The sequence below is a fragment of the Gymnodraco acuticeps genome, unplaced genomic scaffold, assembly GCF_902827175.1.
Source record: "Gymnodraco acuticeps unplaced genomic scaffold, fGymAcu1.1, whole genome shotgun sequence".
Lineage (NCBI taxonomy): Eukaryota > Metazoa > Chordata > Actinopteri > Perciformes > Bathydraconidae > Gymnodraco > Gymnodraco acuticeps.
This window is the reverse complement of record NW_022990315.1, coordinates 248,883-310,101: the sequence shown is the minus strand read 5'-3', so window position 1 is coordinate 310,101 and position 61,219 is coordinate 248,883. Positions and strand designations below refer to the sequence as shown.

The 61,219-nt window shown below is 40.5% G+C and overlaps 6 protein-coding genes and 1 pseudogene across 9 annotated transcripts; 5 read left to right on the top strand and 2 right to left on the bottom strand.

The window, feature by feature from the left end:
• The first annotated feature begins 28,433 nt into the window (after positions 1-28,433).
• Positions 28,434-41,928, top strand: LOC117550568 (histone H2B 1.2). Of its 3 annotated transcripts, none has more exons than XM_034222981.1 (2): positions 28,434-28,486; positions 41,366-41,928. In XM_034222981.1, the coding sequence occupies exons 1-2, from the start codon at positions 28,451-28,453 to the stop codon at positions 41,705-41,707; spliced, it is 378 nt and encodes a 125-aa protein (XP_034078872.1). In that variant the 5' UTR covers positions 28,434-28,450; the 3' UTR covers positions 41,708-41,928. The 3 variants fall into 3 exon arrangements, with proteins under 3 accessions (XP_034078872.1, XP_034078871.1, XP_034078873.1); XM_034222980.1 differs by having other exon boundaries at positions 28,434-28,498; positions 41,378-41,928; XM_034222982.1 differs by having other exon boundaries at positions 28,434-28,536; positions 41,416-41,928.
• Positions 29,955-30,516, top strand: LOC117550583 (histone H4). The gene has a single exon (XM_034222996.1). It carries the CDS (start codon positions 29,971-29,973, stop codon positions 30,280-30,282), a length of 312 nt encoding a protein of 103 aa, XP_034078887.1. The 5' UTR covers positions 29,955-29,970; the 3' UTR covers positions 30,283-30,516.
• Positions 32,946-34,170, top strand: LOC117550550 (histone H1-like). Its single transcript, XM_034222964.1, has one exon. It carries the CDS (start codon positions 32,989-32,991, stop codon positions 33,664-33,666), a length of 678 nt encoding a protein of 225 aa, XP_034078855.1. The 5' UTR covers positions 32,946-32,988; the 3' UTR covers positions 33,667-34,170.
• Positions 41,929-42,818: 890 nt separating the features above from the next.
• Positions 42,819-46,465, top strand: LOC117550560 (late histone H2A.L3-like). 2 transcript variants are annotated; one of them, XM_034222972.1, is made up of 2 exons: positions 42,819-43,021; positions 46,214-46,465. In XM_034222972.1, exons 1-2 carry the CDS (start codon positions 42,836-42,838, stop codon positions 46,409-46,411), a joined length of 384 nt encoding a protein of 127 aa, XP_034078863.1. In that variant the 5' UTR covers positions 42,819-42,835; the 3' UTR covers positions 46,412-46,465. The 2 variants fall into 2 exon arrangements, with proteins under 2 accessions (XP_034078863.1, XP_034078864.1); XM_034222973.1 differs by having other exon boundaries at positions 42,819-43,029; positions 46,183-46,465.
• On the top strand, positions 44,871-45,376 carry LOC117550556 (histone H3). Its single transcript, XM_034222969.1, has one exon. It carries the CDS (start codon positions 44,913-44,915, stop codon positions 45,321-45,323), a length of 411 nt encoding a protein of 136 aa, XP_034078860.1. The 5' UTR covers positions 44,871-44,912; the 3' UTR covers positions 45,324-45,376.
• A 2,235-nt stretch (positions 46,466-48,700) lies between the features above and the next one.
• On the bottom strand, positions 48,701-54,759 carry LOC117550546. The gene is made up of 4 exons (XM_034222948.1): positions 54,170-54,759; positions 53,585-53,796; positions 49,111-49,196; positions 48,701-48,859 (listed from the first exon to the last, which is right to left on the bottom strand). The coding sequence occupies exons 1-4, from the start codon at positions 54,602-54,604 to the stop codon at positions 48,783-48,785; spliced, it is 810 nt and encodes a 269-aa protein (XP_034078839.1). The 5' UTR covers positions 54,605-54,759; the 3' UTR covers positions 48,701-48,782.
• An 833-nt stretch (positions 54,760-55,592) lies between these two features.
• Positions 55,593-56,352, bottom strand: LOC117550544 (annotated as a pseudogene).
• Positions 56,353-61,219: the final 4,867 nt, after the last annotated feature.

The window sequence follows — 61,219 nt, the reverse complement described above, 5'->3', positions numbered from 1 at the left end:
TAGAAGTACTCAGATCTTGTACTTGAGTAAAAGTAGAATCAATCAATCAATCAATCAATGTTTATTTATAGCCCAATATCACAAATGTTACATTTGTCTCAGTGGACTTTACAGTTTGTACAAAATATCAGTATGACAATACGACACCCTCTGTCCTTAGACCCTCTGTCCTTAGACCCTCTGTCCTTAGACCCTCTGTCCTTAGACCCTCTGTCCTCAGACCCTCTGTCCTCAGACCCTCTGTCCTTAGACCCTCTGTCCTTAGACCCTCTGTCCTTAGACCCTCTGTCCTTAGACCCTCTGTCCTTAGACCCTCTGTCCTTAGACCCTCTGTCCTTAGACCCTCTGTCCTTAGACCCTCTGTCCTGAGACCCTCTGTCCTTAGACCCTCTGTCCTCAGACCCTCTGTCCTTAGACCCTCTGTCCTTAGACCCTCTGTCCTTAGACCCTCTGTCCTCAGACCCTCACATCGTACAAGGAAAAACTTCCGAAGAAAACCCACAGTTTAAAGGGAAAAATGGGAGAAACCTCAGGGAGAGCAACAGAGGAGGGATCCCTCTCCCAGGACGGACAGACGTGCAATAGATGCCGTGTGTAAATTGAAAAGATAATACATTTGCAACATAGGTAGTCCAAATGTTTGGAAATGCATGTGTGTATAATAGGAAGGTGAATCCACGAGGATATCCATCCAGGACCTATGATCCAGGACCACAGCCACGACTCGCGATCCAGGGCTCGCGATGCAGGACAGAGGAGCGCAAAGTTCATCCATGACTCCGGATCCCGGCGTATATAGACACCAAAAAGAAAGACATTTGGGGAAGCTGGGTTAATCGGAACATGAGAGTACACAGGTACAGACAGAGAGAAGGAAGAAGGAAGATGTCCCCCGACAAACTAAGCCTATATCAGCAAAACTAGGGGCTGAATCTAATCAGCCCTAACTATAAGCTTTATCAAAAAGGAAGGTCTTAAGCGCACTCTTAAAAACGGATAGGGTGTCTGCCGCCCGAACACAAACTGGAAGCTGATTCCACAAATGTGGAGCTTGATAAGAAAAGGCTCTGGCTCCCATTGTACTTTTAGAGACTCTAGGAACAACCAACAACCCTGCATTCTTGGAACGCAATGCCCTAGTAGGACAGTAGGGTATAATGAGTTATTTAAGGTAAGATGGCTCCTGCCCATTAAGGGCTTTGTAGGCGAGAAGAAGAATTTTAAATGATATCCTGTGTTCTATAGGGAGCCAGTGTAAGGCAGCCAGAACAGGAGTAATGTGGTCCCTTTTCCTAACTCTGGTTAGTACACGAGCTGCAGCATTTTGAATCAGCTGAAGCCACTTGACTGACTTCTTGGTACACCCTGATAATAAAGAGTTACAATAATCCAGCCTTGAAGTAACAAATGCATGGACTAGTTTCTCTGCATCGTTTTGAGGCAAGATATGCCTGATTTTTGCAATGTTACGTAGATGGAAGTAGGCGGTCCTTGAAATTGATTTTATGTGGGCCTTAAAGGATAAATCCTGATCAAATATAACACCAAGATTCCTTACAGTCTCACTGGAGGCCAAATTAATGCCATCCATAGTTAGTATATCCTTAGATAATTTGTTTCGTAGATTCTTCGGGCCAAGTACAATAACTTCAGTTTTGGTCGTGTTTAACATCAAAAAGTTTAAGGTCATCCACGTTTTTAAGTCCTGAAGGCAGTCTTGAATTTTATTTAGATGATTAATTTCATCAGGCTTGATTGATAAATATAATTGAGTATCATCCGCATAACAATGAAAATGTACAGAATGATTCCTTATAATATTGCCTAACGGAAGCATATATAATGTGAACAAAATAGGTCCGAGCACTGAAGTACTCAGATCTTGTTCTTGAGTAAAAGTAGAAGTACCAGAGTGTAGGAATACTCTGTTAAAGTAAAAGTCCTGTATTCAAAATGTTCCTCAAGTGAAAGTAGAAAAGTATTCTCATCAAAATATAGTGAAAGTAGCGACAGTGAAAGTAGTCGTTGTGCAGATTGGTCCATTTCAGAATAATATATATGATATGTTTTATAATGATTGATCATGAAAGTGTTCTCAAAGCTGGTGAAGGTGCAGCTAGTTTGAAGTACTTTGTATTCTGCAGGGTAGCTGGTGGATTTACTCCAGGTGGAACTAAAGTCTGATTTATTAAATGTTTATTTTGATAGTAGGAGTGAGGCTACGGTTCACTACAGGGGGTAACATTGAAAAGTCAAACTAAAGATTGAGCTTTAAAGACTTTTTGTCTGTACTAATTCATCTTCTAAAATCCCAAACATAAATAGATAATGGAGGCAGTTTCCTCCTTATCTTTTTTTAACTATACTTTCCTTATGTTTAATGTTAAGCATATTTGGTTTTGTGTGTTTCTTGCCTGTCTTTGTGTCCATTAGATAGACTTTTATTCTCAACCTTCTTCATTGATGGTAAACCTGTCACTAATGATTACTGACTACAAACAGCTGTTTTAAGGTGGCTGAGCTTCAGCTATTAAACTCAGATTAAAGATCAGAGCGTTCACTAAAACACCACAATTATCTAAAATCGACAGCTGAAAGCAAAGTGAAGTCCCTCCCGTAGTTTATTTTGAATCTGGGCTGCACCGGGTCATTAACTGGAGCAAATAGAAAATGATTGCTTCATCGGCGAGAGATAATTAAAGGTTTTCATCCGCGATGCTCAGCTGGCTCGAGGTCTGTGACATGGAAATGCGAGACTTACGTAACCTAATAGTTTAGCCCTCGGAGAAGAGCAGTTATCTTTAAAATGGAAAGCATAGTGCGGAGCGTGAGTTAATCAAATGCATGTAAACTCTGCGGAGGACGCTAATGAACCCCTCTGCAGATGGACAGACTCTTCTGATCAAACGGAGCGCAGGTCGGCTCTAATAGCGCTTTCAACACGTTAAACCTCTCCTCCACTTTCACAACGCCAACGGAAATCTCTGTTATTAACCAACGCTGCACATATAGGATGCGTTAAATACTTTACAGTAACGCTTCAAACCCTGGTCGTAACATCATTTCAAAGCAAGGGTTGAAACGGGTTGTTTTTAAAATAATTCCCCCCAAAATGTCCCTGACTTTACTCGTGTTTCCCCGATGAATACCTCATCAGGGAAACTGTACATACAGAAAACTATCTTTTGTACATTGAACTGAAAACATGAAACCAAACCCCTTTAGAGAGCTGCAGTGATGAGTTTATGCTTCCTGTCCGCTGGTCTGGAGGTCAATGGTTTTCTGATTGTGTTTTTGGTTGTTAACGTGAAATAAGATCTGTGGTTAACACAAGCCGAAGAGACGTCATGTGACCGTGCTGTAGCTCCTTTATAGCCCAACATTAGCCACCTTTAACTTAGCGGTGGTGACGTGAAGTCATGTGACCGTGCTGTAGTTCCTTTATAGCCCAACATTAGCCTCCTTTAGCTTAGTGGTGTTGACATGAAGTCATGTGACCGTGCTGTAGTTCCTTTATAGCCCAACATTAGCCTCCTTTAGCTTAGCGGTGGTGACGTGAAGTCATGTGACCGTGCTGTAGTTCCTTTATAGCCCAACATTAGCCTCCTTTAGCTTAGAAGTGGTGACGTGAAGTCATGTGACCGTGCTGTAGTTCCTTTATAGCCCAACATTTGCCACCTTTAGCTTAGCGGTGGTGACGTGAAGTCATGTGACCGTGCTGTAGTTCCTTTATAGCCCAACAGTAGCCACCTTTAGCTTAGCGGTGGTGACGTGAAGTCATGTGACCGTGCTGTAGTTCCTTTATAGCCCAACATTAGCCACCTTTAGCTTAGCGGTGGTGACGTGAAGTCATGTGACCGTGCTGTAGTTCCTTTATAGCCCAACATTAGCCACCTTTAGCTTATCAGTGGTGACGTGAAGTCATGTGACCGTGCTGTAGTTCCTTTATAGCCCAAGATTAGCCACCTTTAGCTTAGCGGTGGTGACGTGAAGTCATGTGACCGTGCTGTAGTTCCTTTATTGCCCAACATTAGCCACCTTTAGCTTATCAGTGGTGACGTGAAGTCATGTGACCGTGCTGTAGTTCCTTTATAGCCCAACATTAGCCTCCTTTAGCTTAGCGGTGGTGACGTGAAGTCATGTGACCGTGCTGTAGTTCCTTTATAGCCCAACATTAGCCTCCTTTAGCTTAGCGGTGGTGACGTGAAGTCATGTGACCGTGCTGTAGTTCCTTTATAGCCCAACATTAGCCACCTTTAGCTTAGCGGTGGTGACGTGAAGTCATGTGACCGTGCTGTAGTTCCTTTATAGTCCAACAGTAGCCACCTTTAGCTTAGCGGTGGTGACGTGAAGTCATGTGACCGTGCTGTAGTTCCTTTATTGCCCAACATTAGCCACCTTTAGCTTATCAGTGGTGACGTGAAGTCATGTGACCGTGCTGTAGTTCCTTTATAGCCCAACATTAGCCTCCTTTAGCTTAGCGGTGGTGACGTGAAGTCATGTGACCGTGCTGTAGTTCCTTTATAGCCCAACATTAGCCTCCTTTAGCTTAGCGGTGGTGACGTGAAGTCATGTGACCGTGCTGTAGTTCCTTTATAGCCCAACATTAGCCACCTTTAGCTTAGCGGTGGTGACGTGAAGTCATGTGACCGTGCTGTAGTTCCTTTATAGTCCAACAGTAGCCACCTTTAGCTTAGCGGTGGTGACGTGAAGTCATGTGACCGTGCTGTAGTTCCTTTATAGCCCAACATTAGCCACCTTTAGCTTAGCAGTGGTGACGTGAAGTCATGTGACCGTGCTGTAGTTCTTTTATAGCCCAACATTAGCTTTTTGTCATTGGCTTGATTGCTGAAACATGTTTGGTGATTTATCTCAGTTCTCCTTTAGTTCTTTTGTATACATCGACAATATTCGACAGAGGTTAAAGGTCACATATTATGCAAAATCCACTTCCTCACGTCTCTTCTACATCAGCATGTGTCCCCTCTTCTTCATGTCTCCTCTACATCAACATGTGTCCCCTCTTCTTCATGTCTCTTCTACATCAACATGTGTCCCCTCTTCTTCATGTCTCTTCTACATCAACATGTGTCCCCTCTTCTTCATGTCTCCTCTACATCAACATGTGTCCCCTCTTCTTCATGTCTCTTCTACATCAACATGTGTCCCCTCTTCTTCATGTCTCTTCTACATCAACATGTGTCCGCTCTTCTTCATGTCTCTTCTACATCAACATGTGTCCCCTCTTCTTCGCGTCTCTTCTACATCAACATGTGTCCCCTCTTCTTCATGTCTCTTCTTCATCAACATGTGTCCCCTCTTCTTCATGTCTCTTCTACATCAACATGTGTCCCCTCTTCTTCATGTCTCTTCTACATCAACATGTGTCCCCTCTTCTTCATGTCTCTTCTACATCAACATGTGTCCGCTCTTCTTCATGTCTCTTCTACATCAACATGTGTCCCCTCTTCTTCATGTCTCTTCTACATCAACATGTGTCCGCTCTTCTTCATGTCTCTTCTACATCAACATGTGTCCCCTCTTCTTCACGTCTCTTCTACATCAACATGTGTCCCCTCTTCTTCATGTCTCTTCTTCATCAACATGTGTCCCCTCTTCTTCATGTCTCTTCTACATCAACATGTGTCCCCTCTTCTTCATGTCTCTTCTACATCAACATGTGTCCCCTCTTCTTCATGTCTCTTCTACATCAACATGTGTCCGCTCTTCTTCATGTCTCTTCTACATCAACATGTGTCCCCTCTTCTTCATGTCTCTTCTACATCACCATGTGTCCCCTCTTCTTCATGTCTCTTCTACATCAACATGTGTCCCCTCTGTGGAAAGAGACTCTGAAAGTTTCAGGAACAAAGATTCTCTCTCTTTTTGATCCATTTCTATAAAAACCTGTCTGAAAATGAGCTGATCAGATTTTGGCCACTTGATGATGTCATAACGATGTTTTGTCTCGTGTAACCATTAGCCAATCAGCAACCAAGGTAACCCCCCCCCCCTTATCACCTGAATCTCCTCCTAGAGCTCCATTGAGTTCTTTGTAACCAGATCTCTCTCAGAGGGGCGTGGGGAGGGGCTCCTTATTTTCATCTAAAGTAACAGACAGAGAATCAGCACTTTGGAAACAGGGCTGAAACAGAGGGGATTATGGGTAATGCTGCAATGATCTGTTTGGTGTTTCAGCCAATCAGAGACAGGCTCTGGATATATCTGAGACCTGTGATATACTGATGAAGAGGAGGATGATGATAGGGGACCTTTAAAATGGGAGTTTTTATTGTGTAACAGAGAGCATGATAATACATTGCAAGTTAATAATAGTGAGTAATTGTTTGCATCAGGAATCCTGAACAACCTTAAGTAAACAGACTGCAAATACTCTGTTGTAAAAATATACTTTGAATATGCAGAAGATAACTGTGATTTGTGATTCAAATACAACTATGAAATGCTCAGAAGTGACACACGTGATGTAAAAGGCCAGTAAATGATCCAGCAACAACATCTCATAGTTTTAAAATGCTCCCAGAGCAGATGCTGCTGTAGATCCAGAAGCATCCCAGAGCAGATGCTGCTGTAGATCCAGAAGCATCCCAGAAGAGATGCTGCTGTAGATCCAGAAGCATCCCAGAGCAGATGCTGCTGTAGATCCAGAAGCATCCCAGAGCAGATGCTGCTGTAGATCCAGAAGCATCCCAGAAGAGATGCTGCTGTAGATCCAGAAGCATCCCAGAGCAGATGCTGCTGTAGATCCAGAAGCATCTGAATCACTGACTGCTTCTGCTGGCAGAGAGTCAAGAAACAAGCACACAAAGATCAGAGGACGTTATCTAACCAGACCGACTGAATGCAGGTTTCCACATGAGCGCACATCATTCTGCATCATCTGCTCTGAGTGCAGCTACAGCACCTCCAATGAGGGGGGGGGGGGGGGGGCTCTGGGTGCTGCTGCTGACAGCCAATCAGAAACCTGCAGGAGAAAAGAAGCTTTACGATCCACCCACCTTTTTGTCCAGAAGCAATGAGGGATTATTATGTTCTTAAACTAGAGACTTGTTCTTAGACTAGAGACTTGTTCTTAAACTAGAGACTTGTTCTTAAACTAGAGACTTGTTCTTAAACTAGAGACTTGTTCTTAAACTAGAGACTTGTTCTTAGACTAGAGACTGGTTCTTAAACTAGAGACTTGTTCTTAAACTAGAGACTTGTTCTTAAACTAGAGACTTGTTCTTAGACTAGAGACTTGTTCTTAAACTAGAGACTTGTTCTTAAACTAGAGACTTGTTCTTAAACTAGAGACTTGTTCTTAGACTAGAGACTTGTTCTTAAACTAGAGACTTGTTCTTAGACTAGATACTTGTTCTTAAACTAGAGACTTGTTCTTAGACTAGAGACTTGTTCTTAGACTAGAGACTTGTTCTTAAACTAGAGACTTGTTCTTAAACTAGAGACTTGTTCTTAAACTAGAGACTTGTTCTTAGACTAGAGACTTGTTCTTAAACTAGAGACTTGTTCTTAGACTAGAGACTTGTTCTTAAACTAGAGACTTGTTCTTAGACTAGAGACTTGTTCTTAAACTAGAGACTTGTTCTTAGACTAGATACTTGTTCTTAAACTAGAGACTTGTTCTTAGACTAGAGACTTGTTCTTAGACTAGAGACTTGTTCTTAGACTAGAGACTTGTTCTTAAACTAGAGACTTGTTCTTAAACTAGAGACTTGTTCTTAAACTAGAGACTTGTTCTTAGACTAGAGACTTGTTCTTAAACTAGAGACTTGTTCTTAAACTAGAGACTTGTTTCTTAAACTAGAGACTTGTTCTTAGACTAGAGACTTTTTCTTATGCCGCATTTCCACTACAGCACGGTTTAAGCGTGCCGTGCCCGGCCCGTTTTTGGTTGCGTTTCCACTCGGCGTAGTTCCGGCTAGCGGGTACTTTTTCACAGTTTTTCTGGCTCTCCAAAATCGAGGTTCTTTCCGGGCCAACAACCGGGCTGAGTATGCTAAACTAGTGAGAGAATCGCTGGCAACTACAACAAGATGAACATATTTGCTAACGCAGTGTATGCTACGACCGTCCACACTCACAACAACGGCCTACAGACATAAATAAAGCAGCGACTGTATTCTCCATGACACAGGCAGTCTGTGGTTTGTACTTGTTTAACTTCTGTCTAGTTTCTGAACAGATATGAGGAGCTGTGAGCTCTGAGTGCTAACAGCTAACGGCTGATGTTGGTTTTGTGGTTCTCATTGAAGATGACGTCACGGCTCCGCCTACACTGCGTTACTATAGTTACTGCCCCAGTTCCTAAGCTGTAATGGAAACACAGTATAAAGTGAGCCTGGCCTACCAAGGCCTAACTATACCGTACTAAGCCGTGCGAGGCCCTGCAGTGGAAATGGGCCATTAGACTAGGGACCGGTATTGGGACTAAGGGCCCATCCTAAAACAAGGGGCTGCAACTAGGATCTGGTCCTGAGGCTAGTTTTTGTTCATGAGACGAGGGTCAGGTCCTAAGACTAAGGACTGGTGTTGTGATTATGGGCTAGACTAGGGTCCAGTGCTCAAACTAGGGATTGGTATTCAGACTAGGGGCCAATCTTCAGACTAATGTCTGGTCCTTAAACTAGGGGTCCGTTTTAGATAGATAGTGTATTGATCCCAATGTGGGAAATTCATTCGTTACAAAAGCAGCAGTGTGTTCAGACATTTACAAGACTAGGGTCTGGTCTTGAGACTAGGTTTTGGTCTTGAGACTAGGGACCTATCCTGAGACTAGAGGCCTAGAGTATGGTCCTTAAAATAGTGACTGGTCCTGAGACTGGGGGCCGGAATTAGGTTCTGTTCCCGAGACGAATGGCCAGATTTGGGGAAGGTCCTGAGACCGCTTTGTTATTTTGTTGGTATAATCAATTAGCTAATAGATGTATTTTAACTGCTAGGAGTCATTGGTCCTGATAAGGCATGCTGATTGGAACTCTTATTTACAAATGAATCACATTCTTTCTTTACATGCAAACGTCCTGCAATTTTTGTGCCCAAATCGAGCTTCACACATGGGGATTTCTTATGGCGTGAAGTATCATGTAAACCGAGTTCCCATAATGCAGCGTGGCTTCGCTCTACAGAAATGTGTCAGCGGTGCCGCCTGCGAACCGTCTGACAGATCAGAGGTCAGCGATCATGTTAAATAATACGTGGGCATAAATAAAAAAAATGCACTGCAGTGGGCAGAAAAAAAGAACATGTTGGTACATCTGAACAAGCAGATTTTATTCAAATGTGATGAAAAGGTTTTACAAAATACAATTAAAGCAGATTTATTTATGCAGGCAGATTGGACGCGACATTTTATAAGAGTTGTGATTTTAAACAACACTTTTTTTAGCACAATTTTCTTGGTGTTAAGGTCTGGATATATTCTAACACTCTACAAAATATGTTCACCAGAAAGTATGTTTAGTAGCAGCTCTGAACTAAATGATGAAACATTAGATTTTCTGTTCCTAAGACTGTTATTAACCCTAACCCTAAAAAAGTATAATTACAATACAAATAATATTAAACAATTTACATGAAAAATCTTTTTTATAAAAAACAAATACTAAAAATAATGATATGAATTAATAATAAGAAAATGAAACACAATATAATCTAAAAATATACTGTACAAATAATTGAAAAAATTATTAAATACATAACAATAATATTAATAAATAAATAAACAATAACAATATTTATAATAATAATATCCCTTCTCCCTCCTCTGACGAACACTTTCCTGTATGACGGATGCGGCCCCTGGAGGCCTCGGGGTCTCCGCCGTCCCTCCTGGTTCAGAGAGAGGACTCAATGTGTAATGGTTCACGTCAACCAAAGGTCAAACTGAGGCGGATCTTTTCCAGCTCGCCGTCCGTCCTCGTGAGCGTCAAACGTCTCGCCTCTCCAACATGTCCTCTAGAATAATTAGAGGAAAAAAGCTGCTAGGGTTTACTTTAAAGAGTCCTCTCCTGCTGATGTTCAGGTGTATATCAGTATGTAGTATCTCTACTTTAAAGAGTCCTCTCCTGCTGATGTTCAGGTGTATATCAGTATGTAGTGTCTCTACTTTAAAGAGTCCTCTCCTGCTGATGTTCAGGTGTATATCAGTATGTAGTGTCTCTACTTTAAAGAGTCCTCTCCTGCTGATGTTCAGGTGTATATCAGTGTGTAGTGTCTCTACTTTAAAGAGTCCTCTCCTGCTGATGTTCAGATGTATATCAGTATGTAGTGTCTCTACTTTAAAGAGTCCTCTCCTGCTGATGTTCAGGTGTATATCAGTATGTAGTGTCTCTACTTTAAAGAGTCCTCTCCTGCTGATGTTCAGGTGTATATCAGTATGTAGTGTCTCTACTTTAAAGAGTCCTCTCCTGCTGATGTTCAGGTGTATATCAGTATGTAGTGTCTCTACTTTAAAGAGTCCTCTCCTGCTGATGTTCAGGTGTATATCAGTATGTAGTGTCTCTACTTTAAAGAGTCCTCTTCTGCTGATGTTCAGGTGTATATCAGTATGGAGTGTCTCTACTTTAAAGAGTCCTCTCCTGCTGATGTTCAGATGTATATCAGTGTAGTGTCTCTACTTTAAAGAGTCCTCTCCTGCTGATGTTCAGGTGTATATCAGTATGGAGTGTCTCTACTTTAAAGAGTCCTCTCCTGCTGATGTTCAGGTGTATATCAGTATGTAGTGTCTCTACTTTAAAGAGTCCTCTCCTGCTGATGTTCAGATGTATATCAGTATGTAGTGTCTCTACTTTAAAGAGTCCTCTCCTGCTGATGTTCAGGTGTATATCAGTATGTAGTGTCTCTACTTTAAAGAGTCCTCTCCTGCTGATGTTCAGATGTATATCAGTATGTAGTGTCTCTACTTTAAAGAGTCCTCTCCTGCTGATGATCAGGTGTATATCAGTATGTAGTGTCTCTACTTTAAAGAGTCCTCTCCTGCTGATGTTCAGGTGTATATCAGTATGTAGTGTCTCTACTTTAAAGAGTCTTCTCCTGCTGATGTTCAGATGTATATCAGTATGTAGTGTCTCTACTTTAAAGAGTCCTCTCCTGCTGATGTTCAGGTGTATATCAGTATGTAGTGTCTCTACTTTAAAGAGTCCTCTCCTGCTGATGTTCAGGTGTATATCAGTATGTAGTGTCTCTACTTTAAAGAGTCCTCTCCTGCTGATGTTCAGATGTATATCAGTATGTAGTGTCTCTACTTTAAAGAGTCCTCTCCTGCTGATGTTCAGGTGTATATCAGTATGTAGTGTCTCTACTTTAAAGAGTCCTCTCCTGCTGATGTTCAGGTGTATATCAGTATGTAGTGTCTCTACTTGAAAGAGTCCTCTCCTGCTGATGTTCAGGTGTATATCAGTATGTAGTGTCTCTACTTTAAAGAGTCCTCTCCTGCTGATGTTCAGGTGTATATCAGTATGTAGTGTCTCTACTTTAAAGAGTCCTCTCCTGCTGATGTTCAGGTGTATATCAGTATGTAGTGTCTCTACTTTAAAGAGTCATCTCCTGCTGATGTTCAGGTGTATATCAGTATGTAGTGTCTCTACTTTAAAGAGTCCTCTCCTGCTGATGTTCAGGTGTATATCAGTATGTAGTGTCTCTACTTTAAAGAGTCCTCTCCTGCTGATGTTCAGGTGTATATCAGTATGTAGTGTCTCTACTTTAAAGAGTCCTCTCCTGTTGATGTTCAGGTGTATATCAGTATGTAGTGTCTCTACTTTAAAGAGTCCTCTCCTGCTGATGTTCAGGTGTATATCAGTATGTAGTGTCTCTACTTTAAAGAGTCCTCTCCTGCTGATGTTCAGGTGTATATCAGTATGTGGTGTCTCTACTTTAAAGAGTCCTCTCCTGATGATGTTCAGGTGTCTATCAGTATGTAGTGTCTCTACTTTAAAGAGTCATCTCCTGCTGATGTTCAGGTGTATATCAGTATGTAGTGTCTCTACTTTAAAGAGTCCTCTCCTGCTGATGTTCAGGTGTATATCAGTATGTAGTGTCTCTACTTTAAAGAGTCCTCTCCTGCTGATGTTCAGGTGTATATCAGTATCTAGTGTCTCTACTTTAAAGAGTCCTCTCCTGCTGATGTTCAGGTGTATATCAGTATGTAGTGTCTCTACTTTAAAGAGTCCTCTCCTGCTGATGTTCAGATGTATATCAGTATGTAGTGTCTCTACTTTAAAGAGTCCTCTCCTGCTGATGTTCAGGTGTATATCAGTATGTAGTGTCTCTACTTTAAAGAGTCCTCTCCTGCTGATGTTCAGGTGTATATCAGTATGTAGTGTCTCTACTTTAAAGAGTCCTCTCCTGCTGATGTTCAGATGTATATCAGTATGTAGTGTCTCTACTTTAAAGAGTCCTCTCCTGCTGATGTTCAGGTGTATATCAGTATGTAGTGTCTCTACTTTAAAGAGTCCTCTCCTGCTGATGTTCAGGTGTATATCAGTATGTAGTGTCTCTACTTTAAAGAGTCCTCTCCTGCTGATGTTCAGGTGTATATCAGTATGTAGTGTCTCTACTTTAAAGAGTCCTCTCCTGCTGATGTTCAGGTGTATATCAGTATGTAGTGTCTCTACTTTAAAGAGTCATCTCCTGCTGATGTTCAGGTGTATATCAGTATGTAGTGTCTCTACTTTAAAGAGTCCTCTCCTGCTGATGTTCAGGTGTATATCAGTATGTGATGTCTCTACTTTAAAGAGTCCTCTCCTGATGATGTTCAGGTGTCTATCAGTATGTAGTGTCTCTACTTTAAAGAGTCCTCTCCTGCTGATGTTCAGGTGTATATCAGTATGTAGTGTCTCTACTTTAAAGAGTCCTCTCCTGCTGATGTTCAGGTGTATATCAGTATGTAGTGTCTCTACTTTAAAGAGTCCTCTCCTGCTGATGTTCAGGTGTATATCAGTATGTGGTGTCTCTACTTTAAAGAGTCCTCTCCTGATGATGTTCAGGTGTCTATCAGTATGTAGTGTCTCTACTTTAAAGAGTCCTCTCCTGCTGATGTTCAGGTGTATATCAGTATGTGGTGTCTCTACTTTAAAGAGTCCTCTCCTGCTGATGTTCAGGTGTATATCAGTATGTGGTGTCTCTACTTTAAAGAGTCCTCTCCTGCTGATGTTCAGGTGTATATCAGTATGTGGTGTGTCTTGACTGTAGCTGGTTTTTTGACATCTTGGGATATTCGGTTCCTCTTTTCTTGCATTTCAAAATAATTACGATTGTTTTTCGGTTGCTTGTTGGTCCTACTTTGTCCTTGTTGAAAGGTTTCTATGGTGATTATGTATTCCTGTTTGGATGCATTGCGTCTCTTTCTGGTTGTATTTGCTCCCTTTTTGATCATTTTGCATCTAATAATCTTCAGCTTGATAATAATGTTTGAGCCTCGTTCATCACCAGTGGCGAGCCGTGACTTTTATACCTAGGCCCTCTGACCCCCCTTCCCTCGAAACAAAAGAAGAGTTATTACGTCACAGCGTAGACTTCAGCGGAATATCAAAACCGCGGCCCGCATCAATGACAGCGACCCTCTACCACAAAACAACACCATTTATATAAACACCTATCATGACAGGGCACCCACAGCCAAGTAACAATTACAAATGAATTAAGTCGGCACGGCGGCCCGCATTGAAAATGACTTAGGCCTACCTTTGATGATCAATCACTGAAACACAAAGTCCATCCTCCTGTCCTTTTGGATGAAGCACTTGATGGCGGGTCATTCAGCTGATCCTTTGCCACTCCAGTTTATCATTGTAACTCAATCTTGAAAATGACTCGGTTAATAATTTCGCAATGATGTCATCACTATCACTGAAGTGAGCCATCATGAACGAACTTATGCTAATCATAAATCTATCGATCATAAATCTATCGATCATAAATCTATCAATTAGATTTATGATTAGAAAATAATAAAAGTAGGGTAGACATGTGGATATTATCCGGCTGAACAAAACGTGCATTTATCTAACAGGTTCGTTTTCCACAGACCTTATTTCGAGCTATTTTCCAAAACCCTCTGGAGAAATCCCGATGCTTTCTGTCGAGGGAATCCGAGCGAAGCTTACTTCCGGGTTTTAGGACGCGTCACTGCACCACTTCCATAGACCTCACAGCGGGCGGAACTTGTCATAAAGTCCGCGAAAATAAAGCCCGCCCATTTAGAGGGAAGATATGATTGGTCAATTGTACTGTCATTTGACATTACTCTCTCGTTGAGTTACTATAGCGGGCCCTCTGTGAATGTAGAGAGGGACCAACAAGCTCTCCCGTCTTCACATAACTCGCAGAGACGGCATTTAACCCTTCACATTCCAACAGAAACTGAACAGGCAGATTCGAAGGATTTATTTCTTTGGAAATGTTATTTTAAATACAATTAAATCAAGTTATTTTGGTAAAACTAATGAAAAATGTAACAACAAAAACATATATATATTTTGTAATGTTTTCAAATATTATTTTTTAGAATATCTTAGGCCCTCACAGAGGGCATAGAGGGCCCTGACAGAGGGCATAGAGGGCCCTGACAGAGGGCATAGAGGGCCCTGACAGAGGGCATAGAGGGCCCTGACAGAGGGCCTAGAGGGCCCTGACAGAGGGCATAGAGGGCCCTGACAGAGGGCATAGAGGGCCCTGACAGAGGGCATAGAGGGCCCTGACAGAGGGCATAGAGGGCCCTGACAGAGGGCATAGAGGGCCCTCACAGAGGGCATAGAGGGCCCTGACAGAGGGCCTAGAGGGCCCTGACAGAGGGCATAGAGGGCCCTCACAGAGGGCATAGAGGGTCCTGACAGAGGGCATAGAGGGCCCTGACAGAGGGCATAGAGGGCCCTGACAGAGGGCATAGAGGGCCCTGACAGAGGGCATAGAGGGCCCTGACAGAGGGCATAGAGGGCCCTGACAGAGGGCATAGAGGGCCCTCACAGAGGGCATAGAGGGTCCTGACAGAGGGCATAGAGGGCCCTGACAGAGGGCATAGAGGGCCCTGACAGAGGGCCTAGAGGGCCCTGACAGAGGGCATAGAGGGCCCTCACAGAGGGCATAGAGGGCCCTGACAGAGGGCCTAGAGGGCCCTGACAGAGGGCATAGAGGGCCCTCACAGAGGGCATAGAGGGCCCTGACAGAGGGCATAGAGGGCCCTGACAGAGGGCATAGAGGGCCCTCACAGAGGGCATAGAGGGCCCTGACAGAGGGCATAGAGGGCCCTGACAGAGGGCATAGAGGGCCCTGACAGAGGGCATAGAGGGCCCTGACAGAGGGCATAGAGGGCCCTGACAGAGGGCATAGAGGGTCCTGACAGAGGGCATAGAGGGCCCTGACAGAGGGCATAGAGGGCCCTGACAGAGGGCATAGAGGGCCCTGACAGAGGGCCTAGAGGGTCCTGACAGAGGGCATAGAGGGCCCTGACAGAGGGCATAGAGGGCCCTGACAGAGGGCATAGAGGGCCCTGACAGAGGGCATAGAGGGCTCTGACGGCTCTGACGGCTCGCCACTGATCATCACCCATAAGTCCTAAAGTGTATGAAGATATTTCTAGCAGCAGGTTGTGTTGTGTCTATTTGCTGTTTTGGGTCACTGTCATTTGTGTTATGAAAGATAATCAAATGTTGAACGGTCAATGGCTCTCAGTGTTTTTCCCCCTTCACTGAATTTAGTTTCTATTTTTAGTCCTTTAAAATGGGAAAATCCTTTTTCATTATGCACAGACGAGATGGCTCGACTGCGTCATGTAACTCTCGTTTTATATGTTTTTATTTTATAATATTTTCCGCAGCTTCACGTTCGCCTCCTCGTGCCGCGTCACTCTCGCATGAACACACAGATTTGATTGCTCAGTGATAATATTCACCATCCCCGGATATAAATAGACAAAATGTCCAGTGTGTGTGTGTGTGTGTGTGTGTGTGTGTGTAGTAATCAGAGCGGAGCTGCTGTTGGTGTCAGAGTGAGTTCACGTGACTCCCGTCGGCCAATCACAGCGCTCCTCTCGCTTGATTGAGTTTCATCGGTTGGCCAGCGTTAACGACACGACTTCCAATAAAGCTTCGGGCCAAAAAACTGCAGTTGGTGCCGAAACGCAGATGTGTGTGTCAGCGAGGCGGAGAACACACACACTCAAGTACTTGAAGTACGCAAGTATTTACATTTACTGATACTTTATACACAGAGGGAGATCTTGTACTGGTTTTAAGCACAAGTCAGATTCAAACGCTGTATTGTCGTGTCCAGCAAACAGTTTGTTTATATAAAACATGTGCCAGAGACATAATGGTGCAATGAAACCACATAAATGCTTTTGAACAGCTCAGGAGCAGTGACACACATCCTCTGTGCAGCGCGTTGCAGAATGACTGTTTTCATTGGTTTTATTTGTGCAACATACGCGCAGCCGACCCAGTCTCACATCTAAACGTGTAATAACTACGTTGGTCCACAACTTGGGACGTAATATTTCTACAAAAACACTCCACCATTAAACTGTCATATTCTGCACATTTCTTATACTATCTACATACATCTTATAAGAGTATAATACATATGTATAATATCAGTTAAAATAAGTGCTTCAACATAGTTAACATTGCTGGAGGTACGCACACATATTGATAGATGTCTTGTAATGCACTATTGAGGAACCTGCGACCCAAGTTTTTCATTCAATGCAGAACTACACCATAGTTGTGTGGGCCTATATGATATGTCAATAAACCTTAGAAAATCTTGAAATCTTGAAAGGGATGTGCAAAATAGTCATTATATACAGTCTTTAATTAACTATTAGTAGAGAATAACGAGTAATGAATATACTTTATAGGGATCCTATTAATATCTAATAATAAAAATAATGAAATTCAATAACATGCTTTAACCACTAGGTGTCCCTTTCTATCAGCTGTGCACCTTTATGGTGTAAATACAGCCTATCTACCAATTGGATCAAATATAAAAGTCAGCCGAATTAGTGTTGATACTGCAAGGAGACGTATTGTGTGAAAAGAAATGTAAGATGTTGTTTAATGGCTGATATATTTATGATCCACGTCACGTTTTCAGTTCCTCATGTTTGTCTAGAAGTCTTCTCAGCAGGGCTCTATAAATACAGAACTACGGCAGATATGTAATATGTAATGCAGCCGAACCGTGTATTACAATGCCGTTATGTGATGACTTCCAAAGAGAAAAGCAAGCACACTCGGAATAAAGTATTATTTTTAAAAAATGTTTTCGGATTTCACATCGCATAAACACCAAATCCCAGCGTGCATTGCGGCTAAACCATCCAATCACCGAGCTGAGGATCTTGCCTACGTCTGTTTCCGGTATTTGTTAATGACGATGTGCTGTGAGATGTGAGACAGGGGAAAATAACGTATCTTTAGATGCGGATTTTGTTAAACTAATATGTTTGCGCTGTGGACCAACACTATACATTGACGGGGAAGGGGGTAGCAATAAAGATAACACCATTAAACAGTTACACAACATAACAGAAATCATATCGATAGCAGCGTCCCTAGCAACCACCTTGGTAACAATGAAAATTTCCTGAAGTAATCTTCGTAATAACTAGCAAACTAAAGATCATGTACATCCACTGCACACATAATCTGAAATAACAACTCATATTTCTCGCATCAAATGACATCAAAACGCATTTTAAAGCCAAACTAACCTTAAAATAGGCATTTTCCACCGTTGTTTTGTGTTTTTTTCTGCATTGGAATGAATGGTGAACAAAAACGTAGGGATCTTACAATTTCAGAGGCGTTTTTGTAGAAATACTACGTCCTACGCTGTGGACCAACGTAGTTATTACACGTTTAGATGTGAGACTGGGTCGGCGCAGCTGCAACATACGTGCAATGCTTTTATGAATCGTGCAGGAAATTGTTGTGAAAACTCAGAGCTGAAAGAGCTGGAACAGAAGAGCCTCTCTCTCTTGTTATCTAACGGCTCCTGGGGGCCCGGCTGGGTTTTGGTCACTTCATGATGATGATGATGATGATGATGATGTAACGGCTGCAGAAAGTGAGCGTCTCTCTGCAGCTCGTCTTCATCATCGCTGACTGAGGAGCAGGTGTGGGGACGCGGGCCTTTCCCATTCATCTCAGTGAATGAAGGAGAGCAACCAGAGGAGCGTGCAGCAGCGCCTCTCTGCAGCTGCACGGGTGACTGCATTTCATTTGCATGCACACATCGTTTTGTCCCCGATAGGAATCGGCTTTGGTGCATTGCAACAAATGTAATAAAATATTAAATACTAAAATACTAATAGCCTACTTCAGCAAATATAAATAGTGTATAAATTAAAAAATATATAATTAAATAAAGAAAACAGACATAATCAATCAATCTACATGTAATAGCTTCGTAATTGTAGTTGTGTGCAGAAATGAGCAACACATTTCTCTCCAATAAAAGCCACACAGTAATAATGACATAAAAACAATATACCGCTTTTTAAACACTATTTTCAGCCTTTTTTGTGTCAAACTCAAATGTTTCTTTCCCTGCAGAAGTGTGCCTCCGCGTTTCTCTCTTTACCTCTCCTGCACCGACATCTCTTTTTAAAGCTGGGGTTTGGACATATGTGCACAGAGTCGTGGAACAGCTGTCGGGCCTGTCGCCGTCATTCCCGCCCGTTCAAAACACCGCCAGACCGTCCGCGGATTACGTGGGTTGGGTTGGGTGTGAAAACAGATTGGGATACGGTCAATTTTAAGCATCCAGATTTTAGACTTGTGTGTGCTGCTGTTTTGTGTAGGCCTGATATGTGTGCAGATCCTTTTTAAAACTGCCGTCGTGTTTGCTTGAAAAACACTTTGAGTTAATTCGTGCAGAGACGCGTCCTCGCTGGGATTTGCAGTGTTTGTATTTAAGTCCATAATGCTCCGGGGTCAGCGAGGGTCCAGCACACTCACCTCTGGTTCTGTTCTAATGTCGTTTTAATGCAACACCCATGTTTTACTTTGAAGGGAAGCTGCTGCGGGGATTACACGCAACATCTTAAATGTTCAAAATCAGGTTTATTCCCGTCGGGCTAAAAATAAATAAAATACTGTCACTTATTTTACACCGTAAATACTGGAAGAACCACAGGAGTAAAACAACGTATATTTAATGACTTTTTTTCTGTGTGTACATTTGTTGTGGTTAAATAAACTGTATTATTATTATTATTATTATTAATACGGTTTTGAATAACTTTTTTTTAAATTATAATTTCTTTTGTATTTCCTTCTTGAGTTGAAAGACAAGTACAGATATTGTTTTTTCTCTTTTGGGGGGTAACATTGTAAATCCATAAAGTGTCGAAACCCCAAAAATGTCATCAAAATGTAAAATAATTATTAATTGATGTATAAATATTTATTTAAATAAAACCTCTCCGACTTTATGAGCTGACAGCTGAAAAAATAAAATAAAACAGCCTCCAGGTTAGCGTGATGTTTCACAACCAGAGCAGTGAATCATCAAATCACACACACACACACACACACACACACACACACACACACACACACACACACACACACACACAACACACACACACACACACACACACACACACACACACACACACACACACACACACACACACACACACCACACACACACGCACACACACACACACACACACACACACACACACACACACACACACACACACACACACACACACACACACACACACACACACACACACACGCACACACACACACACACACACACACACACACACTTCTCTGTGCATATATTCCCACTACACGTCAGAGATGAGGACACATATCTTCATACGGAGAAACATGCATGCAGCATTTAATCTGCTTTGCATCGTCGAACATTTGCACGTCACCATCATGCTTAAAATAGCGTGTGTGTGTGTGTGTGTCTCTGTGTGTGTGTGTGTGTGTGTGTGTCTGTGTGTGTGTGTGTCTGTGTGTGCGTGTGTGTGTGTGTCTCTCTGTGTGTGTGTGTGTGTGTGTGTCTGTGTGTGTGTGTGTGTGTGTGTCTGTGTGTGTGTGTGTGTGTGTGTGTGTTAAAACTGCTGGAGCGAGAGTGAGACACCCAAATGTCAAAGTGTTTGCATCTGCAGAGGTTAAAGCTTGGAAAACTTTAACATTTTGTCCTTAAATCTTCATTAATTTAATTTGTTATCTTCAATACAAGCAGATGTTATCCTTGAGGATTCCTGGAGACTAAGTCAAATAAAGATTTTTAAGAGGAATGTAAAAAACACGAGGTAAACAAAGCACGTCTGCACTGAATCCCAGAGAAGAGAGAAACGCTGCTGAGAGGCTGCAGCGCCACCCAGTGGACAATCCTGTGATTCACCAGAGCGTGGGAATGAATTAGGATTATTTTATTCATATTTATATATATTTGTTTACTTTAATTATATTTTGTTGTTATTAGGATTATAGAAATAATAATAGAAATGACTTGACTTTTAGTTTTTACAACCGCCCGACTTTAACAGTAACTATATACATAAACATTTTAAATTGGAATTTACAAGTTCTACATTTAAAATGATTTGTTAAATAAATATATTTGTATCCATTTTATTTGTGTTTTAATTAGACTTTAATGTCAACTTAATTTTTTTTACAAAACACCAGGATACTCAAAACACAATATCGAACAGAAGTTCAAAGTTAATACAAGTTTTTTTTCCTCTTTTATATTCTGAGAAAATAAACACTTCATAATTGTTTTAATATATGGCCTTATGTGTAGAGGTCAAAGAGGTCAAAGAGGTCAAAGAGGTCAAAGAGGTCAAAGAGGTCAAAGAGGTCAAAGAGGTCAAAGAGGTCAAAGAGGTCAAAGAGGTCAAAGAGGTCAAAGAGGTCAACATCTCAACATTAGTCTTTTTTTTTTTTCATGAATTCTAATTCTTTCAAGCCAAAAAGTAAATTTCTGGAAACCTGGGATTTTTTTAAATACAGTTACAATAATGATAATATGAATTCATGTGGTTTGAAAGGCTATGAATGAATGTGTGGCGGTTTGACATACTGACATTGATTCACGGATAATCGATTCTTTAAGCCATTCATAAAACCCTCACTGGCGAGACTCTTATTTTATATTCTTATTTCTACTTGCAGAATAAAACCTCCTCTTTTTCTTCACGATGCAATCATAAAGGGAGTTTCTCTGGAGCGTCCCGGTGTGTTTCGCGGCGGCGGGTTGTTGACACCTCGTCGGGGGGGAAAGGAAGGAGGAACAGTTTTCCTGGCGGCTGCATATGCTGCTCTGGATTACTCTGATCCAACTTAATGCCTAAAACCGTGCAATCATTCATAACTACAGGAGCTGTGGAGCACCATCTGCTGCGGAGGATTAACTTCCAGGAAGATGTTGAAAGGTGGGGGGGCGGGAGGACGACGTATATATATATACAGTGGAGAAGCATTTCTGTAGTGGACCCTGAAGGCAGCATCTCCCAAATAGTCAATGAGATTTCCCAATTTTTGATAATAATCTCAAACGTTTATGAAAGTTACGTTTTGTTCAGCAGGATAATCTCCACTAACACCACTTTATGATTTCTGAAGTAAAAAGCTGTCGTTGGTGTTAGAAACTCTCCCTGGTCCCCGGCTTGAGCTTCACCTCAGGATCCATGTGTCTGTGATCCTCTCCAGAAGGGAAGGAGTCATCACATACAGAGCATCAACTAGTTCCTGAACAGTGTCCTTCACATGCTGATATCAAGAGAGGGAGTTACACAGTCACAAGATGGAGGAGTAGAAAGCAGTATTCAATGTTTACTTCAGATTAGCTCCACGTCAGAAATGAGCATGCTTGATGTCTCTCTCCATAGAGGCTGAATCATCATGTTAATCACATAGCTATCATCTGCCTCAAACAGTCCTGATGCTCTTCTAGGTAATCACACATGCTGTCATGTTCATAGCTACAGTTGATACCTTTGTTAGCATGTGCTCTCATGTTGGAAGAGGACTTTCAGGATTTTCCCAACAGTTGGGCTCTAAAGGAACTAAAGCACGGTCACATGACTTCACGTCATTTAAGGGTTTTTGGATTTATAATCTGAAGCTGCAGCTCTTTATTGGGTTTTCGCTAAACTGTCTTTGAGGAATTTCTTAAAAAACAACAAATGATCATCCCTTGTTTGGAAATGATGATACTACCGGTGTTAGAAGGGTTGCTTTTAGGTACAAAATAAATCGATTAAGCTGATTCTTAAACCAACTAACTACCTTTTATATCCTCTGTCTGGATATTTGTCGGAGTGTGATCAATAGTGACTTTATTTGCATCCTACATGGCAGCAACGGAGGTATTTTTGCTGCCATGATACACGAATGTCCCACTGGGATAAATAAAGGTCCATCTTATCTTATTTGTCGGTATGGGCATATAACAAACAATTCACTTCCAGACAAGGGAACAGGAAGCACTAAACTGTTGAGTCCTATCACGGCCGGGGTTGAAAAGTGGATATTTATTCTGCCTAGAAAAGTATCTTTCGCCTCTAAAACGAGACGTTAAAAACTGAAATTGTGTTTTTCCACAGAGAGTCGACGCCCTGCCCTCCGATCATCAGGAGAGTCGATCCGCCCGAAGGACCCCCCGTTGCTGCACTTCTAAAAATCAGCACCTCCCCTTTTTCTGGAAAATCTGTGCCTTCAACCAAAAAATTCACCAGTGATACTTCTGAAGCTTTTTTTGTTGTTTTTCTTTGGAGCAGAGGATTTATCCGCCTGATGCAGGAGGGCCTGGGATCGCTTGTCTCTCTGGAAGTAAAAAAAGATATAGAAACAACCTCTCCAGGAAATCATTTTGACGTCCCAACGTGTTCTTTTTCGTTTGTTTTTCTACAAATTGTGATTTCCTTCATATCGGGAGAAAATCCCTCGCTGTGCAATATCAGTCCATATTTATGTGAAGGTGTCATGTGGACGTAGACTCTGGACAGACTTTTTGGTTTTATTTTTGTAAACAATGTTTTTCCTGATTTCTATTTTTCTAAAATGCTGAAAGACAGATGGAGCGGATGGATGAATAATACAAAAGATCATCTGAACACGTTTTAAGGGAGAGAGGATGTTTGGTTTGAATTTGTCCGAGTTTAGTTTTTCCTCGACTGCACCCCCTCCAGCTCTGAACCAGAGCCAAAGCCATAGCCTATCTCAGATATTTAAAAACACACAAATCAGTGTCCCGAACACAACGCGATGCATTCAGGGTCCCACAGACTGACTCCACGGGCTCCTGGAAGCTGTTGGATTTTACGAGTGACGTTTTGATTTCTACTGTATGTTCAGGGGATTGAATCTGAAGTATTTAGTATGTCTCTACCTTTGTGTGGCCTGTTCTTCTTCTTGCTGTTATTTTGTACTTTCTCCTACATATCAACCAAGAAACTATAAGTGGCATGAGTATGTGTGTTACAGTGAGAACAAAGAATGAGTGTGTTTGGCAGAATGGGGGTGAAATACTGTAAATTCTCAAATAAAACCAGAACTACAAGGGCATTTGAAAGGCCATTGCCAAAAAGTGAAAATGGAGTGTGTATCCACCTCGTGATTTGGATCTCCTCCAACTGTTCACAGGTTCTTCTTTAGCCAATGTTACATCCTTCCACCAATTTTCATAAACATCAGGTCAGTCATTTTTCTGTATATTCTCAAATGAAACCAGAACTGGAAGGTCGTTTGCCAAAAAGTGAAAATTGGAGTCTGTATCTGCCTCATGATGTGGATCTTCTCTGTGGATCTTCTCAAGTTCTTGCTTAGCCATTGTTACACTGTTGCCCCAATTTTCATGAATATCAGGCCATTGGTTTGTGTGTAATCCCGCTGATGAACTGAAGCAAAAACATGGGCTCCTTGGCCAAAGACACAATGACTGAGATCAGTTTCAATTCCATCGTTTGAGGTTTAAAAATCCAAATGTAAATGAGGTAGTGCTTTTTTGTATGTTTTACCCTTACATGACCAACTCTGCAACATTAAAAGATCAAATCAAATATTTTTAATATCTACCATTTATCCCGCATGATTAGGAGAATGCAGCTTTAGCCCCTTAGATTTGTGCCTTGTTAGCTAAGTTATATTGCTATTAGCTTAGCTACCTTTACATTTTGTCTACTAATGTTAGCTGTCGTTCACAAACTACTGAGAACATCACTTTTTTAGATAATGTGAAGCCAATGTAAGAACAAGGATCGATCAAAAAGCTAAATAAAAGACAGTTTTATATATTCTTGTATCTCATTATGTTGGAAAAATCTAAATAAATAAGTGTCTTCCAAAAGTAGTGAGATGGTAAAAAGGAACCACAAGAAGGCTTTTAATGTGAAACAAAAGGAAGTTATCAATGATCAGTAAAGCATATTTAAAAAGTCAGTGTTCACTGCTATTATCATATGAAGTTGGGAATATCAAATTCCTGTAAATGTTTCACAATAAAAGTCTTCCAAAGGTAGTGAAGGTGTTATAGGCAAAAAAACAATTGTAAAGCTTTTAAAATAGATCAGTAAAAATGGATCTGATCAAATGCACACAAGTCATTTTTCCAAACGAGTTTTCTACTTAAGCCTGGAGCCACTGTTTGAGAATTTACAGTACTTCCTGTTTTATTTTTTCAATCCTATTTTTCCAGTTGTGAAAAGTGTTCTGTGTTTCCTCGAAGCTGCTATCCCTGTACTGTGTAGATCGGAGAAGTCCAGCCTTATCCCTGAAGTCCTACACCCTCCGTTAGCTCTCCATACCTCACACCAACACTCTTTATTATCATCAACTGAATAATAATAATTAAAATGCATCTGTGGTTCAGTTTGTGCCTTTCAGGGAATCATCGTTTTGCTTTTGAGGAGTTGTGTTTTCATTCAAAAAGATTCTGTTTTACGTTGTGTTCAGGAAAAGTAGATTTATTTAAGATGCATGTCTGTTTCTTTATCCAATATATTACTGTTAAGGTGAAACAGTATTCGTTTAACAAGTATGTATACACCCATAACTTAGGGTGACCAGACGTCCCCGTTTTCCGGGGACAGTCCCCGGTTGAAACTGTCCCCGGAAATGTCCCCGTTTTTTAATATACGTTAAAAACACATAGCAAGGTGAAATAAAACGATTCATGTCAGGAAACACTGGGTAACAGACTGCGGAGAGCCAGCCCCCACTTCGGAAAACACAGTCAAGCCAGCCCGCACGTTGTATTGCGGTGTGCGAATATCCTATGCATTACGGTAGAGGCCTGTAAAAACTGCCTTCAAAATAAAAGCGTTTACTCGGTCAATAACAAATATACCTAAAAAACACACCAAACATATTCAAATATACTGGAGCTTAAATTAAGAAATATGTATTATATAATGTAATCAATAATAATTTAAAACAAACTACGTATAACTACCACATTATAACTGAATGAATGTAAAATGTAAGTATACAGTTATGAAGACATATCTGACATTTCCACTGGGTGACTTTAAAATGTATGCTGTTTAAAATCTCAGATTAGATCTATTGTCCATCTATATTTGGATTATTATTGAATGGAAACCGTCCATAATCAAAGAGTCATTCGAAGTCAATCAAATACTTATTTCACTCCAGGGTGATAGCAGGAGATCCCATCTAGTCAATCAGAGAGAATCAGGACAATCTGATGTAGAATTTCAAAATAAAATACTTTTGAAATCTCATATATGAGCTATCGTCCCTCTGTTTTTAGATAATAATAATAAAACAAAAACTATCCAGTATCAAAGACTTATTTTACTCCAGGGTGATAGCAGGACACCCCATCTAATCAGAATCTGGACAATCTGATGTACAGTTTCAAAATAAAATACCTTTGAAGTTCAACAGTTCAAATGTTCGAATTACATTGAACCAGAATTGTCCCCCTTTTTTCTTTAACAGTGAAGACAATTGGATGTTAATGATATATTGACCGCAAAACTCAAAATGTCCCCGGTTTTAATTTTGAAAATCTGGTCACCTTACCATAAGTGATGATTGAACATATCAATTAAAAACTTTATTATGTGGCACAAGATGTTTAGGACCCAATAGGAATGTCATTCATAAGAATTATCTGACTGCACACATCGACACCTGTGAAGAAAATAAACTGTGTGTCTTGTTCCATATCAAGATTTATTCCACAGATAATCAAAATAAGACAAATGTCTCTTACCTTCAGGTGAGGTAGATCATTTGTGCTTTTATTGTTAGATCATAGGATACAAGAAGAATTAGGTTGGAGATAACATTGAAAATGCATCATATTCGTATGATAACGAGAGTAATAGGTAGGTACAGTATAGTACACTTTTGAAGTACTTTACTTGAGTATATAATGAAAGCATTCAATATAATGTACTATGATAAGTTAAGCTACCGAGCAGTATTTAAAGTCATCAACATGAGCTCTGTTTTCACAAGCTCAAAAATATGTGGTTGAATCTGCAGGAGAGCTAGTTAGCGTTAGCTGCTAGCTGCTAGCTGCTAGTTATTACGAGGTTCCATATTGTTGGTCTGAGTTCAAGCTCTATTCAGTTCAAATGAATATTTAGCTAAGGTAGACTATAACGTTAGTATTATTACGTGTTGTCAAGCATATCTTTTTTGAGAAATTTGAATACATTGAGTTTTTATAAAAGTGACGACCTGTTAAAGTTGCTTACAAAACCAGTATGCTAACGGTAACAGAAGAGTGTATGTTGAAGATTTTTTTTAAATGATAAATTCTTTGTCAATTTGGTATCAAGAATCCTTTCACTGAGTATTGATGATAACACAGTCATTCACATTTATAAATGGACAACATGTAAAACCTGACTTCCCGTCAGAGGCACAAACTGGATCTTACACATTGTTTTTGTTTCAATCAAATCAAACATTTTGCAGCATTTCATAACATTTCTTGAAAAGCGACTGTTTGTAGGCAAACCTGCAAAGTATTTATTCTTTATTTGAATTTTTTGTAATGCATGGTTTTGATTGCACACCGCCCCTCATATCACAGTTCATATCCACCGGGGGTGTTGTGTCCTGCCAACATGTAGTGGAGGTAGTTTCCTTCCTGTGTGGAGTCCGTATAGACTTTGCTGCCTCTTGCGTGTGAAATACCCGAGAAGCTGCCTCCGTCCACATCAAGTACCTTTATACCAACACCGATCCCCAAAACAAAACGCTGCCAAATTGGTCTGAATAAGCCAAAGGTTTGTTCTGACGTTCTCTGTGTATAAGTGGTATAAGTGTATCACATGTTAAACCTCATCCCGTTTAATGTTACATTGTGTTTTTAATAAAAAAGAATCCTGTTTGTTAAATTGTTGATAGTATATGCAGAAGAGTTATGAAATAAACTGAAACAAACTCAGATGTGTGTCAGCTGCTTGTGTTGAATTGTTTTTCCACCGGATGGAGACATTTTCTCTCTCAGTGTCAAAGGATTGATTTTATGAGGTTATTTGATTACGTAAACACACGTTGACACTACAGATGGATAGGGTACACAATATAACCAACACAAATAATGGTTTATGTTTTTTTTTATGGTTTTATGGTCAGTAAAGTAGATGTACAGTAAGCAAATTATCAAACTACTTTTAACAGTGAACTTTTATTTTGAAGGCATCTCTAAAAATAAATACATAGAACAATAAATACATGCACACATTATGAACACTGCACAGGGCCATTCTGCCCTGCCGTGGGGCCCTTGAGCAAGGTACCAGTTGCTCCCCAGGTGCTGTACAATAGCTGCCCACTGCTCCTAGTGCTAGACTCCTGGTGCTAGGATGGGTTAAGAGCAGAGGACACATGTCACTGTGTGCTCTGCATGTGAGACCATTAAAGAGGGTTTCACACCCATTCTGTTCTGTTCCGGGTTGCCTCCACTAGATGGAGACATTAGAGCCTCAAACAAAAGCACATAACCAATGGAAAACATAAATATAAATGTACTGTTAAAACACCGAACCTAATAAGAATAATGTTGAAAATACTACTACCAAAGATTAATGATGCCAGTTAAAAAAATATATGACAAGGATTAAGTTAAATATGAAAAGTAATTAAACATAAAAACGTAAAGAATATAAACAAAAAACCTATTATATTAAAATGAATCAATAAAACTTAATTGGGAGCAATATACAATTATTCTCAAAAATATAAAATATACTTTCACCATGTGTCTGTTTTCAAAATGGTTATAGCAAATTAAAGGTAAATGTTGAAAACCTTTCACTTTCACCAACTAACAGTTAAGCACTGACGTCATTTTCCAGCCAGCCAATAGCAAAGGGGCAACCGCACAGTGCTATTTGCATACAAGGGTATAAGTAGGAGTAGCGTGCATCCCCTTTCCTCACTTACCAGAGAAGTCCAGAATCGTAACCATGCCTGAGCCACCAAAGGTTCCAGTACCCAAGAAGGGCTCCAAGAAGGCGGTCACCAAGACCCCCAGCAAGACCGGCAAGAAGAGGAGGAAGTCCAGGAAGGAGAGCTACGCCATCTACGTGTACAAAGTGATGAAGCAGGTGCACCCCGACACCGGCATCTCCTCCAAGGCCATGGGCATCATGAACTGCTTCGTGAGCGACATCTTTGAGCGCATCGCCGGGGAGGCCTCCCGTCTGGCTCACTACAACAAGCGCTCCACCATCACCTCCAGGGAGATCCAGACCGCCGTCCGCCTGCTGCTGCCCGGAGAGCTGGCCAAGCACGCCGTGTCTGAGGGCACCAAGGCCGTGACCAAGTACACGAGCTCCAAGTAACCTGTTGCCGCTGCTGCTACAAACTAACGGCTCTTTTAAGAGCCACCCACTTCATCTACTGCTGCTGTCCTTAGATCTAACCCCATGTTTAGATGCTGTCCTGAGATGTATCCATGATGTGAACTCAGCCGTCATGTTTAAATGAATATTTGAGAATTATGAATATGTCTAATAAACGCCCAGTGACAAAAACAACCCTTGTTTTGTGTTCATGGATATTTTCTAGTAATCCAGAACATGGAATAGTCCGGTCTCAATAACAGTCAAATAAACCCTACGCTTTATTGGTATGTCATTTGGATTGAACCCGTTTCATCTTTGCTGTTGGAGCAAACAAGTAATCTATGAACATTATATTTACTTTGAGCACAAACTAGTTCACTTGGTAATGTTGACATGTACATGTCTAATATGTGTAATATGTAATTGTAGAGCGCTTTGAGAACTTGTCAAAACGCTCTAAATAAAAAATGTAATCCATTATTTATTATTATTATATCTGCATTTTATCATGAATGTTAAAGTGCAAATAAACTACTTTGTGGTAAGCCCAAAGAATACACCATGACAGTAACAGTTGCATATCAGTGTCTGAATGTTGTAAATAAAATAAGATATCCAAATGCAAAGTAATATAGAAAACAATACAACTAAAGAAAACCTTCTGAGGGAAAGTGACAGTAAACTGTGTACATCATAGTTTTATGTATTTCAATTAAGATTTTCATTGGTGTTTAAATATTCCAAAATGAAAAGATAATAATAAACTAGAATACAATAGTAAAGTGAAGTATAAGATATAGATAGTATAAGGTGCAATATATTGGTAGTAATACCAATCGTATACAATAGTATAGTATGATACAAGTAGAGAGTATTTTCTTTTTGGTAATGTTAAATGCAATGAATGCTATCGATGATAAACAGCTGAATTAAAACAGCCTATTATTAAACACTGGAAATCAAAGAATGACCCAGATCGGAAATTGTGCAACTTCATTGTGAAATCACCGTTCAAATGTTTTCTGTTGTTAGCTTGTTTTCTTCCGCAGAACAGATCTCAACCACGTCCGCAGACTGGCTATAAATACCAACGGTCTCCACAGTAAGTCCATTCACAGTTTTTACACAACTCTGCAATTATGTCTGGAAGAGGAAAGGGCGGAAAGGGACTCGGCAAAGGAGGCGCTAAGCGCCACCGCAAAGTGCTCCGTGATAACATCCAGGGCATCACCAAGCCCGCCATCCGCCGTCTGGCTCGCCGCGGCGGAGTGAAGCGTATATCCGGTCTGATCTACGAGGAGACCCGCGGGGTGCTGAAGGTGTTCCTGGAGAACGTGATCCGCGATGCCGTCACCTACACCGAGCACGCCAAGAGGAAGACGGTGACCGCCATGGATGTGGTGTACGCTCTGAAGAGGCAGGGCCGCACCCTGTACGGCTTCGGGGGATAAACTCATCTGACTGAAACACACAAAGGCTCTTTTAAGAGCCACCCACCTCACTTTGAGAGCCTCTGTCCTTGTGATAGCTTAAGAACAATTTATCTGATCTTTTTGTATTATATCAACAACTTGAAGTCCTGTATGAAAATGTAAATCCATGTAATTATTAAGGGTATAATCCCTTGTGTTAAAATGTCAATACTATTAAACAAAGTGGTTTGTACCTCAAATTGAGAGAATAAACTAACTCGTAGTAATTTATTTATATTTATGATGGGTATACAATCTAACCATGGGTGAATATTCTTAGTAAAAGGAGAACTGTGCACTGGACTGTAAAGTGTGTTCAGTGAATAATAATTTTACACATTTATAATGAGAACAATTAATTAAACAGCACAGTGTCTAAGAAGTGCAATGTTATTGCACTGAAACTATTATCTGCATTCAAACGTTGCCTGTTTAGTGAAATGTCAACATTGGAAGATTTATCTTTCAGAAATTATATTTATGTTTACAATTGAAATGTGATGTATATTAAAATGGAATGAACCTTTAATTGAGAATAAAAGGAGTCAGTTGAATGTAGTAGTCACTTAGCCAGTTAAGCCCCATGCACAACAATATTGCACGAACAAAACCGTTGCTGTTTTCTGATCAAAAGTTGTGTTCATTGGCATTAAAACGCATACAAACGCTGCTGAAGGTTAATCCAATGTCTCTGTGTCACTTTGAAATGATTACTGATAATCCTCAGAGACACAGAGGGCCTCATCACATCACTTTGTGTGGGGCCACAAGTTGGCAAGAGGCAGCCCTGGTACTTATTATGTTATAGTTTGGATTCCTAAAGCTTTTAGTCTCCGATCGCATCATTCAAGGCTGGTTTTCACTTTAAGTAATGGGGTTTTTTTGGACGGAAACTATACATGTTTTACTGTGTTCAATCTGAATTTACTTTAAAATAAAAAACATCTATATTGATTCTGACTTTTCTACATCCAACTCACAGGTTTATCATTGCTTTGAGAACAAGGATTATTAATTGTCCCCTTTTAGAAGGGAAGATATGGTCATTTGTTCTGTGAATGTCATCTCGAGCCTGAGACCTGAAACCCGGCTTGGGGCTCAACAGGTTAAAGGAAGTGTAATGAATGTTGTGGATTTATAGCTCACTTATGGCACATTTCCACTACAGCGCGGTTTAAGCGTGCTGTGCCCGGCCCGTGTTTGGTTGCGTTTCCACTTGGCCTAGTACCGGCTAGCGGGTACTATTTCACAGTTTTTCTGGCCCCATAAAATCGAGGTTCTTAGCGGGCCAACAACCAGGCTGAGTCGGGCTGAGTATGCTAAACTAGAGAGAGAATCGCTGGCAAGGGGGCTACAACTACATTACATTACATGTCACTTGTTAGACGCTTTGATCTGTCTGAACTGCAGTTGTTTAGGTTGTTGCCCAACTCATAATGCTCATTTTCCATGAGATAGGTTCTTAAAAAAGGCGATGTATCCGTTATATTTTTTTGCACATAAGTAAAAAAGAAACAAGAAATAAGGGATAGTGGAATTTAGCATAGGATAATCTTTATTCACCACAAAACAGGGACATTTGCATTTTCTCATTAAATAAATTATACAAAAAATAACACATTTCTTGACAAATTAGAACAATACCTCAGACTATATCGCATATTCAAAGCATGTTATGACAGTTATGCTCAGAAGTATCTGAAATGTAAAAACACAATAGCAATAAGAGGGCAGCAATTTGGCGAATAAATAACTTGTACTAATCAAATTATATCAAACAAGGGTCATACGTTTCTAAATCTCCTTGAATGTAATTATTCTGATCACAGTATAACACAAAGAGGTTTTATGGGTATTATTAATTTGATTTCATGATCCCGTGTTTGCGTCAAGAATAAATTACTTTTCATTTTTCTCAGAATTCGATAAAAAACAAGTTTGACAGTTAAAGGGAGTTCATATACTACCAGAGGGAGTGCGTGTCTGTATGAGAGCCTTTCTGTCATTACAGGGTTAGATATATCATCTGTCTAACACATTTCAGATTGTTATTATAAATCATACTACTATATCAATATAGTTGTATTGTGATGTACATGAGAAAAGCTGTGCTAAATGAAGGTCTCTCACTGTTGAGTAACAAAGACTGTATTTAAAACACAGCCAGGGCCTGTCCTGATGGGAGTGTGTTTGCAGACAGCAGAATTACCTCTGTTTAACAAATAATTGTTTACAACTACTGCCTTTTTTCACCTTGAGTCTTTAAAACAACATCTCGCCTAACTATATTACTAGTTTTATTGAGAATATGAAGCATTATAAGTTGTTCAGGAGATCATTTATAGGAAAAAGTCGCAGATGAGTCCTTCTCACGGCAGCAGTTTTAGGAGGTTTAAAGCCTTCCCAATGAAAACACAACAATATTTAAAGCTTTATTTCGCTTCTATATGAAGATAAAGTAATTCGCTATCAATTCGATTAACCTTTGAAATTCAACTCGTTCTCTAAATGTGTATTTTTTACAGTTTTATCTGAAGAGAAAGCACAAAGTGGCACAGTTTTTCTGCAGCTCCTGTGTGAGCCACTGAGTTGAGTCTCTACGGTTCTCATGGTGAGTTTAAGTTCCTCTCTTCGCTGGGATTTCTCTCTCCGTCTCATCAGACCGAGAATCCTCCTGACAGCATCATGGCCACAGAAGAAGCTCCCACTGAAGTCTCCGCCGCCGCCGCCCCGGCAAAGGCACCAGCCAAGTCCCCGAAGAAGAAGGCAGCCAAGCCGGCCAAGAAGGTTGGTCCCGGAGCCGCTGAGCTCATCTTGAAGGCGGTCACCGCCTCCAAGGACCGTAAAGGGATCTCTTACATCGCGGTCAAGAAGGCGCTGGCCGCTCAGGGCTACGAACACACCGCTCACATTAAACGTGCCGTGAAGAGGTTACTCGAGAATGGAGCCCTGGTGCAGGTCAAGGGAATCGGAGCCAGCGGCTCCTTCAAGGCAGCCAAGGCCGCCGAGAAGCCCAAGAAGGCAGCGAAGAAGCCCGCAGCCAAAGCCAAGAAGCCGGCAGCAGCAGCAGCGAAGAAACCCGCCGCTAAGAAGCCAGCAGCCAAGAAGGCAGTAACTCCCAAGAAGGTAGCGAAGAAGCCTGCTACTGCTGCCAAGAAAACCCCCGTGAAGAACATCACTAAGAGCCCGAAGAAGAAGGTGGCGGCCAAGAAGGCAGCGACCCCCAAGAAGGCAGCGACCCCCAAGAAGGCAGCGACCCCCAAGAAGGCAGCGACCCCCAAGAAGGCAGCGACCCCCAAGAAGACAGTAACCCCCAAGAAAGCTGTGAAGAAGGCACCAGCCAGGAAATCATCGAGGAAGTAAACAGATCCTCTACTTCATCTCCAAAAGGCTCTTTTAAGAGCCACCCACATACACCGAAAGAGCACTCTCCTGTTTTAATATTTAATTTAGCATAAATACAAGTTTGTTAAAGTCTGCTGCATATTTATTTGCAAAACCAGAAGATATTGTGGTTATTTATCATTATCGTATAAGTTAGTTAATTTTACAACACATTCTATTATGTTGCTATATTAGTAGACATTCACTTCACAGAAGGCTCCTCTGACAGTCACTCACAACATACATATTTTCCCATATACTTGATAGTGTATAAACCCTATGTAAATATTTTGTAGGCCTATATAACTTCATATAAATGTACATCGAAACTTATTTAATGCTACATATAATTGTGACTATTATTACACATTAATTCACTTGTACTTGAGGAGATCGGATTAGCTCCTGATTTTGATAATAAATACATTATTTTACTTTATTTTGTATGTTTAATAATTAGATTATATTGGATATACTTTAATGGTCACATTGGTCATTTGTTTTGTCACTTCAGCATGCCAAACTATCTTATAGTGTGCTTCACTTTGATCCTTTAAAGCAGTGGTTCTCAAAGTGGGGTCCGCGCCCCCCCGGGGGTCCGTGGCACTCTGCCAGGGGGTCCGTGAAAAGTTTTCCGATTCATTCGATTTTTTGTTTTGTTTTTGTGACGCAACACTTTTGGAGAGAGAGGACGCTGGCGTTGTCTGTTCGCCGCTTCTCTGTCCGAAAATGTATCTGCCGAGTTTTGGACCAACGTTTCTACCTCAGTTTCCAGACGTGCAGTGGCTTGCACACGCTGTTCTGGACACTTTTGTAACACCCGATCGCAACTTTTTACGGATGCTCCGCTTCCGACCTGTCCACCCTGCTACACCTGCTAATGTTGCTCCTGCTTCAGGGCTAACGCTATCGCTAACGTTAGTGGCTCCATCTGACGACAAGCCCGATTCTCCGTCTCATTTTCCCGTTTTGAATCCCGATCCTGCTTCACTGTATCACCTGCTTAGCTGCTGTTTGATTTTGTTCTGCCACAAAAGACACAACAACGGTCCTCCACCAGCCAGTCTGACGGCGATCAGAAGCTAGCCTAGTTCTACCTGCTCAGGTTAGCCTGCTCTGGCCACCACCGGTGCTCCTCTGCGGCAAACTTCTTCAACTTCCACCATCTCTCCTCAGTGCTGTCCGTCCTTGAGTCGCCTCCTGGACAGGCTGCCTGCTGTCCTGGTTCATCTGTACTCTTTGCTGATAGCGCATTCTCCCGGCCGATCCGCGACCACAGCTAACGCTGTGCTAACGTTAGCATCATACCATCGTGATGCTTCGTTACTCCGCCTCGCAACTTTTTAGGATCAACCACTTCACTACACCCCCTCTATGTCTGCCAGTCATTGAATACCTCGGGCTGTTACGAGTTGGCAGACCCAGGTATGTCCACAGAGGTTCCAAACGTGGGTTTGTTTACACCGGCTCAGCTGACACTATCCCAACTGTGTGGTCCCGGCGCCCCGTCACCGCCCACTTACGTCATCACAACAAACCACACGTGTGCAGTGTTAACCTGAAGCCCTTGGCCGGTGTTGATGGCATCACTGTTTTACAGCCATTGCAACATATAACAACTCCCACACATTCATGTTGTTAAATACCCGCTCCCTTAACAACAAAGCATCACTTATTAATGAAATCATCATTGATAGGAAATTGGATTTTCTCTGCCTCACTGAGACATGGCAAAACCAACTGGACTTCCTCACACTCAACCTAGCCACCCCCCCAGGTTATGCTTATCTCCAACAGCCCCGCTCCATTGGTCGTGGTGGTGGGCTGGCAGTCATCCACAGAGCAGATATCCCTGTCAAACAGCTGCTTGTGACGAATAAAATCTCACTTGAGTGCATTGCCTTCTCAGTGGCTGCCCCCTCAAAGCAGCAGGTCGTCCTCATTTACCGCCCCCCCCAAACCTTCCACCTCATTCATGTCTGAGTTGTCTGAGCTTGTCACCTCAATCTGCTGCTATATGTGATTTTAACATCCACGTGGACTCCAGCACCTTTGCCGCTGAGTTTCTGTCACTATTGGAATGCTTTAACATCACGCAGCATGTCCAAGGTCCCACCCACACTAAGGGCCACACCTTGCGTGTCTTCACTTGCAGAGAGAAGCAATCAGCTTCATGGACTGCCTTGCATCACTCCAATAGTGTCCAGAGCTGGCTGCCATTACAAGTAGTGGTTTGGGATTGTAGCAATGCAGTTACAGCTGTTTTGCAATTTACTTGATATATGTTGCAATGCAGGCATGTGTTCAATTGTTTATAGCCTGCATTTATTTTGTGATTAGACTTTTATAAATCATTTAAGTAAGAGTGAAACACTTGATGTGTTATCTGTGTGTGTGTGTGTGTGTGTGTGAGTGTGTGTGTGTGTGTTCTGAAATGCACTTCAAATGATCACTTTTCTCTTGATTTCCCTTTGATATTTTGTTTAGGTACAGTGTTACTTGCAGCTAATTGATTGATTGTTTTATGGGTATTCTGTGTTGAGATGGTGCAAATATTTTTAATACATATCTAATATCTTTCTAATACATTTCTCTTGTGTTGTTCTTTCACATAACTAAGACTATAGAAGTGTAAAAAATAGGCTAGATTATTCCAAGGGACATACAAGTCAAATCAAGTCAATTTTTATTTATATAGCCCAAAATCACAAATCAGAATGAGGGGGTCCTTGGTGTATTCTCTATCTTGTAAGGGGTCCTTGGTGTATTCTCTATCTTGTAAGGGGTCCTTGGTGTATTCTCTATCTTGTAAGGGGTCCTTGGTGTATTCTCTATCTTGTAAGGGGTCCTTGGCTGAAAAACAATTGAGAACCTCTGCTTTAAAGTATACTTTATTTTAAAATATTTCTCTAAGAATACACTATATTGTTTGAGTCTATGTGTATAGTCAGATCTATTTTATAGTATATGTTATTCGATGATTTAATTATGTGAGGTATTTTGTACTTGACACAGTGAATGGACTAACGCTTCTCTGATTGGTCGATGGTAGTACCACTCGACCTGACCAATCAGCGGCCAGATGTTCACTCTATAGACCACCACCAATCGATGAGGAAGTATTGTTTTCTGCTAACCTAAACAGAAAATGTCAGGAAGAGGCAAGACCGGAGGAAGAAAGTTTTTTTAATTATTGGACTTGATCAAAAGAAAGCCTTCCACTATTTATCCAGGGATTACTTATGGTCGGTGATGAAGGCCTACGGATTTCCTGAAGCCTTCATAAACATGATTAAGTGTCTGTATTTTAAATCTTATGTCTGTGTAAATGTAAACGTTGTGTTAACAAATGCATTCAATGTTGAGAGAGGGGTTAAGCAGCAGGGGTGCCCTCTAAGCGCAGCTCTGTACGTGCTAGCCATAAGTCCACTCATTAAAATAACAAACAATGACAGGTTCATATCAGGAACACCAGTTGGCCATGCGCCCAAAATAACTGCCATCGCCTGCAGACGATGTTACTGTTATAATAAAAACCAACAGGAAATGGATGTTCTAACAAACCACCTAAACCTATATGAATTGGCATCAGGAGCTAAATTAAACCACAGCTAAACTGAAGGTGTTTGGATCGGCACCGACGATGCCAAATGTGACATTAACATTCACGTGAAAAAAGAAATTAAAATACTTGGAATAACTATTTGTAGCGACAACTGTGCTGAACTCAATTGGGAGAAGAAACTAAGTGAAGTCAAAGAACAAGTTAAACACTGGGAGAATAAAAATACAAATTAGAAATCAAGAATAAACATAATAAAATCATTCATACTCAGCAAGATCCTTTTTCTAGCAAACATCTTCCCCCCACCAGCCCAAATAATGATGCAATTAAACAAACAGTGTGTCAATTTGGTGTGGGGTACAACAAGGGAGGTTGCTAAACGTAATGTGTTATTTAAGAGTAGGGAATATGGAGGCCTGGGAGCCATAGACCTGGGCGTTCAACTAAACATCACCTTTGTAAAAAACATCTCTGCTGCAATCGATAGGAAAGCACCTTGGGTTGAGGATGGAGGAATGGGATGGAAGAAAAGAAGAGCTAGAAATGGACCACAAGTTACTTTATGGTGACTTCACAACTGAAGTTCAGCATTTAGAGATTGATTGGATCGGACTACCGAATAGAGTAATTTTTAAAATGATAATCGATTTCAAATATGGAGGTGTTATAGCGTACAAAAACCTAACACCTGACGAAGGTAACGAAGTCTTGAAATTAGTAAAAAGTAAACAGTTATCGGAGAGCATGAGAGACGTGAGGTGGCTGATATCAGTCAACAGACTTGCGGTCAGAGCTGTGGTCTCATGGAGCTGCTATGTGAAAACTAGAACATGCCCCATGATTAACTGTGAGGAGGACGAGACTCTCCAGCACCTCCTCATGGACTGCTACAGAGCTCAGGAGGTGTGGTCGCTCCTACGGGGCATCGGGTTAGACTTCAATGTAAATTATATCTCAATCATGTATTGTATTCTGGATGAGGGGATGGACAATAAACACAGGGACCTTTTTCAGCTGGTAATTTGTATCACATGTATGAAGATCTGGAAAACAAGGTGCAACATGGTACTAAATCAGACGATCATAAACAGTGGCACCATCGTGAAACAAATACTTACTGAACTAAGGAGAAGAAAAACCCTGGACAAATCCCAGACTCAGCCATGGGGCGTTTTGAGTCTGTGACCGAGCTGAGTCTCACTGGAATATAAACGTGCTCTCTTTATGTTATTTATATATTTATTCATTGTGTTTTATGTGTATTATTAATGTAACTTGTGTATATCATGTACTGACCAAATAATATAAAATAAAGTTTTCTAAAAATGTGGTATATTTGGTGCATACAAATACACAGAATGAAGAATACCTAGCAAAATATTCAAAATAAAATAGAACTATATGCATTTTGAGAAGACATACGTTACAGACCTTTATGAATACACATAATCATAATATGAAATAAGAGATGTCCTCAAAATATTAAAGATAACAAAAGTAGACATTAAACAAATTACAATCTACACAAATAAGTTAAAACTGATGATCATTTTGTTTCCGTTAAATGTTTAGCCCACGTTACAGCTGCATGTATTTCGGTGGGTGTGTCATTTGAGTTATAATACGGAATATATTATTTAATAAGTTAATTACACACTGTAAATAAACATTAAGTATGACACCTTTATGAATGTCTTAATGTTCTCCACACATTGAGACTTTCGCTTCTTAAATTACAGGAGTTTATATTCATCTTTGAACGGGTGCAAACTATTTCAGAAAATACAAATGTAAACTTTAACGTCTCATTCTGAAAATAATTCAGGCGGCAGACCGACCTGTTTTCTGATTGGACGATCACAGTTACGGGTCAATCTGACCAATGAGCGTACAGCTGCGCTCCTATATAGTCTGGTGAGAACTGAGACAGAGTTACTTTCTTCTTAACGTCGAAGAATAAACACATAGAAAATGTCTCCACATGGAATCATTATCTTACTCCATGAATCACATATATAAATACAAGAAAGCCCTTTACCTAAAAACATTTGCATTCACGCACACACTCGATTCAATTCAGACATTTACAGGTTTGTTATAAAGGCATCAGGGAAGCCTTCATGTAATCTCTAGAAATACTATGAAATGCTTTCTTTGTTGACCAGTTTGAATGGCTTGTACTAGATTGCGTTGGGTAATATAGTATCTGATTGTTTATGAATGATATCATATTCACGGGTGCACATCACTTTTTTGCCCTGGTTCTCAAAGGAGCACCTGGAGATGTTGCTTGGTGCTCATCCTTAAAACGAAATAAACCGTAACTTTTGAGGGGGTCTTGAATTTATTTGCCAGACACACGGCACTGAACACACATGCAGAGGTGAACACAGAACACACATGCAGAGGTGAACACAGAACACACATGCAGAGGTGAACACAGAACACACATGCAGAGGTGAACACAGAACACACATGCAGAGGTGAACACAGAACACACATGCAGAGGTGAACACAGAACACACATGCAGAGGTGAACACAGAACACACATGCAGAGCTGAACACAAGACAACATTAGCACGAGCAGTAATCCTACAAGCTGTCATCACTCCCCTCCTGACTGTTCTCCTCACTGTCTTCCTCTCTGTCAGACATGGTAGCTGATGATGTAGGCCTACTTCTCTCTCTCTGGTTGAGTCTGCGATTAGCTGCTTGCATCCACAAGTCAACAGCTGGGTTTGGGAAAGTCTCTGTTGTCATCTTAGACAAGTGGATGTAATCAAATAAGTATGTGAACATAACCAATAGCCTACCATAGCCAATAACAAATGAATGTAACTTATTTTATTTGTGTTGTTCATTCATATCTTATTTTACCTTAACATTTATTTATGCATTTTTTTTTATCTCTCCAGTTTTAAAGGATATGTCTGGTTACTGTCCTATAGTATACATTGGAATGATTTCAAACCTGTTTATCCCAATAATTATAAAGGAGTGCCTTGGAAATATGTGTTTACATAAATTGTGACCAAACCGTTTGAACTTAGACTAAAGTGAACTATCTAAACACTCAGAGTCCTTTACCTCACTGAGCTGTAGTTATCAGCCTCTCAGTCTGACTGGAGAGGACTCTCCCTCCACATCATTGTAGAAACATCTTCTTCTTATATCCGTTAGAGCAGCTAGCACCAGATGCTAATAACAACAGCGCCGGTACCGTGACCCTCCCTCTCTCCCTCTCTCCCTCACATTTTGGCTGTGAGCTGCGGTTGCCAGATAAGCCAACATCCCCCATTTTCATCACTTACAGCGCCCATCGTACAGGGCAAATGAAACATGTAACCGGGGTGAAAAGGGTGTTACATTTACTTAATTATGAATGTTGTTACATCAAGGCCGAAAATTAGGATGAGCCCCAACGGTCAACATGTTTTTTCCCTCCCAGAACTGTCAGCGCAGCGCCTCCACAGATCTGGCGCCCTAGGCGAACATCTATAACGCCAGAGCTACGGGCCGACCCTGAGTTCATATGCAACTCGCAAATATCTTTCTTTCTCTCTCTCTCCTCTCTCTCTCTTCTCTTTTCTTTCTTCTCTCTCATCTCTTTTCTCTTCTCCCTTCTCTCTCTCCCTCTCCCTCTCTCAATTTTGGTACGCAAATGCGCCTTTTTTCAAATGACCCGGTGCTCTTTTTTTGGCGGAGGTGCGCATGCGCACTTGCGCACCAGTTATGTGCAGCCCTGATCATATTTCTTGATTTAGGTTATCATTTTCAGTTTTTAAAAGACCAAGTTCTTCAACCATTTTATATTTTATCTTAATCTGAACAAACAATATACTTTAATGTATCAAGTCTTTTTTGGTTTATTTCATTATTTAGATTTCAATTAAAAAACATGTTTCTCTTCTGTTCTTAAAAACTATGCTCAAAGGGTGATTTGTTTTGCGCATGCTCAGTACCCAACCAATCCCGTGCGAGCAACAGCACAGTCTCATTTGCATCGCATGAATATAAATAGACCACGCTGTCTCTCGGTGAATACATTCTACTTTGAGAACCCACAACCTTTGATCATGCCTGAAGCAGCCAGCGTGAAAGCGCCCAAGAAGGGCTCCAAGAAGGCGGTCACCAAGACCCCCAGCAAGACCGGCAAGAAGAGGAGGAAGTCCAGGAAGGAGAGCTACGCCATCTACGTGTACAAAGTGATGAAGCAGGTGCACCCCGACACCGGCATCTCCTCCAAGGCCATGGGCATCATGAACTGCTTCGTGAGCGACATCTTTGAGCGCATCGCCGGGGAGGCCTCCCGTCTGGCTCACTACAACAAGCGCTCCACCATCACCTCCAGGGAGATCCAGACCGCCGTCCGCCTGCTGCTGCCCGGAGAGCTGGCCAAGCACGCCGTGTCTGAGGGCACCAAGGCCGTGACCAAGTACACGAGCTCCAAGTAACCTGTTGCCGCTGCTGCTACAAACCAACGGCTCTTTTAAGAGCCACCCACTTCCTCTACTGCTGCTTTCCTCTTTCAAAGTGTCCCGATATACATCAACATAGTTGCCTTTTTAATATAACTAAAATAATACATGGTACAAGTTAACACCATTTATTTATGAAAAGCTGTCTTTTAAATAATGTATTGGTGGCAATGACATTAAACTGCTATACTCACTTGGATTATCTTCCTGTGATCTTTCTTTAACTATTTACATGTTGTTAATTTTACATATTTAATACTTTAAGCTGAGCTCTGTAATTGTTGTATATCTCTTCAATTTCTGTTTATCTACATCACTTCCACCTGGAGGTTTAATGCTTAACAAATAAAGCTATATTGTATCTTAAGTGCTGCAAATATAATAATGTATGTACAGTGTATGTATACGAATGAGAATAGGTTGTATTACCGAGTAGGTTAACACATACAGGGTATTTGCTTTGGTATATTTGGTGCATACAAATACACAGAATGAAGAATACCTAGCAAAATAATCAAAATAAAATAGAACTATATACATTTTGAGAAGACATACGTTATAGACCTTTATGAATACACATAATCATAATATGAAATAAGAGATGTCCTCAAAATATTAAAGATAACAAAAGTAGACATCACACAAATTACAATCTACACAAATAAGTTAAAACTGATGATCATTTTGTTTCCGTTAAATGTTTAGCCCACGTTACAGCTGCATGTATTTAGGTGGGTGTGTCATTTGAGTTATAATACGGAATATATTATTTAATAAGTTAATTACACACTGTAAATAAACATTAAGTATGACACCTTTATGAATGCCTTAATGTTCTCCACACATTGAGACTTTCGCTTCTTAAATTACAGGAGTTTATATTCATCTTTGAACGGGTGAAAACTATTTCAGAAAATACAAATGTAAACTTTAACGTCTCATTCTGAAAAGAATTCAGGCGGCAGACAGACCTGTTTTCTGATTGGACGATCGAAGTTACGGGTCAATCTGACCAATGAGCGTACAGCTGCGCTCCTATATAGTCTGGTGAGAACTTTGACCGAGTTACTTTCTTCTTAACGTCGAAGAATAAACACATAGAAAATGTCTGGTCGCGGAAAAGGTGCAGGAAAGGTTAGAGCGAAGGCCAAGACTCGCTCCTCCCGGGCCGGGCTCCAGTTCCCCGTCGGCCGTGTCCACAGGCATCTGAGGAAGGGCAACTACGCCCATCGTGTCGGTGCCGGAGCCCCGGTGTACCTGGCCGCTGTGCTGGAGTACCTGACCGCTGAGATCCTGGAGCTGGCTGGAAACGCCGCCCGGGACAACAAGAAGTCCCGCATCATCCCCCGCCATCTGCAGCTCGCCGTCCGCAACGACGAGGAGCTGAACAAGCTGCTGGGAGGAGTGACCATCGCTCAGGGAGGCGTGCTGCCCAACATCCAGGCTGTGCTGCTGCCCAAGAAGACCGAGAAGCCCGCCAAGAAGTGAACACCCTGAACCCGCTTCTACCAACACCCCAAAGGCTCTTTTAAGAGCCACCCACTTCCAACTAAAGAACATTCCTCTCTTCACTACACAACTACTTAAAGGCCCAGAGCAGTGATCTCCCCCTTGCTCTATATGTATTGAGTACAACATATAAAACGAGTCATATATTACACCAAGTCACTGAAACTAAAAACACCCATATTCTATAGCAATACACACTTAAAACTTAACTCTAAATTACTCTTAATGTATGTATCTGTATTTCGGGGTGTAGCCTCTAAAGTAAAGCCTTATTTCAACTAAAGCAAACTCCTCTTCACAATGTCCTTCGTACATCCAGCAGGTTAATCACCACATTCTCAAATGAATAGCGCTTTGGTTTCTACATCTGTCAGAAACCAGCCCGAGTGAGCTAGAAATTGAAAATCTGCATCTGGAGTCCAATGAGGTGCTTTCAGTACATTGACTCCAGGTCTTTGAAGATCTGGAAAGATTCACCAAAAACCAAATAAACAGCAATGTTCAGATCAATTACTTATGTTTTAAATAAAGCTGAATGTATTCTAGTATTAATATCACTCTATAACCATAATACTTTTCATAGTCTATCTGTTAATTGTGGCTGTCTTTTCAAACTAAAATGTTCCTGACTTCCTCTACAGTGGACATACTGTAACATTTAAAAATACAATTACATTAAAAAAGTCTAAATTGCAAGATGTTTTTCTTTTAACCCTAAATAGGTAGGAAATCAAAAATAAAGAAGATTGGAAAACATTTGTTTCCTGGGTTCCCAGGAGGATAAAGCCCCTTTTGCTGGATGTCACGTAGTTTCCTCTATTCAATAAGGCTTCTGTATTAATGTTGCTGAATTCTACTTCACCCAAGTAGCATTCAGTACGATCCTCTGTATACCTGAGCCACGCAGTACGCCATGCTATATTTCCATTGTGAATGATGCAAGCCAGTCAGCAGTGAATATCAGGACCAAGTAAGATGTTCATGTATTGAATTGATGTGTATTTCCAAGATGCATTCAAGTCATTTCTTCATCTTTCGTTGCCAAAAAAAGTTATAATCAAACTAATACTCAAATTTCACACCAGCTGTGACTGAAAGTGTATTTGATTCAGGTCATCGCTTTGCTTATAAATAGCTGACTCCATAGTAGGAAACTCAGATAACATATACTTTATGTTCTTCATTTAAAGACATTATTTTGTTATTAGAGAATCAGAAACCATAACGGGTTTGTTGCCAAGTAACACATACTTAGAATGTGTCTTGGTGTTTTATTCGCATACATAATAAAAACGATTTTAAGAATGCTAAAATAACATTATAAATATAGCAATATGTACATCAACATATGTATGCATTACAATATGCAGAATTCAGAGTTTATGAATGTATAGAATAATTTGTGCATCATTCATCTTTGCTGGACTTTTGTATCATAGACAAAGTGTTAAAAAAGCTGTATGTCACACATGGATGTATAATAAGAACAGTTTAACAAATGAGCGCGAAATTTGAATTTTCCAATCTCTACCAACCAATAGTTGAGCTGCAGTGTCACGTGTATACATTTGACCAATCAGCGTCGTTGCCGTGCCTGCTCTGGCTATATAAGAGACACAGACAAGTCTTCCACGTTACTACTTTCCAACAGAGAAGCAGACTCTCTCTAGCCATGGCAAGAACCAAGCAGACCGCCCGTAAATCCACCGGAGGAAAGGCTCCCAGGAAGCAGCTGGCCACCAAGGCTGCTCGTAAGAGCGCCCCGGCCACCGGCGGCGTGAAGAAGCCCCATCGTTACAGGCCCGGTACCGTGGCTCTGAGGGAGATCCGCCGCTACCAGAAGTCCACCGAGCTGCTGATCCGCAAGCTGCCCTTCCAGCGCCTGGTGAGGGAGATCGCTCAGGACTTCAAGACCGACCTGCGCTTCCAGAGCTCCGCCGTCATGGCTCTGCAGGAGTCCAGCGAGGCCTACCTGGTCGGCCTGTTCGAGGACACCAACCTGTGCGCCATCCACGCCAAGAGGGTCACCATCATGCCCAAGGACATCCAGCTGGCCCGCCGCATCCGCGGAGAGAGGGCTTAGACTGACCTGAGACCAGAACACCGAAACACAACGGCTCTTTTAAGAGCCACACACACACACTTACAGAGCAACCCGTCCTGAAACACAACGGCTCTTTTAAGAGCCACACACACTTTCAAAGAGTTAAAATCCTACTCATTATCATTATGATGATACTGGTTCATATTATTTTTGGTTAGCTGTACCGTGATAGTTGGTTTATCCTTATTAACACTTGTCATTATTTTAAAGGTAATCAAGCCAAGAACCATTGATTTAACAATGTTACAACAGAACATTGAATATAAACTTTAACTAATGTAAAAGTATAAACGGTACTAAAATAATAACAGTAAATATAGTTTGTTACTCTGCCAATAGAAACAAAGTTACTGTGATTAAGGCAAAGTGACAAAACGGATAATATGGATTACTTGACTGTATTTTGCTTTAGTGAAATTGTTCTCCCACCAAGATGTTTGATGCATCAGTAAAAGAAGAAAGCACGTTTTATATTCATTTCACAACAGAGTAAAGAATATGACATCAATCTCATAACGGAACGATTGATGAAGAATATGCTTAAGACTTCCTGATCGTTACAAATGTACAAAACACATGTAAGTATTATTGGTGATTTCTATCATATTGTATTAGCTTGAAACAGAACTTTTTCACAGTTATGATAAGTTTGTATTAAAACTGTATTTTGTCATTAATATAAACTTTAGACTATTTAAAATGGATTTAGTTTTTTTGTTTGTAATTTAAAAGCTATCAAAAATAGTTCAGATATGTTTTAAACCTTTTGACAATACACATTTATTTGATTAAATATCGTCAAATAAATTGAAAATGACAAACAGCACCCGGTGTACCTGGCCGCTGTGCTGGAGTACCTGACCGCTGAGATCCTGGAGCTGGCTGGAAACGCCGCCCGGGACAACAAGAAGTCCCGCATCATCCCCCGCCATCTGCAGCTCGCCGTCCGCAACGACGAGGAGCTGAACAAGCTGCTGGGAGGAGTGACCATCGCTCAGGGAGGCGTGCTGCCCAACATCCAGGCTGTGCTGCTGCCCAAGAAGACCGAGAAGCCCGCCAAGAAGTGAACACCCTGAACCCGCTTCTACCAACACCCCAAAGGCTCTTTTAAGAGCCACCCACTTCTATCCAGAGAGCTTTCCTTCATCTAACACTTTTACATTTATTTAATCGAAGACTATAATGTCTTATTTGTAGTTTCCACTACCCTGATGTGTAATGATGTATCATGTAGTGTAACTGCTTTTTCAACACTTATTTCTAACCTGAGAAAATCTGGCCCATGCATTTCCATGATGCCAAAACTACAATAAATACATAGTACAGATAATCATTTTCAGCCTGTTTAATATTCAGGTTTACTCAATAACAGCTTTCTTCAGTGTGGCTTTATCAGAAATATTAAATAAAAGGGATAAAACTCAAACATTGAGGCCAATATTATTAAATAAGTACTGTGGAATCTGCTGCATGTGCATCAAGCATTAATAACTCAGTGACCAGACACTCCATGAATGTGTGCATAGATAGTTTCATGGAGTTCATGGTGGACAGTGTTTTATTAGTAAGCAGTGGTATAACAAGTCTACATCCAGTTGTAAGAAATAGCAGTAATGTTTCCTCAGAGTAACACTTTGAAAATCTCTCTCCATGTAGTACACTTCATCTTCTACACACAGTGGTACAGGGCAGTTTATGGTGGAAGACAGCCCTGTTTTTAAACGCACTACAGCAACACCCTACTCTGCTGGCCCCGTCCTGTGCCACTCTGAAAAGCGACTTACTGCTCTGGAACTTGAGCGACTCTTCAAGCCTGACCTCAGTCCACCAGGGAGTAACAGGAGGCTTAGGGAAAGTCACACTTTGGGCTTCTGGGCAGACTATCTCCTCGATTGTGAAGGTTTGTAAATCGCTGTTTTCATAACTATTTCAGGAAACACATTGCCAAAATGCATCTGAACATGTTTTCTTTGCAGAAAGCCAGACTGCTGTGTCTTTGGAGGATGTTTTGATGTTTGCAACTGGGCTGACTTCATTTCCCCCATCTGGATTTGAACCATCGCCAGGAATAGAGTTCCTTGATGAACACATTGAAACTACCACTCCTTGACGCATACAATGTGTTTAAGTCCCAAATGGACGTTGGAATGCAACATTCTCCAGGATTTGGCTGTTTTTAAGTCATGTGACTGGATGACCCATTGAGTACAGACTCTATGAAGGTTGTTCATAGAGTCGTTGTTAGATGTGAGCATGTTTTTTTTCTTTCTCACAGCTCATGTTGTCCATTTAGTTTGGGACAAAATCAAAGTATTGTTCTATAGCTATACAATTTTTATAAATACTCTTGGCTATACTTATTTCACATTGCCACCCATAGCTTCTTTGTTGTAAATCAGTCATTCATTCTCAGGTTTCCAGTGAGTCCACATGGTTGAAATAAGACTAATGAAAGCTTTAGCGCAAGTTCAATAAGGAAGACCTAACACGAGTCACTTACACGTCACTCTATGGCTCCCTTCCCCCCTCATTAAATACAGGGCGTCACCCCTCAGCAGCCAATCGCTGCACGCTAAATTCCTTAAATGCCTGCTCTTCCTCCCTGTCAGTTGTCATTGCAGATGATCACACGCAACCCGCCTCCACCCCTCTCGCCTCCCGTCTCCTTCAGGACAAAGCTAAACCTTCCTCCTTCAGACCGGTCTCACCTCATCACCACCACCAGTGTCTCGACCCCGGGGATTTCATCGGAGCGGTTCTTTCCCTCCTGAATGATTATCCTGCAAACCGGGGCCTAATCGCCAAACACCGTTCCATTCTCCTGTTGTATTATCATGGCAATCATTTCATTCATATGACGTGTAAACAATAAATATGTAATCCTTACATCACATCTCTCCGGTTTGAAATACAGATGTTCTTTCTGCACACAATTACGCACACAACATAACCTTGTTTGTGCTTGCTAACTGGAGCGTTGTTTGTTGTTATTCCAGTTATATTTTATAATGATTAAGATATTTATTTTATGACTATGCTGTGATTTGGTGCTGTATAAATGACATTGATTGGCTAGAAACCATGTTCATTTCAAAATGCTGTTTTTATTTTAAAACGTATGGGAATATCTTTTTTCTAAATAGGACCAGTCTTCAGATGAACAGGTACCATAATCATTTGGATACATCACAGGGGAAAGAGTAAATGCAGTCTGACGAACCATGAAACCAAGCATTGTTGAGCCCTGAAATCTGATTTGGAGTGGTGAAACAGTGCTACTGTACTTCTGAATACCTTTTCGATTACTTTATAACTGAGCATATTCTTTCAGCTTCATGTACAGTTCTGATGTAGTCTCCCAGTTCTCTGGCTTCTGTAGGTCATTGCGCTCCATAGCAAAGTCCAAGTACTCCTGCATGTGTTGGTCCCCACATGGAGCTATAGACAGGCTTGTCTCAGGAACAGCATCACATTTTGCCTGTTCAATCTCAAATCCACAGTCCCTGGAGCCAAATCTATGTTAAACAGAAGACATAATAGTATTCATTTACATTTAAGATAAAAAACCGCTACCACGGAGAAATAAAAACGGATAAACCGGCAATAATAATAATAAGGTTTGCCAACAGAAAACAGAAAACTGAACTTCTGAAACAGGGAAGACGGCTTAAGGGCTCGGATGTATATGAATGAACACCTCACTAAAAGAAATGCTGAGATCGCCAGAAAGGCCCGATTCCTGAGAAACAGCAACAAATACAATCACCATGGACTGCAAACTGCAAGATCTTCATCCAGCTTAACGGATCACCAGAACAAGCCAACGTGTTCATCATCAGGGACCTGGAGGAACTGGAAAAATACCAATGAAACAAATCAGACAAGGTAACGAGAATAAAACACTACCATGACAATTCCAGATAATATACACATATCTCCATCAAGACTTGAAACGTTTGCATATACAGAGCATAAAGCACAGGACATGGACAATGACATTGATCCGGTAAACAACTTACTGAACAACATCAACAACAGCTGCAACTATTTCACAGAAGAGCAATTCAATGTAACGTGTCAATCCGAAGAGAACAATGATCCACTTCAATAGCAGAAGCCTGGATGCCAACTTCCTCAACATTAAGAATATCTAAGTCAGTTTAAGAACCCATTCAACATCAAAGCAATATCAGAGACCTGGATCAGTGCTGAGAAAGGTGTGGACTTTGAGATGAATGGCTACGAACTGAATTATACAAACAGAAGGAATAAGAGTGGAGGGGGTGTGGCGATCTACGTGGAGAAAGGAATGAACTATAAGGTGGTGGAGAGCATGACAACAGCTGTTGACCATTTGTTTGAATGTGTTACAGTAGACATGTGTATGGAAAAGTCTAAAAATGTTATTGTGAGTTGTACAGAGCTCCTGGAACCTGTATTGACACATTTACAGATAGTAGAAAACATGTTTACTAAATCATTACAACAAATGATGTTTATCTGGGATTACAATGTTGACCTGTTGAATCCAAATAAGCATAAAATGACAGAACACTTCATCAATACTTTGTACAGTATGGGTTTGTATCCTAAAACCACCAGACCTAGTAGAATCACTTCTCATTCTGCTACGTTAATAGACAACATATTCACAAACATTATGGAAAACAATACAGTAGGCGGACTATTATATAGTGACATAAGTGATCATTTACCTGTTTTTATTGTCTCTCACTGCAGTTCTAAGAAACCGAAAGTCGCCAGCCTTTTCAAATACAAAACATTGAGAACTGAAGATAACATAATTGCATTTAAGAATGATTTACTAAAGCAGAATTGGAGGGTAGTATATGAGAGAGACGATATTGACAAGGTCTATGATGAATTTCTAAACATCTTTAAAGCACTTTATGACAAAAAGTGTCCTGTGAAACAATGCAGAGAGAGACACAAACAAACTCACAGTGCATGGATCACTAATGGCCTAAAGAATGCCTGCAAAAAGAAAAATACACTATATAGACAATTCATAAAATATAGAACTTCAGAAGCAGAAAATAAATATAAAAGATATAAGAATAAATTAACCCATATTCTGAGGATATGTAAAAAAGAATACTTTAATAAAATATTAGAGAATAATAAGAATAATATGAAAGGTTTATGGAAAGTATGAAATAGTGTCATTAGAAATGGAGCAAAAAGCTCTGGTTACCCCGAGTTTTTTGTGGACAAAAATAATGTTATTAATAATACAGAAGATGTGGTTAATGGTTTTAATGAAATCTTTGTAAATGTGGGGCCAGATCTGGCAGAAAACCGTAGAAACAACTAAAGGGGAAGATACGGACCTCCGGAATGAAAACAATAGCTCTTTCTTCCTCGCACCAGTCGAAGAAAAATAAATCATCGATAATGTGCGAAAATGTAAAAGAAAATCCTCGACCGATTGGAATAATATTGATATGATTATAGTAAAAAACATTATTGACTTTAACTTGTCTTTTCAATCTGGTAAATTCCCAAATAAAATGAAAATAGCAAAAGTTATACCATTATATAAAACTGGGGATAAACACCGTTACACAGATTACAGACCTGTTTCATTGCTCTCTCAGTTTTCCAAGATCCTTGAAAAGCTTTTTACAAAAAGACTTGACAGTTTCATGGAAACACATCAGCTTTTGGACGACAGTCAATATGGATTCAGGAAAGATCAACATCTACGGCACTAATGGAATTAAGTGAGGAAATAGAAAACTGCATGGACAATAAAAAACAAGCAGCGGGAATATTTATAGACTTACAAAAAGCATTTGACACCATCACAATATGTTACTGATGAAACTGGAACGTATGGCATCAGAGGGGTGGGGTTAAACTGGGTGAGAGATTATTTAAGCAACAGACAACAATGTGTTGAAATTGGTGAACATAAATCAGAATACATGAACATAACTTGTGGAGTACCTCAGGGGTCCGTGTTGGGTCCAGAGCTGTTTATAATATACATCAACGACATTTGCAGAGTATCAAATATATTGAAATGTATTTTATTTGCAGATGACACTAATATTTTTTGTTCCGGTGACAATTTGAAAGAGCTAATGGAAGTGATAACAGCAGAAATGATTAAAGTAAAACATTGGTTTGACACAAACAAATTATCATTAAATATAAGCAAAACAAAGATCATGTTATTTGGAAAACATAAAACAAATCCACAGATACAATTAATACTGGATAACACATAGAAAGAGTGAAAGGAAGTTCCTTGGTGTGGTTTGAGAGCACACCATCAGCTGGAAACCTCATATCACTCATGTAAAAGCAAAACTGGCTAAAATCGCAATATTGGGAAAAGCCAGATACATTCTGGAACTCATTGCATACTCTCTATAACACACTCATATTGCCATATCTGATTGACTGTGTGGAGATCTGGGGAAACACGTACGAAACCAACCTACAGCCGTTATGCACATTACAGAAAAGGGCTATAAGAGTTATCAATAATGTTGATATCTTGAACACACTAATGTATTATTTTTGAAGTCACACATATTGAAGTTCATTGATCTGGTTACATTTAAAACGGCACAAATCATGTACAGAGCCAGACATAATCTACTTCCTAGGACATTAAAAACACTGTTCGTAGACAGAGAGGGGGGGGGTATCATCTGAGAGGAAATCTACATTTTAAACTCAAGGTCAGAACAACTCTGAGAAGTATGAGTTTAACAATCTGTGGGGTGACTTTATGGAATGGTTTGGAGCAGGAGTTCAAACAAAGCACAAGCATAATTCATAGTGCTGTAGCGACGCGTCGACGACTTCAAAATATCGTCGACGACATATTTCCGCGTCGACGCGTCGCCACCATAGACTGTATATATGGTCGCCACACACACGTGGGTCACCCAAAGCAACAAGCAGTTCGCAATCGCACTTCTAACACAATGGAGACTGAATCGGCTACCACCTCCTCCTCACAGGATTGCGCACGAAACCCCCAAACTAAAACATCTCGCCCTAGGTCTTCAAAAGCATGGGAATATTTTAAAGTTAGTCCAAAACGCAAATATATTTATATCTCACTGAGACTGCTGCTTGACCGGAAGCAGCAGCTAGCTGTGGTGGCTACCATTAGCAGCTAGCATTTGCTCTCCGATTTTTACATAAAAATGGAATTATGGATTATAAATTCAATAATTTGTTTATACATAGACGTTAAAAACCTATGGATTAACCGATTCAGCCGCGGTTTTTCTCATTTTAATGCCATTGAACAAGTCTTTTGATCAGATTGACAGCTACGGCGGTGAGACGATCTCCCTAGAAGCTCTGTGAAGGTACGTGTTGTGATGACTGTATTTGCTTCCCCTGTCGCGAGTCCGGATCACTCAGTGATGACACTATGTACCTACATAATCTGTGGAGTCTCAGCTTTAATCGGATATCTTGTATGTGCAGCTACGATAAGTAATAAGGGTACTTTTATCTTGAGATCTGTGCCAATGTCCGTTAGCATTTTTCGCTCAGGGGTCATTTAGATGCTTCTTATGAGACTTGTGTTTTGTTTTGGTAAACATGGTTTGTATCGTCAGTTAGCTGAGATTATTTCCGTTAATCTGGTATAACACATTAATAGGTTCTGAAATATTAAGATCCCCTGAGACACAGTATCGTGAACAAATTTTTTTTTACATTACGTTTTTTTTACATTACGTTTTTTATGAATTGAACAACAGAAAAATAATCGTTCGATTAGTCGACTAATCGATCAAATAATCGTCCGATTAATCGTTTTCAAAATAATCGTTTCCCCCCAGCACTAATAATTCAGTTTAAAAGGATATACAGAAACACTTTTTGGGAAATCTATGAGAATGAAGAAAGTGATTGAAGATGAGAAATGATTGTAAATGTATAAATATAAATGTATTTAGGAATAACTTGCATAATGATTTAAAGGACAATCATTGATCAAGTAAGGGGTGGGAATTAATAAGCATTTGCTTCCTCCTGCTCCGTTTCGGACACATATGATTTATTATTAATATGAAGACTTTTTTTGTTTTTTTGTTGAATATACAAATATTACCATGAATGTGGATAAATACTGTATTATAACAATACAGTATTCTGTTTTTCACATTTGTTATTTGTTATTTTTTAATCTGTTGGAAATAAAGACTGAAAGAAAAAGAAGTATCAATCCATCACCAATGTATTACCTGTGTGGCAAGTAGTACAGTTCATTGGGCACTCCTCCTGGACATGATGCTGTTCTGGAAGGGCGAATCCTGTGACCGTCCCACAGGCTCACACACTCATCCAAGTCCTTCTGAATAACATCAACCAAGCAGAATCTCAGAAGGCACTGATGCTCGTGACTCCCGTTGAAGTATCCAGCAGGTCTGCAAATAGCTCCATCCAGAACTGAGACCTATAGAAATTGATATATTTTCAAGTGAATTATTAAGCAATATACAACAATTCTACAAATGACTTTAAAAGGTTACCAGTCAAATCAACAACAAAATCATTGAGTGTCTATTTAATCATTTATTTGCTTCACAACCTATAGTGCCTAGGTCCCCTCAGGGGCCGCTGTTCAATCCAAAACCCACGCTTAGATGTTCACAGTTTCTAACTTTATTTCTGCCAAAAAGAAGTTCTAAAGAAAGGCCTTGTATAGTCTGGGTCATAGACTACAGGCTATAATATCTATTATAATAAAAACTGATACACTTTAGCTAAGCAAATGTTGTTTGTCTGACAGTGTTGGCAAGTAATAGATAATCATGACAGACACTTACCTTCCCTTTCTTAATATGGACCACCAGGACTCGCTGATTAGTCATGGATGAGCCATACATGTGGCTGGACACTCCAGAGTAGTAGTCATGGTGATGGTGACGTAGGGTGCACTGAATTGCAGCCATAATTCCGTTCTCCGTGCCACAATCAGTCCGCAGCCTCATGGGGATGACACCGAGGTTTCGCACACATTTGAGGAAATATTGAGCGATAACTCTTGGGTTATTGTTTGTTGGACCACATTCAAGCCATAGTACTTTACGTGAAAATCCATCTATGCATCCTGAAAGCGCCACACCGAATGGCTTACGTTTGTCATAACCGTCAGCATGCCACATATATTTCGGTCCCATTGAGTGGTAGGTTCTCCTTATAAACCTTCTGCGAGATCTCCTCTCGCAGCCTCGAGGGTTAAGCTCCCGGAGCAAATTCATAACATCATCTCTCTTCACTCGAAGACTGTACTTTTGTTTTCGGTATCCAAACAATTGTCCAGGTCCACGAAGTTCCAACCTGATGGCGTTAATTACAGCGATTTGAGAGGAATAACCCTTTCTGCGGTAAAACCCGGCTTGATTCAGTTTGCTTTTAAGAGTCCGCAAACTGATTTTACAACCGTGAAAGGTAGACAACATGTCCACGATTACAGCGTACGAGTGACCTTCATTAAAATATTGCACGCAATGATGCAAGATATCTGGTCCTTTTGTCTGGTCCGTGTTTTGGCAGAGGGACAACATTTAATAATAAATGTGTTCATTTGTCTCCTCTAAAGATTTGCGAAGATAAAGATTACCACTTACGGCCCGTACACACAGCAGCTTTTGGCGATTTGTCCACCGCTTCCAGCGCGTCTCCGCCCATTGACTTTGAATGGGGATGACGTCTTGTCACCGAACTGCATTGTGGGGGGGCGAGGCGAAGATTTCCAGGATTTCCAGGATTCCAAAGTTGAACAATGTTCAACTTTTGAGGCTGAGCTGGAAGCGACAGCCAATCAGATCCGTTTATGCAAATCTGACGGTAGAAGCGCTAGCCAATCAAACCGCGTGTAAGCAGGGAGAGCCAGACCGCAGTTCATTTCCTCATATTCCAAACGAGAAATTACGGCCAGAACTATTAACGGGATACAAACCGGAGGAACCAGGCATGGAGGGAGGTGGCAGAGACAGTGGGTGAAACTGGTAGGTTTTCGCCTGTTTGGGGAGTTTATATATATATATATTGCTCGCATAAAATCCCCGTTTTTTGTTTGCTTTGTATGTCGGGGGCGGGAGATTCATGTGATTGGTTGTTGGTCGTGTTGCTCGCAAAAAATCCCCAAGCTGTCAGACACGCCCAGCTCCAAGATTTGTTCAAATCGGGCGGGCCGTTAGCATTTTCTCTCAGGATTGCAGTAAAATAACCAACATATTTCCTTCATATTGTGAAATGTATGTATTTTCATTTTGGAAAAACAAACACCAGTGAGGTGGTATAAACACGTATAGTGAAGAATGAACAATATTCAATCATGGTTTATCTTGCTTTACAAAACATTATGTATAAATAACATTTAAGTTATTTAGATTTCTGGTAGAGTAGTTCTGGAGTATAACAGGATGAGCTCTTTGGATGGGTTGGGTGGCTCTTAAAAGAGCCTTTGTGTTGTTGGTATGTCAGCAGCAGAGTTTACTTGGAGCTCGTGTACTTGGTCACGGCCTTGGTGCCCTCAGACACGGCGTGCTTGGGCCAGCTCTCCGGGCAGCAGCAGGCGGACGGCGGTCTGGATCTCCCTGGAGGTGATGGTGCGGCGCTTGTTGTAGTGAGCCAGACGGGAGGCCTCCCCGGCGATGCGCTCAAAGATGTCGCTCACGAAGCAGTTCATGATGCCCATGGCCTTGGAGGAGATGCCGGTGTCGGGGTGCACCTGCTTCATCACCTTGTAGACGTAGATGGCGTAGCTCTCCTTCCTGGACTTCCTCCTCTTCTTTCCAGTCTTGCTGACGCTCTTAGCGACGGCTTCTTGGAGCCCTTCTTGGCCGCTTTGACCGGGGTGCTTCAGCAGCATGATGAGAGAGAGAGGTGCGACAGAGTCGAATACTTCTTTGTCACAGAGCGGTCTATTTATATTCACATGATGCAAATGTTACTGTGCTGTTGCTCGCACGGGATTGGTTGTCTTCTGAGCAGGACGGCGCATGCGCCTAACGAGTTTTAGAATCAAAACAGATTGGATGACATGTAAAATGAACCCCCATTGATTATGTATTTGTATTATTGGGGTTTTATAATGTGTTGTACATGAATAATTCAACAAATCGTTTTCCTTTTAACTCTTTCATGTTTTTAACTATGTATAACGTGGACAACAGAGAAACACATATTTTTCATGACCAAGGTTGGAATTTAAATAAAAAAGTGAGGTGAAAGTGATGCTTGTCACCCTCTAGTCCACATGAATCCCAATACGTATGATTTTAAGATCCTAAAATAAATACAAATGTATTCATTATAAGCGACTTAGTCCTTAATATCCCGGTGTATTTCACCATTAAAACATATTTCAAAAGTGTAAGAAACCCCAGAGCTGGAAGAAGTTTTTGGAGCAGTCGTGGTGTGTGTGGAGACTTTATCCTCTACGAACATATCATTGGATGTCGGATAAACAACATTGTGAAATAGTCTACATTTGTAATATCAAGAATTTCAGAGTTGGAGTTTAGGTTCGATATAAAGTTCATCAAAAGGAATGTCTCTTTTTGAGTAATGTGGGTGGCTCTTAAAAGAGCCGTTGTTGTTCCAGGTATGTCAGGGTGTAGATGTTTAACCTCCGAAGCCGTACAGAGTGCGGCCCTGCCTCTTCAGGGCGTACACCACATCCATGGCGGTCACCGTCTTCCTCTTGGCGTGCTCGGTGTAGGTGACGGCATCACGGATCACGTTCTCCAGGAACACCTTCAGCACCCCGCGGGTCTCCTCGTAGATCAGACCGGAGATACGCTTCACTCCGCCACGGCGAGCCAGACGGCGGATAGCGGGCTTGGTGATGCCCTGGATGTTATCACGGAGAACTTGCGGTGACGCTTGGCGCCTCCTTTGCCGAGTCCCTTTCCTCCTTTTCCTCTTCCACTCATTTTCAGGTATTGTTTTGTCGGCTCGTTCAGAACATGAGTAGAAGCAATGACCGGCAGTATTTATACATTCACTGCGGACCTAAGAGAAGACGGAGAGCGGGAAAGCGGCTGGGCGGGGCCAACGCTGCAGCCTCCACATTATCTTTCAAAACATTTTCTCTTCCTTCTAATATTGTTTATATAATTCAGTCAGGCTTTATACTAAGCATTTGATGATTAAACGTGTGTTAATATGTAATAAAACCCTCACATGCTTAATAACATTTATAATTGAAATAAGAGCCTTTCTGAGATTAACATTACATTTAAAGTTGATCAAAGTTTTCAAAAAAAATACTCTTTATAGGAGACTTTCATTATGTTTCTGATGAGTCAAGACATACATTTGTATACATAAAACACGTCAACAATTTGACATAAAAGTAAGAATTAGTCCAATAGAAACACCTGAATGTATACACTGTATTTAGGTTTGGGTGTGTGACCATCAAGAAATGTACCAAATTGTTCATGTTAAATATAAAATATAAAGTAACAGACAAATAACCATGGACTTTTCAATTTATAACATATTTCAGCTCTCACAAAATGTTATAAGTTTGGTCAATTAAAGCTTTTAATTTACACATTTAAAAGATACTTTAGTAGAGAAAACTATTTATTAGAAAATGGTATTGCCTCATGGAAACAGTTTTGACAGATTGTATTTTTTTAAAAAAAAAAACAATATAACTACTGTTTAGCTCTGATAATGATATGCTATCGTATCAAGTCTTTAGAAGGGTTTAGATAGAAACAATTGAGAAGGGTCAAACTCCTTTTCTGAGAGTATGATTACGATTCAAAAAGTATTTATTCATCCAGTTTATACTTCTGACAGAAGATTAAAACAAAACATATTCATGATTTGTGTCACTTATGAGATTGAAAGATAAGTCGATTCATTAATCATATAGAGACATGCCTCGAAAGGAAATGTTTGGATAGGTGTTCAGATGCAGTGGGTGGCAGAGCCTTTGTGTTGTTGGTACATCATAAGAGGTAGATTCACTTGCAGGTCTACAGTAGAGCCAAATGAAAACAGGGCATACAGTGCCATGCACAAGTATTCACCCCCTTGGCTCTTTTTCTATTTTCTATTATTAAAGCCAATAATAATTCAATATTTTGATTGTGGTTTTATGTCATGAACCTGCACAAAGTCAGTCAAGATTGGTGAAGTGAAAATACAAATGATCCTGTTTTAAACAATGAAAAACTGAAAAGTTGTGTGTGCACATGTATTCACCCTCTTTGCTATTTAGCCCCAACAATGACCTCCAGAGTCAAAACATTATTTAAATAAAGCTAACTTAACCCGTGTGCAATCAAATGTATGATTATATCTGTATGTATACACTTGTTGTAGAAGGCCCAAATCTCCCACACCACTTAACAAGTGGCAATACTTAGCAAGAAAACGACACGATGAAGACTAAGGAGCTCTCCAAACAGTTCAGGGACAAAGTTGTGGATAAGTATAAATAAGGTTGGGTTATATAAAAACCTCACAAACTTTGTACATCCCACGAAGCACGATTAAATCCATTGTTTCATGATGGAAAAAATATGCCACGACAACAAACCTGCCAAGAGAGGGCCGCCAACCAAACACACTGTGCAAGGTGAGCATTGATCAGAGAGGCAACAAAGAGGTCATGGATAACCCTGAAGGAGCTGGTTAGCACCACAGTAGAGAGAGGAGAATCTATAGGACCACAGTAAGCCGTACACCCCACAGAGCTGGGCTTTATGGAAGAGTCGCCAGAAAGAAGCCATTGCTTAAGGAAAAAAACAAGAAAACACGTTTGGAGTTCACCAAAAGCCATGTGGAAGATTCCCCAAAATGGATGTGCCAAGCTTATAGACACATACCCCAAGAGACTTGCAGCTGTAATTGCTGCAAAAGGTGGCTCTACTAAGTATTGACTTTGGGGGGGTGAATAGTTATGCACGCAAACGTTTTTTCTTATTCATTTTTATTTCTTGTTTTTTTCACAATGAAAAATATGTTTTGCATCTTCAAAGATTCATGTTGTGTACATCAATAAAAACAACATCTGCAAAAATCTAATTGAATTAAATGTTTTTGTGCAATAAAACAAGAAAAAGGCCAGGGGGGCTGAATACTTTTGCAAGGCACTGGAATGACAGAAGGATGGAGCAAGTATGGAGCCAAGGCCACTCCATAGTGTTACTAGACTGCAGGACAATAGTATATAATATTGTATAAATATTAAGTTATTGCAGCATTTTATCCAAAATTCTGAGCCGACATTTCTCTTCGATTGCTTCGAGCAATAACAATTCTTCATGTGTATCCACTGAAATTCAGTTTGCAGGGAAACCTATGTTCAAAGTACATTAGTGCTGACTTAAGAGAACTTAAGGGTCCATATTCGATAAAGGAAATATTTATAAGAATTAGTGATACTAAAATGTGAACAAATCCACAATTTCTCAGGATGTGATAATGGTACAATCCTGTGGATTATGGGAAACATTAAAACATAGGATAAAACATTTATTTAAATTCAAATGTAGAGAATTAAATAAAGCTACAAATAGTCAATATGTTACTCTAATCAAACAGTATATTATTTTAAAACAGATTCAAGTTAAATCTAAAACGGGTGAAGAAAATATTTCTAATTTGAAAACTGACTAAACCGGGAATTATCATAACAAATCTGAAATATATAATAGAGGAAACTTAACTTATGCCATTAACGTTTAAATTAAATTAAACAAGAAATAAAAATACTTGGTTTGACTGTAATGAAAACTGTGATGACCTAAATTGGGAGAATAAACTGATTGAACCCCTCCCAAATAATTAAATAATTAAACAAACACGTACATTTGGTGTGGGGCACAACGAGGGAGGTTACTCAACGTAATTTATTATTTAAAAGAAGGGAATATGGAGGCGTATTTGGAGACGTAGACCTAGATATTAAACTTAAATTGACTTTTGTTAAAATGTTTACAGCGGCAATATCAAGGAAAGCACCCTGGGTTGGGGATAAATCAAGGTGGACAAAAAGAAGAGGTAGAGCGAGACATGGCTCATATTACAAATTAGTATATGCTGATTTCATAAATGAATATACACCTTTAAATGGAATGGACTTCCAAGTATATATATTTGTTTTAAATAAATGAATACAAATATGGTGGATATATTCTATCATTTATTGAAAGCACCAAAGTTTTTCTTCTGCGTCCCTTGTATGCAGATATGGAAGACCAGATGCACCGTGGTAATACATCAACAATAATGAACAGTTGTAACAAAACAAAACATATCGGAACCGAGCTAAGGAGAAGAGAAAGCCTCGACAAGTCAGACTACCATGGAGCATACTGAGTCTGTGATTGGACAAAGGCTGATCGGACAATTCCCTTTCTGCCGTCTGAAATACTGTTTGTGTGTTTAAGTATGTATCTATGAGTTGTGTGTACATTTTTATGCAGTGGTGTTTGTGTATGTCTATTATGTATTGACAAAACTATTTATGACAGTTTTAAAAATAAAAAAGTAACTAATTGAAGTGGTGTATAAAAGGTTGCCTAGAGTTGTCTGGCATGACACACAAACAAAATATATGAAATGGTAAAATAACCACGTGTTGTGTCCTGTTGTAGCAGAGGGTGCTGTTGGACAGATATATTGCATTCAGATGCCATAATGTCATAAATGTGTTTTATCCACTAAGGGTACAAAGATTGTGTAGGTTTATATTATATATCACTTTTGAAATATTGTCCCTTTATAGTCAAAAGTCCATCTATGAGCGATACAGCATTTTAGCATTGAGTGACACCATGATGCTTTATTCAGGTTTCACATTAGAAAGAAAGGAATCTTTCATCAGCTTTAAATCTAAAAAC

Bases quoted from the DNA above. Each gene is read 5' to 3' on its own strand.
- LOC117550568 (XM_034222981.1), top strand. From the start codon at position 28,451: ATGCCTGAGCCACCAAAGGTTCCAGTACCCAAGAAG. The intron at 28,487-41,365 runs GGCTCCAAGAAG...GCGCCCAAGAAG, and splicing joins AGGTTCCAGTACCCAAGAAG to GGCTCCAAGAAGGCGGTCAC.
- LOC117550556 (XM_034222969.1), top strand. From the start codon at position 44,913: ATGGCAAGAACCAAGCAGACCGCCCGTAAATCCACCGGAGGAAAGGCT.
- LOC117550546 (XM_034222948.1), bottom strand. From the start codon at position 54,604: ATGAATTTGCTCCGGGAGCTTAACCCTCGAGGCTGCGAGAGGAGATCT. The intron at 49,197-53,584 runs GTAATACATTGG...GTATTTTTCCAG, and splicing joins CTGTACTACTTGCCACACAG to TTCCTCCAGGTCCCTGATGA. The intron at 48,860-49,110 runs GTGATTGTATTT...TGTTTAACATAG, and splicing joins CTTGCAGTTTGCAGTCCATG to ATTTGGCTCCAGGGACTGTG.
- LOC117550583 (XM_034222996.1), top strand. From the start codon at position 29,971: ATGTCTGGAAGAGGAAAGGGCGGAAAGGGACTCGGCAAAGGAGGCGCT.
- LOC117550550 (XM_034222964.1), top strand. From the start codon at position 32,989: ATGGCCACAGAAGAAGCTCCCACTGAAGTCTCCGCCGCCGCCGCCCCG.
- LOC117550560 (XM_034222973.1), top strand. From the start codon at position 42,836: ATGTCTGGTCGCGGAAAAGGTGCAGGAAAGGTTAGAGCGAAGGCCAAG. The intron at 43,030-46,182 runs GCTGGCTGGAAA...CCCGGTGTACCT, and splicing joins CTGACCGCTGAGATCCTGGA to GGCCGCTGTGCTGGAGTACC.